This window comes from Oncorhynchus clarkii, chromosome 5, assembly GCF_045791955.1.
Source record: "Oncorhynchus clarkii lewisi isolate Uvic-CL-2024 chromosome 5, UVic_Ocla_1.0, whole genome shotgun sequence".
Lineage (NCBI taxonomy): Eukaryota > Metazoa > Chordata > Actinopteri > Salmoniformes > Salmonidae > Oncorhynchus > Oncorhynchus clarkii.
The window spans coordinates 41,864,808-41,936,896 of NC_092151.1; the positions used below are offsets into that span (position 1 = coordinate 41,864,808).

General features: G+C 42.7%; 1 protein-coding gene across 1 annotated transcript; it reads right to left on the reverse strand.

Moving 5' to 3' along the window:
* Nucleotides 1-24,951: 24,951 nt before the first annotated feature.
* LOC139410037 (soluble lamin-associated protein of 75 kDa-like) lies at nt 24,952-55,812 on the reverse strand. The gene is made up of 14 exons (XM_071155465.1): nt 55,726-55,812; nt 41,814-41,950; nt 41,602-41,701; nt 41,232-41,317; nt 32,108-32,279; nt 30,669-30,848; nt 28,161-28,283; nt 27,681-27,778; nt 27,394-27,436; nt 27,147-27,255; nt 26,683-26,833; nt 26,227-26,379; nt 25,788-25,994; nt 24,952-25,690 (listed from the first exon to the last, which is right to left on the reverse strand). Exons 2-14 carry the CDS (start codon nt 41,946-41,948, stop codon nt 24,962-24,964), a joined length of 2,286 nt encoding a protein of 761 aa, XP_071011566.1. The 5' UTR covers nt 41,949-41,950; nt 55,726-55,812; the 3' UTR covers nt 24,952-24,961.
* Nucleotides 55,813-72,089: the final 16,277 nt, after the last annotated feature.

Below are 72,089 nucleotides of genomic sequence, written 5' to 3' on the forward strand. Positions count from 1 at the left end.
TCACTCAAAATCTCACGATACATGGCCCCATTCATTCTTTCCTTTACACGGATCAGTCATCCTGGTCCCTTTGCAGAAAAACAGCCCCAAAGCATGATGTTTCCACCCCCATGCTTCACAGTAGGTATGGTGTTCTTTGGATGCAACTCAGCATTCTTTGTCCTCCAAACACAACGAGTTGAGTTTTTACCAAAAAGTTATATTTTGGTTTCACCTGACATTCTCCCATTCTTCTTCTGGATCATCCAAATGCTCTCTAGCAAACTTCAGACGGGCCTGGACATGTACTGGCGTAAGCAGGTGGACACGTCTGGCACTGCAGGATTTCAGTCCCTGGCGGCGTAGTGTGTTACTGATGGTAGGATTTGTTACTTTGGTCCCAGCTCTCTGCAGGTCATTCACTAGGTCCCCCCGTGTGGTTCTGGGATTTTTGCTCACCGTTCTTGTGATAATTTTGACCCCACGGGGTGAGATCTTGCGTGGAGCCCCAGATCGAGGGAGATTATCAGTGGTCTTGTATGTCTTCCATTTCCTAATAATTGCTCCCACAGTTGATTTCTTCAAACCAAGCTGCTTACCTATTGCAGATTCAGTCTTCCCAGCCTGGTGCAGGTCTACAATTTTGTATCTGGTGTCCTTTGACAGCTCTTTGGTCTTGGTCATAGTGGAGTTTGGAGTGTGACTGTTTGAGGTTGTGGACAGGTGTCTTTTATACTGATAACAAGTTCAAACAGGTGCCATTAATACAGGTAACGAGTGGAGGACAGAGGAGCCTCTTAAAGAAGTTGTTACAGGTCTGTGAGAGTAAGAAATCTTGCTTGTTTGTAGGTGACCAAATACTTATTTTCCACCATAATTTGCAAATTAATTCATTAAAAATCCTACAATGTGATTTTCTGGATTGTTTTTTCTCATTTTGTCGGTCATAGTTGAAGTGTACCTATGATGAACATTACAGGCCTCTCTCATCTTTTTAAGTGGGAGAAGTTAATGTATACTAGTACATATACAGCACTAACTACATAAATATCTGATTAGGTTTGGAGACTACGGGAAAATTAATAGACTAAAGTTGAGGACGCAACAGTTCACCTGACACAAGACTGAATCCAAACATTATACTGTTGATTGTATGTGCATTTTACATTTCCTGTACTTTTTATCGCATTTGTTGATTACAAAATCGGCAAATACTCTGTAAACATTCAGTAACATGATTAGTATATTGTTTTTATTTTTGGGGTAGGTGCAACATACTTGTAAGACAAAAAAAATGACGAGGTGAGAGGTCAAACTGGTGTCTACAAGTGGCCACACACTTCTCCAAAGTGTACACAGTTCCTAAGTAAATGCAATGCACTTTCATAACTCAAAGAGTCTTCAACTATAAGGTGTTATTTGAGCTCTCCTAGCTGTGCCGTTGAGGAACTACAGCAAGCACACTTGTGGTTATTTTGTTTGGAACACAGCCCTGCATCCCCATCATCACACAAGCACACAATACAATTTAGTGTTAGGCTTTCAGAAGGCAATTCAGAGAAGCAGATTGTAATTTTGGTGCGTATACAATGTCATGAGTGCATTCAGGTCCGCGGCAAACTGTCTTCACATTTCAACAAACAGGCTCATTCTGATGTCACAGGAAGACCAAAAATATCATCAAGGACATCAACCACCCAAGCCACGGTCTGTTCACCCCGCCACCATCGAGAAGGCGAGGTCAGCGTCACTTGAGTGGGTTGAGTCACCGACGTGGTCTTCCCGTCTGGGTTGGTTTTTTTCTCTCTCTCGGAGGACCTGAGCCCTAGGACCATACCGCAGGACTACCTGGCATGATGACTCCTTGTTTTCTCCAGTCCACCTGGCCGTGCTGCTGTCCCAGTTTTAACTGTTCTCCCTGCGGCTATGGAACCCTGACCTGTTCACTGTGATTACTATTATTTGACCATGCCGGTCATTTATGAACATTTGAACATCTTGGCCATGTTCTGTTATAATCTCCACCCAGCACAACCAGAAGAGGACTGGCCAACCCTCATAACCTGGTTCCTCTCTAGGTTTAGGCTGGGTTTCTGTACAGCACTTTGATATATCAGCTGATGGAAGAAGGGCTATATCAATACATTTGATTTGAGTACAAGTGCAACCAAACTGGGAGCGAGAGACTGGAAAACAGCTTCTATCTCATGGCCATCAGACTGTTAAATAGCCATCACTAGCCGTCTACCACCCGGTTACTCAACCCTGCACCTTAGAGTCTGCTATCCTACAGTTGAAGTCGGAAGTTTACATACACCTAGGTTGGAATCATTAAAACTCGTTTTTCAACCACTCCACAAATTTCTTGTTCACAAACTATAGTTTTGGCAAGTCGGTTAGGACATCTACAAGTAATTTTTCCAACAATTGTTTACAGACAGATTATTTCACTTATAATTCACTGTATCACAATTCCAGTGGGTCAGAAGTTTACATCACTAAGTTGACTGTGCTTTTAAACAGCTTGGAAAATTCCAGAAAATTATGTCATGGCTTTAGTATCTTCTGACAGGCTAATTGACATCATTTGAGTCAATTGGAGGTGTACCTGTGGATGTATTTCAAGGCCTACCTTCAAACTCAGTGCCTCTTTGCTTGACATCATGGGAAAATCAAAATACATCCAAGACCTCAGAAAAAAAATTGTAGACCTCAAGTCATCCTGGTTCATACAGTGAAATAATCTGTAAACAATTGTTGGAAAAATTACTTGTCATGCACAACGTAGATGTCCTAACCGACTTGCCAAAACTATGGTTTGTTAACAAGAAATTTGTAGAGAGGTTGAAAAACAAGTTTTAATGACTCCAACCTAAGTGCATGTAAACTTCTGACTTCAACTGCATATATATTCAAAGTAGCCACCCTTTGCCTTGATGACAGCTTTGCACACTCTTGGCATCCTCTCAACCAGCTTCACCTGGAATGCTTTTGCAACAGTCTTGAAGGAGTTCCCACATATGCTGAGCACTTGTTGGCTGCTTTTCCTTCACTCTGCGATCCAACTCATCCCAAACCATTTTAATTGGGGTGAGGTTGGGTAATCATGGGTCATCTGATGCAGGACTCCATCACTCTCCTTCTTGGTAAAATAGCCCTTACACAGTCTGGAGGTGTGTTGGGTCATTGTCCTGTTGAAAAACAAATGATAGTCCCACTAAGTGCATGGGATGGCGTGTCGCTGCAGAACGCTGGGGTAGCCATGCTGGTTAAGTGTGCCTTGAATTCCAAATAAATCACTGACCACACATGCAGAGATCATCCCTTCACCTAAAGTACCATGCGTCTCACAAAGACATAGCGTTTGGAACCAGAAATCTCAGACCAAAAGACAGATTTCCACCGGTCTAATGTCCATTGCTTGTGTTTCTTGGCCCAAGCAAGTCTCTTCTTATTATTGGTGTCCTTTAGTAGTGGTTTCTTTGCAGCAATTCGACCATGAAGGCCTGATTCACTCAGCCTCCTCTGAACAGTTGATGTTGAGATGTGCCTGTTACTTGAACTCTGTGAAGCATTTATTTGGGCTGTAATTTCTGAGGCTGAACTTATCCTCTGTAGCAGAGGTAACTCTGGGTCTTCCTGTCCTGTGGCGGTCCTCATGAGAGCCAGTTTCTTCATAGCGCTTGATGGTTTTTTCAACTGCACTTGAAGACACGTTTATAGTTCTTGAAATATTGACCTTCATCTCTTAAAATAATAATGGACTGTCGTTTCTCTTTGCTTATTTGTGCTGTTCTTGCCATAATATGGACTTGGTCTTTTACCAAATAGGAATATCTTTTGTATACCACCCCTACCTTGTCACAACACAACTGATTGGCTCAAACGCAGACAGAAGGAAGGAAATTCCACAAATGAACTTTTAACAAGGCACACCTGTTCTTTGAAATGCATTCCAGGTGACTACCTCATGAAGCTGGTTGAGAGGCTACTTCTAAAATGTAGAAAATAGTACAAATAAAGAAAAACCTTGGAATGAGTAGGTGTCCAAAATTCGACTTGTACTGTATACTGAACAAAAATATAAATGCAACATTTAAAGTCCCATATTTCGTGAACTGAAATAAAAGACCCCAGAAATGTTTCATAGGCAAAAAAAAAAGCTTATTTCTCTCAAATTCTCTGTAGACATTTACATCCCTGTTAGTGAGCATTTCTCCTTTGCCACAATTAACAACCTGATAAACTCTATGCAAAGTAGATGTTTCGCGCTGCATGAGGCAGATGGTGGTCACACCAGATACTGACACGTTTTCTGATCCACGCACCTACGTTTTTTTTTAAAAGATATATTTGACCAACAGATGCATATCTGTATTCCCATTCATGTGCAATCCATACATTGGCACCTAATGAATTTATTTCAATTAACTGATTTCCTTACATGAACTGTAACTCTGTAAAATCTTTAAAATTGCTGCATGTAGGGTTTTATATTTTTGTTCAGTGTATAAAACAAAATTGAACTGGAGTGCACAGAGAGCATGATTATACTCTTACCCAAGAAATACAAGAGAAACACATTCTCTGTGCAGTATCAATGATACAGAGCTGTCTACAGTAGCTCTACAGACCGTTCTGCAGTAGTTCCAGAGCTGTCTACTGTGGATCTACAGACCGTTCTGCAGTAGTTCCACAGAGCTGTCTACAAAGGTTTTACAGACCTCTCAACATTAGTTCTTCAGACCTGTCTACAGTAGCGCCATAGAGCTGTCTACCGTAGTTCTATTTACATGTCTATGGTGGTTCTACAGACCTGTCTACAGTAGCGCCATAGAGCTGTCTACCGTAGTTCTATTTACATGTCTATGGTGGTTCTACAGACCTGTCTACAGTAGTGCCATAGAGCTGTCTACCGTAGTTCTATTTACATGTCTATGGTGGTTCTACAGACCTGTCTACAGTAGCGCCATAGAGCTGTCTACCGTAGTTCTATATACATGTCTATGGTGGTTCTACAGACATGCCTTCAGTAATTGTTTAAAGTGAATCTCTGTGAAGGTATTTAGGTGAGCATTAGGGATCACATTCTCATTAGATACTAAGAGGATTCTTAAGTGGCGACGCTTCCCACAGCCTGTTGTGTGTTTGTGTGTGTGTGTGTGTGTGTGTGTGTGTGTTTGTGTGTGTGTGAACGTGTGAGTGTGTGTCAGCATCTGTGACTACCCAGCTAACAATTCTAGGGAGAGAGAACATTTTTGTAATGTTCCCAATAATGTGCCTCTAAATGTTTGCGTGTCCAGTTGTCTGTTAGTTAGAGAAACATTCTATCTATGTCAGCAAAAACCTTCAGAGAACCTTTTGTAGCATGTTTTGGCATTGAAGGTAGAAGAACATTTCATGGGACGTGGCAAGAACGTTCATATGTCCACTTCTCTGTAGCGTTAGGAGAATATTCCATCAACGTCCCACCGACCACACACACAACCTGGTTGCCATGTTCTCAGAATATAAGACATGAATGTTCTAGACACGTTTCGCGAGAACACTTGTGTATCAGTTGGAACCAATTGACCGTTCGCCCTTCCGAAAGAACAGTTCCATTGCACATCACGCCTTGTTACTGTCGCCCAGCCAATGAAAGCCCTAGCTCTTTGCCCGTCGACAAGGTTGGAGATACTTTAACACACAGCATTTTCTACTTACATGCCTGACACACATGATTACATTGTGCATGTTCACTTACACAGTAATTGTTATTCAACAGTCCTCACCTGAGATTTGAACTCACAACCTCTTGGTTCACTGTACATTCATCTTCCTGCTACACCACCAAGTCGACGCCACATGTACTGGTTCATCTGAATATTGTCATCATTGATTTGATCGACTTATTTCAGCAATTTAAAGGCTTTCGGTATAGGTGTCTGTTGTTGAGGCATGTTAAACCTGTTTTAATGATACTCCTGAATCACTAATCCATTTTCTTTCTTGAATGTACTTTTAGAGCTGAGATTGACTTCAAAGTGCATTCAACCTATTGCTTACAGCCTTCCACTTATCCAATTGTGTCAGATTTACACTAGTGCCTAGGGAGGAGGGTTTCCTCTGGACAGGACAGGGCCTTACTATACTGACCCAATAAGCATGTCTAAATGATGGCCCTTATTGGGACAGTGGCTAGGGGGTTTGTCATTGGTGCTAGTGGCCTGGGTTCAAGACCCGCTAGAGGGAATCACAAACACCCTAACCACTGTCCCAATAATGGATACCTCTGTGGCATGTGCTTATTGGGTCAGCATAGTTAGGCCTTGTCCAGAATAAACCCTAACCCCTCCTCCCTTGACATGAGTGTAGATGTGAAACAACTTGGTAGGTGGAAGGCTGTAAGAAATAGGGTGAATGCACTTTGAAGTAAATCCCTGCTCTGTTAAAAGTACACTCATGAAAATTCAGGAGTGTCATTTAAACACATTAACGTGATCAACCAACAGACAACGGTACAGAAATATCTTAAATAGCTGAAATAAGTAAACCAAGTCAATGATGAGAAGAGTCAGATTAACTGGTACCTGACATGGTGGTGTAGCAGGAAGAGCAGAGTACTGTGAACCACGAGGCTGTGAGTTCAAATCCCAAGTAAAGACATGTTTGCATAATAATGTCTGTACAAATTAACATGCACAAAGTAATCGCAATATCAAATATGTAAGTTTAAAGCCTTGTGTGTGAGTACCCCTTTGCAAATAAGTTTGTGACTAAGTAGAAGGGGAAAAAAAAGATTTCAACCTATATTTTAGAGGACGTTCACAAATGTTACAACCCGGCTAGAACGTTTAGGCGTTCCAGATTGTATGTACGCCTTCAGTGACGTAATGCAACGTCTGCCTTTTAAAAGCAAACACAATGAATTCGAGTTCACATGAATGTCTTATATTGTGAGAACATGGCAACTACATTCTGGGTCAATTCTAATTGACATGAAGGGTAATGGTCTCTTGGAAACATTCCGTGCACTCTTATGGTACGAGTTGAATACGACCTGCAGTAGAGTATGTGCTAGCCATACTTCTGAGTGTGTGTGAGGTGAGAACACACCATAGATGTTTGCCAATTAACCACAGAACAGTGGCGTGCTGGAGCTGGTTGCTGTGATGGAACACCAGATGTGACTGCAGCCCAGCCTGTGGGAATGTGTTAGATTTACCACCTATGGAGCCGTGTTGCTTTCCATATCTCAGACATGTTTAGCATATTTTGTTAATTTCGTTATTATGTGCCCTTAAACGAGACACTGAAATGAGCAAATAAGGGTAGTGACTAAGTAGAAAAAAAATCTGATTTCAACATATATTTTAGAGACGTTCACAAATGTTACAACCCGGCTAGAACGTCTAGGCTTTCCAGATTGTATGTACGCCTTCAGTGGCGGAATGCAACGTCCGCATTTTAAAAGCAAACGCAATGAATTCGGATTCACAAGTTGGGGCTATCAAAAGCCAACCCTCCTTCATATAACAATAATATTAATAATATTATTAATAATAATAATAATAATAATAATAATGTGGTAATTATGTAGCGCTTTTCAAGGGCCCGAAAAGCCCAGCCCTGAACCTCCCCTCTCCCCCACCCCCAGTGGACTGGCTGGAAGGTGAATATTTGAAGGAGGGATAGCCCATAAATATGAGCAAAGGGACATTTAATTAAATAAGCACTTCTTAAGAGTCCTCCTGGGCCCAATGCTTTTGTTTAAGCATGATTGATTGACTGCTATCTCTCCTGACCAGAACCATTAGTTTCGCCACTCCCCCTCCCTCCCCTCTTTTCTCTCTCCATCCCTCTGCAGTCCCCTCTCCTCTTTTTCTCTCTCTCTCCATCCATTATTTTGTTACCTCTCCTCATGCTGTTTTTCCCTGTCTCCCTGTACCTCTCCCTCAGTCTCTCTGTACCTCTCTCTATCTCACCCTCTCCCTGGGGACTAATATTTATCCTAACTGCTGACATGATAATGAGCCCATAGTAAGTCCAGCCATGCCCTGGGGCTAGCAAAGGGCTGAGGGGCAGGGCACTCCTTTCTTCTGTGTGTCTGTATATATATATATATATATATATATAAATAAAGGTGCTGCTGTGACATATGTCACCCACTCTCAACTAACCGTAATCATGGTGTGCTGTCATTGATCACTGAGAAGCATGCTTTAACAGGCAATATGTTCACAATCGTACCTTGGGCCAAAGCTCTAGTCTGTCATGCTCTGTTCTCTCCTTCCCAGTTCCCAACCCCTCTCTCCCACCTATGTATGTTTATGTATTTATTTCTCCCTCCCCCCATCATGGTCTGCTATGCTCTGCTGAGTTCTAGCTGTGAGATGTTGAGCTGCAGGGGAGCTCAGTCTGACTGGGGGCAGCTGAGCCGTGGAGTCTGCACACAGACAGACAGATTAAGAGTAAGGGGAGAGAGTAAACATTTGAGGGGTTTGTGGTGTTACCGTTTCCATCTGATCATGTTCAGTTCCTACAGTACGTGTGCAGCCTGTCCCATCCTAGTCGTCCATCCTCCCTCCACTGGGAGCTCTGGACACACAGTACAGAATGGGGTTCACAAGGGCAGCACATAGGCATGGACCGTGTGTGAGTCTGCGTATGTGTGTGTGTGTGTGTGTGTGTGTGTGCGCGTGGATGCGTGCTGGGGGAGCCAGGCAGGCTGGCAGACCCATTATAAATGCAGCGCTGGGGAGCAGGGCAGGGATTCACAGTAATTAGATGACAAAACGGTGTCGGCTGGAGATGAGAGAGAGGGGGTCATACACATACACACACACACACACACACACACAGCTTCCACCGCAGGGCAATCTGTAAGTGTCAATCACCAGACTACCGCGGGAAAAGAGAGGGAGGGCAAGAGCGGGGAAGAGGGAGCCAGAGAAAGAGAACGCGAGTGGGACAGAAAGGGGAGAGAAAGTGAGGGGGAGGGAAGAGAGCAGGGGTGAAAGACAGAGGCAAAGAGGGGGGAGGCGGGGGGTAGTAGGGAGTACAAAAAAAGGGTGAGAGGAGAGATGGAGAGAGAAAGAGGAGCATGGATGTAAAGTTTAAGGCAGAGACAAAACGAGAAGACAGAACATAGATGTGGTGAAATCAGATAAGGAAACAGAGCTGAAGCCTGTATTAGTCAAGAATCAGGCCTTGTAATGTATTCTGCTTGTTTACTGTAGGATCACAATACAACACATAAAGCCATGCAGCATTACATCATCGTAATAATCATCATTGTCGTAATCACCATTGTTCCAAAGTTAGAATTCGCTTTCAAGATACCCAAGGACACCCAAAATATAAGAAAATAACAAATATGACATCACTACAGCAAGTTCAAAAAGTAAATTACACAAGGAAAAATGATCACGCATACGACGACTGCTGCTGCTACTACTACTACTACTACTACTACTACTACTACTACTACTACTACTACTACTACTACTACTACTACTACTACTACTACTACTACTACTACTACTACTACTACTACTACTACTACTACTACTACTACTACTACTACTACTACTACATAGAGCAACAACAACATGGAACTCTTTTCCACATGAAGTAACTGATGCAAGCAGTAAAATCTGATAAAAAAAACAGATAACACACCACCACCACACCTATTACTACCACTACCACCACCACTACATACAGTACTACTACCACCACTACTATTATCTACTTTATAGGTCTAAATACATGTGGATAGCATTATGGTCACGTATGTGTTGGTGATGAAAGGTGAAGTGTGCTCCATTCCATCAGGTGATGGAGAGGATCCCCAAAGTCTACCCACACAAACACAGTGAGGATATAATAATAATATGAAGGATATATTTAAGTGTTAATACCCTCGAAGCCGGTGTTAGGCGGATATATTGGCACGGGTGTCGTTAGGCCTGAGATGAAGTCGTGGGGCGGCAAACCGTGCCAATATATCCTCCAAACAGCAGCTTTGAGGGCATTATCACTTGTATACAACGGGTTACCAACATACTCAAATAATGATTGACATATTTTCATTAAATGTTCCATTGCCATACTGGCTGGCAACGTTCTTATCCCTTGCTTGCTAACTACCCAACTACGGCTACCTTACAGCCACGTCAAAAAGTGCAAGTAGCTGCATTTGCTTTTAAGCGGTTTTCTAGTGACATTAATTTGGATACATCCATAACAATGGGATAATGAGGCGAGATTCCGCCTGGCATAGAACATGTGCTCAGTCGTCAGGACACTGTAGTTCAGAGGAGCTAGCCAACAACACAGCTAACACAATTACTTCAAACTGAAGCTGGAAAGGCTGCAAACTTGCACTTTGTTTCGTGGTACGTTTTTTTCAATTGGCATGTGTGTGTATATATATATATATATATACACACACACACACACACACAGTGCCTTGCGAAAGTATTTGGCCCCCTTAAACTTTGCGACCTTTTGCCACATTTCAGGCTTCAAACATAAAGATATAAAACTGTATTTTTTTGTGAAGAATCAACAACAAGTGGGACACAATCATGAAGTGGAACGACATTTATTGGATATGCAGCCAAGAGGCCCATGATCACTCTGGATGAACTGCAGAGATCTACAGCTGAGGTGGGAGACTCTGTCCATAGGACAACAATCAGTCGTATATTGCACAAATCTGGCCTTTATGGAAGAGTGGCAAGAAGAAAGCCATTTCTTAAAGATATCCATAAAAAGTGTTGTTTAAAGTTTGCCACAAGCCACCTGGGAGACACACCAAACATGTGGAAGAAGGTGCTCTGGTCAGATGAAACCAAAATTGAACTTTTTGGCAACAATGCAAAACGTTATGTTTGGCGTAAAAGCAACACAGCTGAACACACCATCCCCACTGTCAAACATGGTGGTGGCAGCATCATGGTTTGGGCCTGCTTTTCTTCAGCAGGGACAGGGAAGATGGTTAAAATTGATGGGAAGATGGATGGAGTCAAATACAGGACCATTCTGGAAGAAAACCTGATGGAGTCTGCAAAAGACCTGAGACTGGGATGGAGATTTGTCTTCCAACAAGACAATGATCCAAAACATAAAGCAAAATCTACAATGGAATGGTTCAAAAATAAACATATCCAGGTGTTAGAATGGCCAAGTCAAAGTCCAGACCTGAATCCAATCAAGAATCTGTGGAAAGAACTGAAAACTGCTGTTCACAAATGCTCTCCATCCAACCTCACTGAGCTTGAGCTGTTTTGCAAGGAGGAATGGGAAAACATTTCAGTCTCTCGATGTGCAAAACTGATAGAGACATACCCCAAGCGACTTACAGCTGTAATCGCAGCAAAAGGTGGCGCTACAAAGTATTAACTTAAGGGGGCTGAATAATTTTGCACGCCCAATTTTTCAGTTTTTGATTTGTTTAAAAAGGTTGAAATATCCAATAAATGTCGTTCCACTTCATGATTGTGTCCCACTTGTTGTTGATTCTTCACAAAAAAAATACAGTTTTATATCTTTATGTTTGAAGCCTGAAATGTGGCAAAAGGTTGCAAAGTTCAAGGGGGCCGAATACTTTCGCAAGGCACTGTATATCCATAAAAATGCTAGCTGATTCATGATTTCAATTGGCTAAGAAATGCTGCCTGTCTGTCTCCTCCCCCGATACGTTCACTACTATGGGACAGCTGGAGACAAATTTGAATATTGAAACAATGTTGCAAAAGTCTGCGAGACAGACCGTAAGGTTTATACAAATCTCCGCCGTTAAAAACTAAATGTTATTCTTAAAGAAATGTGCGATAACGTCGAGATGCTTTTTATAGTGGAGATCAAGTTTATAAACTACCTGGCTGGGCTGACGAGACAGCGGATTGCGCAGTCAGATGGAACAGAGTAAATAGGCATTTTAACGTCATCGATTTAGCCGGTGGTAACTTGTGGAAGACACACCAATCAGCATTAGACCCACCCGGTGTATAAATGAATGACATATTTCAGCCCATGTTTAGATTGTTGCTCGTTTTGTGAGTTGTAAGACTGAGTCTTGTTTTTCCTTTCCCCCCAATTGTTTTCTCATTATCTGGGTTTATTGTTGGCCTTGTATATTTATTATGTTTTTTTACATTGTTGGCCTTGTAAATGTATTAGTCCATGATTGTTTTGTACACACCACGCAAGCACTCATGCACAGCTCAAACCAGAAGTAAAATAGGACTTGCAATAGCTCCTCCCTTATGATAAGAAACCTTCCTTTACATGATGTGTTTTCTTTTCACAATAGCAATGGCCGTTTCTTGTTACTTTTTGATAATGAGGCAAACAACTCCAGCCACAAATCATTCTATACATCATTTGAAGAGGCTGGTCCTTGGTCCTCTCTTCAGCCTCCTGTTGTTTAGCATCTGGCAACACATATAAAGAGATATATTTAACAGACAGATAAGATGCAGTGCATCCATCAATCTACACACAATACAAATGACAAATAATAAAGAGTAATACCTTATTTACATAAGTATTCAGACCCTTTGCTTTGAGACTCGAAATTGAGCTCAAGTGCATCCTGTTTCCATTGATCATCCTTAAGATGTTTCTACAACTTTAATAGAGTCCACCGGTGGTAAATTCAATTGATTGGACATGATTTGGAAAGGCTCACACCTGTCTATATATGGTCCCACAGTTGACCGTGCATGTCAGAGCAAAAACCAAGCCATGAGGTCAGAATTGTCCATAGAGCTCCAAGTCAGATGTGTCAAGACACAGATCTGGGAGTAAGTGTACCAAAAAAATGTGTGCAGCATTGAAGGTCTCCAAGAACACAGTTTGGAACCAAAAGTTTGGAACCACCAAGACTCTTCCTAGAGCTGGACGTCAAACCAAACTGAGCAATCAGGGAAGGGCTTTGGTGAGGGAGGTGACCAAGAACCTGTTGGTCACTGACAGAGCGCCAGAGTTCCCAGGTGGCGCAGCAGTCTAAGGAACTGCATCTCAGTGCTAGAGGCGTCACTACAGACCCTTGTTCAATTCCAGGCTGTATCACAACCGGCTATGATTGGGAGGTCGTCTGGTTTAGGGTTTGGCCGGGGTAGGCTGTCATTGTAAATAAGAATGTTTTTAACTAACTTGCCTAGTAAAACAAAGGTTAAAAAAAAACATTTAAAAATAAATGGGAGAACCTTCCAGACTCTTTGGCCTGAATGCTAAGTGTCAAGTCTGGATCAAACCTGGCATCATCCCAACGGTGAAGCATGGTGATGGCAGTATCATGCTGTGAGGATGTTTTTCAGCGGCAGGAACTGGGAGACTATTGAGGATCGAGGAAGACAAACGGAGCAAAGTACAGAGGATCTTTGATAAAAGCACTCTGGAACAGGTTTAGGACGTCAGACTGGGGTGAAAGTTCACCTAACAGGACAACAACCCTAAGCACACAGCCAAGACGACGCAGGAATGGTTTCGGGACAAATCTCTGATTGTCCTCAAGTGGCCCAGCCAGAGCCCGGACTTGAAACCGATCGAACATCTCAGGAGAGACCTGAAAATAGCTACGCAGCGACGCTCCCCATCCAACCTGACAGAGCTTGAGAGGATCTGCAGAGAACTGGAGAAACTCCCCAAATACAGGTGTGCCAAACTTGTAGCTTAAAACCCAAGAAGACTTGAGGCTGAAAGATTTATGAGGAGATTTGAAGGAAAACTATTTTATCCATTTTAGAATAAGGCTGTCATGTACCAAAATGTGGAAAATGACAAAGGGTCTGAATACTTTCCGAAAGCACTGTAGATAGATAGAAGTAGCAGAAACACACACACTAGACGTACTTTGCTGCAGGCGGTCAATGAACGGACTTGCTAACAGGACACCCAGCAGGGCGAACAAGGTCGTCAACACACTCAAGGTCGTCATTCTTTACTACAGCACATAGAAAACACAATTTTCATTCATTATCAATAAGACAGTGAATATTCAGATTTCAGATTCAGGCACCTGCCACATATCAGGTGGAGTAGACTATAGTTCAATTAAAAGGCAAACTTACCTCAAGAGTTTGAGGATGGAGGTTTCGGTTGATAGTTGACTAGGATGGAGTTTCTGAACCTTTACGGAGACCAAGTTGGATGTCTTCTACTTTATATAGTGGGGTTTCATCCTCCCTATCTGCAGCCAACTGCCACACCCCTTACACACACACACACACACACACACACACATACACACCTCACGCTCGATGTGTGTACTTACCTATACAAATATGTACTCAGGCTCATGTTGCATGCATCTTGTTATTTTTATTACAGTTGAAGGGAAAAACCGAACACTACCATATATTTGTCATGTCTCCCATTGACATTTATGAATGATTAACATGAAAGTCAAGAGTTGTGCACGCTAATGTCAACTCTGAAGCGGCCCTTTAGGACCACATATCTGACCCAAACTGAAGCGGCCCTTTAGGACCACATATCTGACCCAAACTGAAGCGGCCCTTTAGGACCACATATCTGACCCAAACTGAAGCGGCCCTTTAGGACCACATATCTGACCCAAACTGAAGCGGCCCTTTAGGACCACATATCTGACCCAAACTGAAGCGGCCCTTTAGGACCACATATCTGACTAAAACTAAATAACATGACTTGTTATTCTTGCCATAAAGGCCCAGTGCCATCAAACATATGATTTGCCCGTGTTTTATATATTTCCATACTATGAGGTTGGAATAAGACTGTGAAATTGTGAAAATTATGATAATGACATTTTAATGTACGAGCTGTTTGAAACGACCGCCTGAAATTTCAGCGGGTTGGAGTTTTGGCCTGCCTGGTGACATCACCAGTTAGTTAATAGTTCCAAAACCTCTGCCAATAACAGCTAGTTTTCTGTTTTCCCCTCCCGGACCACCACAGACAGTCCTAGCAAATTTCTTGCTTGAGAAATTGCTATTTTCTAAGAAGCTATTTTTGTTTATTATTGACAAACCACAGTAAGGTACTTGATTGTTACCCAGAAATAATTTGATATTGAGATAAAAACAGCTGCATTGGACCTTCCTCTAACATGAACCCTAAATGAAACCATATGACAACCAAAGATTGACAGTCATGTCAATTATAATGTTATGACATTTTTTCAAATGTAGGCCAAAATATCTTATGAAAAGAGCAAAATGTCAATAATGTGAAAGAAATCACAAGATCAGGTTTTGGTTCAACTTGCTCAACCAGTGGAGACTGCTCAGACAAAAAGGGGAGGACCATCCTCAGAGAATTTCATAAAAATATTGCGAAACATTAAAAAAGATAAAACAAAACAGCACTCTGTAGGGTAGCACCATGTTGTAGCCAGAGGACAGCTAGCTTCCGTCCTCCTCTTGGTACATTGACGTCAATACAAAACCTAGGAGGCTCATGGTTATCACCCCTTACATAGACTTACACAGTAATTCTAACAACTTCCGGAGGACCAGTCTCTATAATGCTCTTGCATTATAAACTGACATTTTGACCACCCATTCAAAGTAAATACATCTGGTACTGAAAGCATAAGCTACAGTTAGCTAGCACTGCAGTGCAGTGCATAAAAAAATGTGGTGAGTAGACTCAAAGATAGACAATAGTTGAACAGTTTAAGAAATTAAGGAGAAGCGAGAGAGAGATCTAACTTTCACTTAGCTAGTGAATGCAGCTAGCTAGTTTAGCCTACTCAAACACCCGGCTCAAACACAGGGATGCCATGTTAGCTAGCTGCCTATGGCTATCCAGCACTGGAACTTTTCTAAGTCAGGGTAAGCTTTGGTTTTATTCATTTATTGCCATCAGGGCCCGCCGGTGTAACTGCTAAACTGCTTGCTGTACACTGTACTGTATGATTGTAGAGGGTTTAGTAACGCATTAGTTCTAGTAGCTATGTTAACCATGACATCAGCTAATATGGTGACAATGATGTAGGCTGTGTGTAGCGGTTAGGGGTTATGATACGAAGGTTTGGCTTGGAAAGGTTCTCGCCTGGTCAGACAGCTGATGTGTTGTGCACTGAAGTCCACAAGCGAAAGGAAATGGTGAGAGGAGAGCGCATAGATGCTAGAAGGAATTAATGAGCAAAGTGATCACAATGCTTATATGTGGCTGCTATGAAAGTGAACTGTGTTTGCGTGTGATCATGGGTGTGTTCATTCTGCCGATTCTGTTGAAAAACGTGTCTTAAAAAGGAGGCAAACGGAACAGTGAAAAACTTACCCGAGTTTGACCTATAGAAACTTTTGTTTGCAATTGTTGGACTAATAATTACAGCCTAGATCAGCTAGTTGCCTTGTGCACCTACGTTGTAAACGTCCATTCATAGGCTAGGTTGTAGCAACGTTATGATGGGTATAGGGAAAATGTTAGTATCATGTAGTAGCCTAAACCTATCAATGTTACATTGAGCTGGATGAACAGAATAATGAATGACTAATAGAAATAAGGCCATGACCACAACAAAAAACAATCGTCCTCCCTCATCTTCAAATGGCACAGACCGCCACTGTGCTCAACATTTCTAAATACAAGAAAAGATTTAAAGATAAAACAGTCGATCAGGTGAGTCTTCTCCTCTAACACAGGAGAAAATAAACAGAAACAGTTCCTGGTAGAGATCCCATCCCGTCAGGCTGTTTACCTATCAACCCAGATCCCCCTTGTCATGGAATAAGCCTACCAAATGGAAACGCGGAAGGAGTAATGGGTCCACAGTTTTCGATAACAATTAGATGTGACAATAAGTCAGTCAGCAGGAATGTGCAGTATTTTAGTCTGTTGGCTGTTCAGTATCCACACAGTGTAGAACCTGTATCGGATGCTTGAGGCCTGGGGCTGCATCTGAAATGGCACCCCTGCAGTATATAGTACACTACCTTTGTCCAGAACCCCATAGGATCTGATCCAAAGTAGTGCACTATACTCCCTATGCATTGTATATGGACAGTGAAACATTTGTTAATTTGGCTCTATACTCCAGCATTTTGGATTTAAGATTTTTTTAAATTCATACGAGGCAACAGTACAGAATGACACTTTATTTACAGATATTTTTTTATACCCATCTGTTTTACTGCCTAGAAACGAAAGCACTTGATGTATCATGACATACGTAGGAAGACGTGTGCTGAAAGATTGGGGGGAAAAACAGGATACAAAATGTCAATTTTATTCCAAACCCCAATTTACAGCACTTCTGTAGAATGGCCCATAATAGGAAATAGTGTGCCATTTCAGACACAGACGTAGGTATTCAAATACTACAGTACCACCTGTTGATAAACGCATGACTAAGCAAAACTGGAAGTTAGGATTTTGCCCCAGAGTGATGTACCATGGGAGGAGGCCTGATACTGTAGGGGGCCCCGAGGGTTGGACCTCTACCCGGATCTCTACCAGGATCTCTAACAGTTGATTTTTTTCTTTGTTTGTGAGGAAACCTGATCTACCGTTTGTCTTCAAGTATTTAATTGTTAGGTGAAAAGCTAAAAAACACTGTCTTGTTCTTACCCACAGTGTCTTCAAGAAGTAATCGTCCACCTTGATTTTTCCCACATTCTGTGTTACAAAGTGAGATTCAAATTGTAGTATTCAATCCCCTGAGTCAACACATGTTAGAACCACCTTTGGCAGCAATTACAGCTGTGAGTATTTCAGAACTTTGCAAACCTTGATTGTACAATATTTGGCCATTATTTTTGAAATTCTTCAAGTTGGTTGTTGACCATTGCTAGAAAGCCATTTTCTAGTCTTGCCAGATATTTTCAAACTGATTCAAGTCAAACCTGTAACTAGGCCACTTAGGAACATACATGTCATCTTGGTAAGTAACTCCAGTGTATATTTGGCCTTGTGTTTTAGGTTATTGTCCTGCTAAAAGGTGGATTTGTCTCCCAGTGTTTGGAAACCAGACTGAAACAGGGTTTCCTCTGGGAAACCTTGCTGATGACAAGCATACCCATATTGCAGCCACCACCAAACTTGAACATTTTATTAAGAGTGGTACTCAGTGATGTTGTGTTGGATTTTCCTCAAACACAAAGTTTTGTATTCAGGACACAGAGTTCATTTCTTTGCCACATTTTTTGCAGTATTACTTTAGTGCCTTATTGCAAACAGGAGGCATGTTCTGGAATATTTGCATTCTGTACATGCTTCCTTCATTTAGGTTAGTATCGTGGAGTAACTTATGTTGTTGATCCATCCTCAGCTTTCTTTCACAGTCATTTAACTCTAACTGGTTTAAAATCATGATTGGCCTCATGGTGAAATCTCTGAGAAGTTTCCTTCCTCTCCGGCAACTGAGTTACGAAGGACGCCTATATCTTTCTGAATACTTTCCGAAGGCCCTGTACCTTTTATAAAATAATCAAATGACCCATGTACTGTATATTGATTTCCAAAGCAGCGATTCTAACTAGTGGGTTTCTGCATGCATCTATCTGGTAGATCAGCGTGGTTAGACCGTCAGGTAGGCAGGCCTGTGTGTGTCTGTTCTATTGAGTGGGCACAATGTGGAGCTCTGTTGGCATATCTCCAGCAAGCAGTGTGTGTGTGTGTGTGTGTGTAGGGACATGAGTCCAGACAATGAGTGAGCAGAGCTTCCCCGTGTTTGTGCACAGAGCCAACACACATTGAGCATGCTGACAAAACATAACCCTCTGTATGTACTGTAACACACAGACACAGGAGGTCAGGACAGGGACATACACTGCATTTCTCAAGAGGATACGATCCTGACAGACCGCTGTCTTGCGTCATCTACGCACACACAGCATTCGTATCTAAATAGTACACGTCGTCTTTAAGTATTTTCCTTTAGTGCTGGTTAATTTGTTCTCCATAAAGAAGTGGATTATTGAAATGAACTATGAAACAAAGGAATTTAAAGGCTTCACAAGCTCATAAGTTTACCCTCTACTGCACCACAACTGAAAGTTTGTTACACACACACACACACAATGTAATTAAATCCCACAAAAGGCGAATTTATAAAATATCACTCAGGTAATTGAACATGCACACTCGTATGCACTCACACCCTTTGAAATGTATTTTAATTGGAAAGTCAAATTCTACTCGCTATCCTACCTTCCACAAACAGTAATCCACAGAAAACAGTATATAAAAAGGTGGATAAAGTCAGACGGTGACAAACAGACACCTTCTTTACGTGACATTCAAGCAAATTCTAAATCCAAACGAGGCAGGCAGCTAGGTGCCACATTAAATGGAAAAACACATGCTTGTGTGTATGTGTGCAACCTGACAGCCCGCCACACGGCAGGGGTCTCAGTGAGTGTGAACTCTGTGTACACCACAGCTGCAGACAGCAGACGGAACCAACAGCTTCCTGCTAATAAAGAGAATAAATAAATACTGCTTAAGATGGCGTGTTTACCCCGCCAGTCCACGTTTATCGATGCTCTCCGATCGAAAGCTGCAAATGAGCTCCAATGTCACTGATGAGGAGACAGAGTTTGAGTAGTACCTTAGCCCACTGAACTGATTCCCAGGCATTAGCTCTAGTAGAGCTAACACAAATCTAAGGTGAAGTTACTCAACACCAAAACATTGTTCACCAAACCCTCTTGCTTATACATTGGCTATACTGGTCACTCCCTAGCAGTGAACAGAACACATTAGCAACAAGATTGTCAGATTAGCATTTGTTTATTCGTCCCTATCATATTAACCATATTGCTGTGAGTGAAGTCAAAAATCAATCACTGATAGTTATCAATAAGTCTAAATACCTAAGAGTTTCTCTATAGAGCATTATTTCAAGATAATGTATGCCTCACGGTTTAGATAAAACAAGAAGTTCTAGAGAGAGAGAAACAACTGTGGCAATAACACTGTGTGTGTGTGTGTGTGTGTGTTAGTCTCGAGCAGGTTCCGAAGGTCGGGACAAACGACAGAGAGAGGAGGATGAGGGATGGGTGGTGGGTTTGGATGGGAGTGGGGCCAGAGAGGGGAGGAGAGAGAGAGAGAGCGAAAAAGAGGGTGAAAATGAAGATAGAGGGGGAGGGGGGTAAAGAGATGGAGAGAGACTGCCTGCATACACTGTCAAGACAGTTAATATACGGTTTGGAGATAAGGTCCTGCAGACAAACATTGACCAAATCAGCCATTTCAGTGTGCGAGCCTGAACTGCCAGTCACAATGACAGACAACGCAACAATCAGCACTCACTCTCCGATAAGAGCTCCACTGGGCGCGTGCAGCAAACAGCCAATCTACTGCGTGCCTGGCAAGGAGGGCGATAGAGAGAGGGAGGAGGGAGGGAGAGCAGACAGCAAGAGAGAGAGATGGGCAATAAATCTACAGAGAAGATGTGGACAAAGAATGAACAGCACAGTGAAGGAGGGAAGAATAGCAGAGAAAGAGAGAGAATGAAAAGGCAAAGAAAATCTTTCCGACAACCATTCTCCCCCCCCCCCCCCCGCCACACACACAGAGAGAGAGAGAGAGAGAGAGAGAGGGAAAATAAAATAGGTGATAGGTAAAACAGGAACGGTGTGAGATCGGATCTTAAAATAGGGCCTCTCCTTGGTCTCTTGTCACCTGGGCACAGCAGACATTTATGATCATATAGTTGACTTGTTCATTCTTTAATAATCAAGTCTGCTTTGCCGTACACAATGGCGTCATTTTATTGCCTCAACTGATTAATGGTGCGTGCACGTGTGTGTGTGTGTGTGCGCGTGTGTGTGCGGAAGGGTGGGATAACACTCCCCATCTATTGATAGTCTCATACAGTATGCCAGAGAAATCCACACATAAAATAAACACATATTGAATGCCAGGGTGGATGCCTGAGGGAAGCCAAGCTAACTACCCACTGGGTTGTGTTGTGTTCTGGGACCTTGGAACCACACTGGCCCCTTCTGGTTGGAGCAGGAACTACAGCTGAGACCACCACAGAGGGTTGGGAAACACTCCTAGTCATTTACCTCCGTCAGACACACTTAGACTCAGTCGAGCAAAACAGTGGACAATAGCTACCGCTGCCTGGAAGAACTATCGGTGTTCCCTTCGAGTCAGAGAGAGCGAGCGAGAGGGGCCTCGGTGTCTCAATCACACACACCTAATATGCTATTGTTCTGTCTACTGATAACAGTACAAGAAAACAACATATTGATGTTACTACCATTGTGTGTGCGTGGTGAGAGAAAGACAAAAAATAAAGGAGAATGAAAGAAGAGTGTGAATTTGTATACTGCATGCGTGTGCGTGTGTGTGTGTGTGTGTGTGTGTGTGTGTGTGTGTATAGAGTGGTAGGTTAAAGGGTTAAGTCCTGTCCCAGGCTGCATGCAGCTTTCCCTTGCTGTGCCCCATTAAACCAGCTACACCACAGCAATATGGTGCTATCAATTACACACACCAGACCAGCAATGAAGAGAGAGCGGCTGGGAGAGGGGGAAGAGGAGTCGGTGAGAGAGGCAGGAACACACAAACAGGAGAAAACAGCCACATAGAAGACCTGCAGCTTGGCTCGCACACATCCCGTACACACCAGTGGAGATTGCTGAGGGGAGGATGGGCTCATAATGTCTGGAACGAAGCGAATGGCATCAAAAACACACGTGTTTGATACCATTCCACCTATTCCGCTCCAGCCAGTACCAATGAGCCAGTCCTCCCCAATTAAGGTGCCACCAACCTCCTGTGGCACACACGGACATCCCTCTCGCTGCTGCACTCCAGACAGCTGACGATAAGGCTCTGGTGGGCTTATCTGATGGCAAACACACACAGGGCTGTGCTCCAGTGGGGAATAGGACAGGCTGCGGGGAGAGGAAGCTGAGATCACTCAGAGAGATGTGGGTCCAACACTACAGGGACAAGGCAGCTCTGGAGCCATCACTCTGGCACACACACTTTTATTTTACACAGGCCACTCTACAAGGTTTACTTGATATACAGATACAATCAAATGATGCATGCATTCGATAAAAAAATACTTAAAAAAGGGGGAAACGGTAAGTGTTTGCCAGTCTGAGATTTCACAGTCAAGCCACTCTGGCTACTAGATACACACCGAGCAAATCCAAAGTGTAATTTCAGAAAAACTTTTTTTATTTTTTTTATTAAGAAGAAGGAAATCAAAAATTGAAATATGTTCTGCAAGATATAAGATGCAGAGCAGCCTGTGGTACAGCTGAGAAACCAACAGGTCCAGTAACATCACAAGAGGCAGATTATGTGGAAGTGACAAGATGCAGGAATGAGCTGTAATCTATTATAACTCAGCGAATTCAGGTGATTTGAAATCCTACTTATTAGTTGAAAAATATCACATGTAAAACTCGTTGGGGGAGCACACATTTCTCTTTGTTTTGAAATAGACATCTTTCCAATTCATTTAAATGTGGATTCATCTCCTGAATTGGGACCCTGATAGTACCCGTGACTAAACATAGGTGTCGGCGGTGAAACGGTTAATCTCGCCAACCACAAACGGTACACGTTACAGTGCAAACTAAATCAACAGAACACGACCCTAAAGGGCACCCTGTTCTCCCTTCGACCAGTGCCAATAGGGCTTTGGTCAAAAGCGCGCACTATATAGGGCATCATTTACCATTCAGGACAGTCTAAAGTCTATTGGTTGCGAATGAGGCCAATAAGGATGCCTGATTTAGAGTAGTACGAGGTACATTCAGGAAGGTGCAATGTTCTGAACGTTGCAAATAAGGAGCGTCTTGTACCCGGCTAACAAACCATTTCTGACGTTGCACCCTACTGAACACGGCCCCTTGGGGCAAGCCAGCCTTCATTTTTGGAGAGCACCAGCACAAACCCAGTCAGACATATCTACGAAGCATGCATGTATAAAACCACCAGACAGAGGGAACCACAGCAGCTGAATGTGGCAGAATGTGAGTGCCACCAAGTGGTGGACTTCCATTTTCAACCCAAATCTGAAAACGCTACAACAGGGTCAAGACAGGCTATATACACACTATACTCGACGCTGCAGCTCAACGACACCTACTCTGGCTCCCTCTGCTGTTGCAGCATATCCAGAACACATTCCAACAGAAAACGAACAGAACTAACATGGCTGTGTAATATTCTGTACATCAGTTTCATGGCATCACAATAAGCCTTTAAAACACTTTGGGGGAACCAGAATAGAGTAGCAACAAGACCTAATGGAGCCCATCCACAAGTATAGCAGTAATTGAAAGAACGGGTATTTCAGCAACCAGCACATGGTGAGCATCTCAAGAGTACAGAGTGGCATCCTCTCCTCGCCTCCTTTCCTTCCCCTGCACTGATCTGGAAGTGGAGAGGTGAAAGCAAAAATCCCCTGGTAGGTTTCTGCCACATTGCCTTCACTTACCCCTAGTTCTCAGACCAGTGCAGATTAAGGAGAGGAAGCCGCTCCACCAGGTGTCGTACGCTGTAGCTCCTTGTATGTGACATATCCTGGACACAGCGAACACACATCAGTCATACAAAAATGGATATATTTCTGCCTTTTACAATAGATGTTATGAAGGCAATTCGATTAACAACAATTTTCTTTTTTGTTGTAGTAGGGAGAAACCAAAAACTCATGTCACCCAAAACACCATCTGTGAGACTGACATTCTGACATCAAGGTTTACATTATAGAAACATAATTACTAGAATGGGGAGACCCTATTTCAAGTCAATGACTAATTATATACACACGCCTACGGTTTACATCAAACAGTTGCATTGACACGATCTGCCAAGGCTAGAACAGGTTTCCTTCCATACAGAGGGAAAACACCCTTACAGTCAATGCAACCGCCTAGAACCATCTCGTAAACGCTGGGGAGCACTATCCAATCCTTTAGCACGGGTCATATTCATTAGTGCACAGCGGAGTGTTTTTTCAATTTTATTGAACAAGTTCAGGTTGTCCGTTTGGTGCCTAGTGAATACGGCCCTAGTTAAGGTTCTATATATTGACCTATAACCATGGTACATCAATAGCCCATTTGATGCATTCTGCTTCACGTCTTTGGCTCAATGTGCCCTCTACTAGTGAATCAACACTCAATGACGGCATACAATTCACATTGTATTAACGGAATTTGGGTTGCAACATTTTTTTTCTCCCAATAGTGAAAGTTGTCATTTTACAAAATGTTTATATCAAAAATATCGATGGTACATAAACTCAGTTACTTCAAAATGCTGGTATAATCTAGTTATTGTAATATACATATTTTATCCAATTTCAATTAAACACGCTATGAATTATATTACAAAGTATCAATCGCCATCTTAAATTATGAATGGGAAAGACTATTAGGATATCAGAAACATTTATTTTATTGCTAAATTAAGATCAATAATGTCCAAATTGATTGTTCCTATTCAAAACACATTCTATGGATACATTCACTATAGTATCTGTGTGTATATATATATCAATATGCGTGTGTGCATGTGCGTGAGTACGTGCCGTGCAACCTAAAAAAGATCATGATTTGACGTTCATTCACAGCTTTTCGAAAGGCGCATCGGAAAATATTATTTCATCACTCCAAGAACATGGAACTGGGTTTGATCGTGAAAATCTTTGAGTGACGATCACATTCAAACCACAACAGACCTGTTAAACTCAATATCAGTCAGTTCCTATAGAACAAGGCAGTAAAAACAAGATTACCATGACATATGAACAACATTAAAAGACTTCACATTGACGAATTACAACAGCGAGTGCTGCGTTTTCCTGTACAAACACTTTTTTGGTCGTTTTCTGTAAAGATAAATGAACTACCTAAAGTAAATGCATCTAAACATCATACTGAGATAATACAAGTAAACTTTAGACCCCTTACAAACCCTAAAACCAGACAGAAAACATCACTGTGTGTGTGTGTGTGTGTGTGTGTGTGTGTGTGTGTGTGTGTGTGTGTGTGTGTGTGTGTGTGCATGCCTGGTGTGTTTAGATCTTGCCGTGTCGTTTCCCTCTGGCTTTATTTGGAGTCTGGACCGGTCGGCTCTTCCTTCTCAATGCCCTCTGGTCAATCACTTGTGGCTCCTCCTCTTCCTCCACCTCTTCCTCAGCCCAACTCTTCTCTACAGCCTCTTCTTCCTCCTCCTCCTCCTCTGTAGTTGTAGCTTTCTCCTCCTCTTCCACTGTGACCTCTGGCTGCTCCCTGTCCTGCTCGATGACCACTCTGTTCAGTCTCTTAGATTTACGTTCAGGCGCCGCCGGGCCACTGCCCCCAACTCTCCTCCAAAGGGCCTGACTCTTGCCTCCCTCGTCGGAGCTCTCACTTCTCTCCTCGAACTCCTCTGTAGTCGTAGCATTCTCCATCTCCTCTACCCCTTTATTTTCCTCATTCGCAACCAGGACCTCTTCCTTCACCGCCTCCTCCTCCTCTCCTTCCTCCAGAGGCTGGTAGGACAGGTCTCCTCCCAGCACCTGGACCACCGTTTCCTGGCTACTGCTGTCCACCGCAATGACCTCTACCAATTTCTTCTTCGCCTCTGGTTCCTCCATTGCGCTCTCCTCCACCTCTTCTCGCTTTACCTCCTCTCCTTCCATGGGCGAGGGGGCCTCCTCTGGAGCGGAGGCCAGCTCTTTTACAAATGGGAGAGGAGCCTCCTTCTCCACATCCTCCACCACAGCCAACCCCTCCGACGCCACGGGAGTTGCTACTACAGTGTCCTGCACCGTAGAGGACAAAAAGAGAACAATTAGCATTTGTTAAAAACGTATTCCCAAATTCCCTTTGTACACAGTACAAATCCACTGCTTTCCCCACCTTTCCTCCCTCTACCTCCCCTCCTTCCATGGGTGTAGCCTCCTCACGCACATCCCCAGAGAGTGAGGGCTCTGCTGGGGGTGGTTCTGCAGGCGAGGGGGCCTCCTCTGAAACAGACGCTGGACCGTCTACTAACGGGAGAGGATCCTGCTCCTCCACAGCTTCAGCCAACCCCTCTGGCGCCACAGGAGCTGCTCCTAATATGTCCTGCAGGGGACAAAAAAAGACAGAAAAAAGGTGCATTTGTTAAAAAACTACCCAATTCCCTTTCTAACACATACCATAGAAAGAAACATGTCCACGGTGCAAAAATTAAACTGTCCATCAATGAAAGGCTCCCATTGTCTCATCTGTGAACCCCTTGCTCCAATAATGGCCTCATCCCACACATTCTAACTGTCATACAAGGTTAATCCTCCTGACGAATTTAACCACATACTTCAGCCTCGATGGACTCTTCATCCTCTGCTGCCGCCTCCTCCACGTCTTCCTCTGTCGTTCTATTCTCCAGTACAGCCTCTCCCTCCACCTCCACTCCATCCTTTACCTCCTCCCTCTGGTCATCAGTCAGTTCTCCGTTCATCTTGACTATCTGTGTTTCCCATGTCTGAATCTGTTATTCAATGTGTTTTTATGGGATAATTGAAATAAATCCAAATCAATGCGGCCTGAAATGGGACCCTATTCACTATATAGTGCAGTACTTTTGGCCAGGGGCCATAGGGAATAGGGGGTGCCATTTGACACAACAAGTGTGACAATCTATGAGTGACTGGTTATTCTCTAACAGTAACCATAGTAACAACGATGACAATCAAAACAGAACAGCCAAATTAACCATTGTTTTCTAATGCTGTATTCATATATTGACCCCCCCTCCCCCATATCTTCTCACCTGAGCTTTGGTCGTCGTCATCTCCATCTCCTCCTCCTGGGCCACAGCAGCCTCTGCCTCTCCAGACTCCTCCCCCGCTCTTCCTTCCGCCTCCTCCTGTCCTCCGTCCTCTACAGCCGTGTTGGTGGGCTCGGACTTTGCCTCCTCCATTCTAAAACGCACAATAGACCAGTGGTATTATTATAATTTAGAGCCAAAAGGAAGCTTTCATACTTGAAAACCATATTTAGGTTGGGTTACAACCTGAAACAAAAGGTCACATTACAGTGTTGAAAATACTATGGGTATGAGTCTTGATTGACTGACTTGACTGATTGACTGCCTGATGAGTAAAATAGTCACTGAATTTATGAGAATTAAGGAGCACTTCTGCCCTGGAAAAAAAAGACTGTATACATTGAATTCTACACGTGTCATGAATACTTTAATGTAGGTTTCTATTTCACTGAGACTCTGTGTCTAACCTGTTCATCTTCAGAGGCTGGCTCTCCTCCGTGGAGTCTGTCTCTTCTCTGCCACGCTTTTTATGTCCGCTACTCCTGCTACGCGTTGACACGGGTGAGCCATCCAGCGCTAGAGAAAGAGTAGCCATTTTCATTCCAATGTGTAGTCACACAAAAAAACATTTTTCTTCTCTGTATTCAGAAAATCTTATTGGTTATTTATTTCAGGACTCCATGGAGATCCTAAAGACTTCTCTGAGCTACTTACCTTCTATTAACTTCAGGGGAGTATTTACCACCAAAACATCCTCCTATAAAACAAGAAATGAAGACCAAAATCAACTCCTCAAATCAACTCCTCATTACTTGATTATAATGTCCCTACACTACAGAACTGAGGTTGGAAGATATTCTTAAATTATAAACAAATACATTCAAAGAGCTGTGGGAGGAGACCCAAAGAGAAAGCATAGCAAAGGAGGAGACTTTTTTAAAAAAGAGAAAGAAACAAGAGACCAAGTTGGATAGATAAGAGAGAGAGAGCCGGAGACGTACGGTGATGTCCAGAAAGTTGTCCTCCTCCATGCTGCCGTCTGTGTGGTCCAGGGAGGCTGCTCGTCGGTCTCCGTTAGAAGTCACCGCGTGGAGCACCGCTTTATGGGAATCGGCACGACAATCATAAGTCAATTAGCTGCCCGTCATGTGAGTCTGACCACTGTCTGTCTGATGTCACCAAGTCCCCAGCCCACATCACAGCGGAGCTAATCTGGTTTCCTGCCATCATCCTGCTATGGTCCCGATGGATCAACTGGGGTGTATTCAGTGAGGTCGCAGATAGAAATGTAGCTGGATAGAAATGCGAATGAATAGAGCTGACGTCGCGATTCGCTACTCTATATGACGATCATATCGGTTCTACATTGCAAATATCTATCTGAAGGTACTGTAACTTCACATCTTCCTGAACAGGCCGTTGGTGTTAGAGCATGGTGTTGAAAGTGCATCCCTGTATACCTCCTGCCACTGTACCAGTACCTTTCAGTGCTAGGGCTTTCATCTTGCTGGCCACATTCTCTCTCTGGTAAGGTCCTCCCACTCCCTCTACCACCCACAGCAGATCCTGGTCAGCTGGGTACCGACACAGGTACCGGCCACACACTGCAGGTCAGGGAGAGATGACACACTGATTGACCGGTTTATTTTGGGGACAGAAAGTTGTACAGCTCTAGAGTGTAGTGGAGAAATACTACCACCCTGTATACCTGTTTAGAGAGAAACTACTACCACCACCCTGTGTACCTGATTAGAGAGAAACTACTACCACCACCCTGTATACCTGGTTAGAGAGTAATACTACTACCCTGTATACCTGGTTAGAGAGTAATACTACTATCCTTTAAACCTGTTTAGAGAGAGAGACTACCACCACCCTTTATACCAGTTTGGAGAGAGAGACTACCACCACCCTTTATACCAGTTTAGAGAGAGAGAGACTACCACCACCCTGTATACCAGTTTAGAGAGAGAGACTACTACTACCACCCTGTATACCAGTTTAGAGAGAGAGACTACTACTACCACCCTGTATACCAGTTTAGAGAGAGAGACTACTACTACCACCCTGTATACCTGGTTAGAGAGAGACTACTACTACCCTGTATACCTGGTTAGAGAGAGACTACTACTACCCTGTATACCTGGTTAGAGAGAGACTACTACTACCCTGTATACCTGGTTAGAGAGAGACTACTACTACCCTGTATACCTGGTTAGAGAGAGACTACTACTACCCTGTATACCTGGTTAGAGAGAGACTACTACCACCCTGTATACCTGTTTAGAGAGTAATACTACTATCCTGTATACCTGTTTAGAGAGAGAGAGTAATACTACTATCCTTTATACCTGTTTAGAGAGAGAGAGTAATACTACTATCCTTTATACCTGTTTAGAGAGAGAGACTACCACCACCCTTTATACCAGTTTGGAGAGAGAGACTACCACCACCCTTTATACCAGTTTAGAGAGAGAGAGACTACCACCACCCTGTATACCAGTTTAGAGAGAGAGACTACTACTACCACCCTGTATACCAGTTTAGAGAGAGAGTAATACCACCCTTTATACCTGTTTAGAGAGAGAGTAATACTACTATCCTTTATACCCATTTCGAGAAAGAGTACTACTATCCTTTATACCTGTTTAGAGAGTAATACTACTATCCTTTATACCTGTTTAGAGAGAGAGAGTAATACTACTATCCTTTATACCTGGTTAGAGAGAGACTACTATTACTACCCTGTATACCTGGTTAGAGAGAGACTACTACCACCCTTTATACCTGTTTAGAGAGAGAGAGTAATACTACTATCCTTTATACCTGTTTAGAGAGAGAGAGTAATACTACTATCCTTTATACCTGTTTAGAGAGAGAGAGTAATACTACTATCCTTTATACCTGTTTCGAGAAAGATAAATACTACTATCCTTTATACCTGTTTCGAGAAAGAGAGTAATACTACTGTCCTTTATACCTGGTTAGAGAGAGACTACTACCACCCTTTATACCTGGTTAGAGAGAGAGAAATACTATATCCTTTATACCTGTTTAGAGAGAGAGAGTAATACTACCATCCTTCATACCTGTTTCGAGAGAGAGAGTAATACTACTATCCTTTATACCTGGTTAGAGAGAGACTACTAATACCACCCTTATTACCTGGTTAGAGAGACTACTACTACCACCCTTTGTACCGGTTTAGAGAGACTACTACTACCACCCTGCATACCTGTTTAGAGAGAGACTACTAATACCACCCTTATTACCTGGTTAGAAAGACTACCACCACCACCCTTTATACCTGTTTAGAGAGAGAGAGACTACCACCACCCTTTATACCAGTTTAGATAGAGAGACTACTACTACCAACCTGTATACCTGGTTAGAGAGAGACTACTACTACCCTGTATACCTGGTTAGAGAGAGACTACTACCACCCTGTATACCTGTTTAGAGAGTAATACTACTGTCCTTTATACCTGTTTAGAGAGAGAGAGTAATACTACTATCCTTTATACCTGTTTAGAGAGAGAGAGTAATACTACTATCCTTTATACCTGTTTAGAGAGAGAGAGAGTAATACTACTATCCTTTATACCTGTTTAGAGAGAGAGAGTAATACTACTATCCTTTATACCTGTTTAGAGAGAGAGAGAGTAATACTACTATCCTTTATACCTGGTTAGAGAGAGACTACTATTACTACCCTGTATACCTGTTTAGAGAGAGCCTACTACTACCACCCTTTATACCCGTTTAGAGAGAGCCTACTACTACCACCCTTTATACCTGTTTAGAGAGAGCCTACTACCACCCTTTATACCTGTTTAGAAAGAGACTACTACTACCACCCTGTATACCTGGTTAGAGACTAATACCACCCTTTATACCTGGTTAGAGAGACTACTACCACCACCCTTTATACTGTACCTGTTTAGAGAGAGAGTCATACATGGTTAGAGAGTACAACTACTACTACCAACCTTTATACATGGTTAGAGAGAGAGGGTACTTCAGGCCAAGCTGGTTGTCTTTGAAAGAGTCCACAAAGTCCTCCAGCATCTGCAGGCCATGGCCGTTTCCACGGTGACACTTCCTGACAAACATGGAGTCCATGACAGGAAGCTGGTAGCGCTGGGTCACAAAGTTATTACACAAGCTGTCTGGAGAGTGAGAGGTAGAGAGATTTACTGTTAGTTCATGTCTGTAAGGTATGCTATAATTGATTGATACATTATTGATTGTCATATAAAACACAGGATAATCAAACGAGACATTGCAAGAGATCAAAACTGAAGTCTGTACTTGCTCAAAAAGCTGGGCTCTTAATGTTGACTAATATACTGACACGGTTTTACAAATCTTTTATTGAGAGTAATTTGAACTTTTTGTATTGTTTGTTGGTTTGGCAGTGCCACTGTCAGCCAGAGAAATATGTTGAGAAGGATTGTCACCACAGCAAGCAAGGTACTTGGAGTCAAACAGACAGGTCTAGATGAGATCTTTAAGGTCAGGGCCCTCCCCAAGGTACTTGGAGTCAAACAGACAGGTCTAGATGAGATCTTTAAGGTCAGGGCCCTCCCCAAGGTACTTGGAGTCAAACAGACAGGTCTAGATGAGATCTTTAAGGTCAGGGCCCGGCGCAAGGCTCAAAAAATCATTTTAGACCCAAGCCACCCCATGTACCCGAACTTTGAACTCCTCCCCTTGGCAGGAAAAACAGAACTAAATCATTTGTGCCAGGTGTGATATCCCTCCGAAATAGCTTGGGCTAAATGTTCCTATCGACCCAGGAAGGACAGCAGGCTAGGCTCTTTTTATTGGTATGTAACTGTTATGGAAGTTGTGTTAATAAATTTGTTTTGTATTTAAAACGTGTACATGACACTGCAACAAAATGTCCCCATGGGGACAATAAAGTCAGTAAAGTGAAGTCTGGATTCTTAACACACTGCTGGAACACTTCTCCGTTTTAGAGAACATTAAAGTCAAACAAAAGTGGAAAAACATCTTCTGGCGATCTGCCCGTCTCAATGTGGATCTAATGAAAACGTTGGACAAACTCATTCCAGCTCATCGGTTGTACTACGATGTCCTGCTCTGCAGTGGTCCTGTGTCTTCACTGAGCAACACTAAAAACAGTTTAAAACACAGGGAACGATACTTTGTACCAATAATACTGAACATTGTGATGGGTTCTGACTTATAAAAAAAAAAAACAGAACAATTTAAACCATGTGCAACTATATTTCTGGTATAGTATAAAGTCTATATCTTGGCCATTACAGAAATCATCTTCAGGAGGTTGAAGCTAACGAATAGCCTTGTGTAAAGTTGGGGATACTGTCCAGTCACCGATCAAATAAGAGCGGTTTTGGTTTAAACAAAAATTTGACAGTTTGACCAGACAGAGATCGCTCACCTTTGGGTTTGACTGAGTAGAACCCGACAGCGTTTCCGTCCTTCCAGAGGAGCTTGGCGAAGTCGTGCTGGCCGTGGCACAGGAAGGGCACCTCAGGTTTGTCCATCTCACCCACGCGGTACACGATACGGTTCAGAATGTACAGGACGATCCGCTCACCAAGACTCCTCACCTGGGGTGGGGACAGAGAGACAGAATGACACAACAAAAAAGGTAGCACACACACACACACACACACACAGGAGTTTTCAACAGCAACAACGCACAATCCTCACTACTCAATCTACATACACTGTAGTAGGACAAGATTCAGAAGGGACTTGGTTCAGTACATGGCATTATCGTCTTTCACCTCCCACTAAAATGGTTGTGACAGCATTTACTGCTCCGCAGCTCTGCTAACCCCTTGTAAACATAGAAATAACTTAACTGTAGGGTTTAAATTGTGGCCCTGAACAGTGTACTGCTCCTAGTTTCAAATGTGTGTGTGTGTGTCTCTCTTAGAGGTTAAGACAGCATCGTCTATCGAGGATGATTGACAGGCATTGTCGACGGTGACGACATCGTGACATAGATAGCCTATTTGAACATGACTGGCAACTAAGTAAATAGCGGAGTTGGGCAGTGCACAGCAGGGCCATGTTGAGAGGCCTATTCCTTTGCAATAGCCTGCATAACATTTAAATATATATATTATAAACCATTTACAGAATGCACACGAACAATGTAGACGGAGAGAGATTCACCAATGCGGAGCAAAATGTCAAGTCAGGATTTTTTTGTTTTTCTCCCTTGACTATCGGAGTTTCTGGGCCTAAAAGCCAAAGACATGTTATTTTTTATAGCAGACACACACACACACACGGTCTAATTGTTATTGAAGCCTACCTTCCTCTTTTCTCTCCATTTGATAGGAGGATGACTTGACATATCAAGCTTCTATTTCAGGTTATGCACCCTGGATTTCTCCAATCTATTTCCTGATTAAACAATTACGTTAATCTAACAGAATTTAAAATAGTCTAAAAGTTCAGTTGTTTTTGAATGACCTTCAACATGGTAGGCCCGAGGTAATAACGAGCAAGATAGAAAAAAAAAAACTAGTAGTTCGAACAAACCTTACAGTTGAGCAAAGCTTAGGCTTTTACGAGACAAGAAAATCCTCTGTGCCGTTACAACACCAAAACGGCCAAAAGCATGGACTAATCCTACTGAAATATCATAAAAGAGACGAGAGAGTTATGAGTATTTTCCATATATTACAAGAATTTGTCAAATGTTTTTAAGTTTAAAAAAATAAATAATAATTGGTCTGGCCACATTGTCTAATGGGCGATTTTATAAGTATAGAATCACACTAGAACAGTTGATTTTGCCCAACCCTAGTGTGTGTGTGTGTGTGTGTGTGCGTGCACGCACACTGTGTTTCTCCATTGTTCCATGCTAATCATAACAAGTTGCAGGGTAAAGCCAGGCAGCGAGCCATGAGTTTATTCTGACTGGTGTCTTTGTGCTCGGTCCTCTACACAAACACACCAGAAATGCAGTGCTTGGCATTCTGTCCAAAACAACGTTATTATGCATCTGATGGGGTAGATAAACATGCCAAGGGTAATGTGTGTGTGTCATCCATCATGTTGTTGTAGTATCCCGTGTAGGGCTGAACCCAAGTACAGTCGTGGCCAAAAGTTTTGAGAATGACACAAATATTAATTTTCACAAAGTCTGCTGCCTGAGTTTGTATGATGGCAATTTGCATATAGTCCAGAATGTTATGAAGAGTGATGCAATGAATTGCAAAGTCCCTCTTTGCCATGCAAATGAACTGAATCCCCAAAAAAACATTTCCACTGCATTTCAGCCCTGCCACAAAAGGACCAGCTGACATCATGTTGTTAACACAGGTGTGAGTGTTGACGAGGACAAGGCTGGAGATCACGGTCATGCTGATTGAGTTCAAATAACAGACTGGAAGCTTTAAAAGGAGAGCGTTGCTTGGAATCATTCTTCTTCCTCTGTCAACCATGGTTACCTGCAAGGAAACACGTGCAGTCATCATAGCTTTGCAGAAAAAGGGCTTCACAGGCAAGGATATTGATGCCAGTAAGATTGCACCTAAGTCAACTATTTATCAGATCATCAAGAACTTCAAGGAGAGTGGTTAAAATTGTTGTGAAGAAGGCTTCGGGGCGACCACAAAAGTCCAGCAAGCGCCAGGACCGTCTCCTAAAGTTGATTCCGGATTGGGGCACCACCAGTACAGGGCTTGCTCAGGAATGGCAGCAGGCAGGTGTGAGTGCATCTGCACGCACAGTGAGTCGAAGACTTTTGGAGGATGGCCTGGTGTCAAGAAGGGCAGCAAAAAAGCCACTTCTCTCCAGGAAAAACATCAGGGACAGACTGATATTCTGAAAAAGGTACAGGGATTGGACTGCTGAGGACTGGGGTAAAGTCATTCTCTGATGAATCCCCTTTCCGATTGTTTGCGGCATCCGGAAAATAGCTTGTCCAGAGAAGACAAGGTGAGTGCTACCATCAGTCCTGTGTCATGCCAACAGTAAAGCATCCTGAGACCATTCATGTGTGGGGTTGCTTCTCAGCCAAGGGAGTGGGCTCACTCACAATTTTGCTTAAGAACACAGCCATGAACAAAGAATTGTACCAACACATCCTCCGAGAGCAACTTCTCACAACCATCCAGGAACAGTTTGGTGACGAACAATGCCTTTTCCAGCATGATGGAGCACCTTGCCTTAAGGCAAAAGTGATAACTAAGTGGCTTGGGGAACAAAACATCAATATTTTGGGTCCATGGCCAGGAAACTCCCCAGACCTTAATCTCATTGAGAACTTGGTCAATCCTCAAGAGGTGGGTGGACAAATAAAAACCCACAAATTCTGACAAACTCCAAGCATTGATAATGCAAGAATGGGCTGCCATCAGTCAGGATGTGGCCCAGAAGTTAATTGACAGCAGGCCAGGGCGGATCGCAGAGGTATGGGGGGAAAAAAAGGGTCAACACTGCAAATATTGACTCTTTGCATCAACTTCATGTAACTGTCAATAAAAGCATTTGTCACTTATGAAATGCTTATTATAATTATACTTCAGTATTCCATAGTAACATCTGACAAAAATATCTAAAGACACCGAAGCAGCAAACTTTGTGGAAATTAATGTGTGTGTAATTCTCAAAACTTTTGGCCACGACTGTATTTGACTGGTCGATTGTTTGATTGATAGGCTGTAGGTCAACTGATTATTTTTGAGCAGTAGCGCATATACAGTGCCTTGCGAAAGTATTCGGCCCCCTTGAACTTTGCGACCTTTTGCCACATTTCAGGCTTCAAACATAAAGATATAAAACTGTATTTTTTGTGAAGAATCAACAACAAGTGGGACACAATCATGAAGTTGAACGACATTTATTGGATATTTCAAACATTTTTAACAAATCAAAAACTGAAAAATTGGGCGTGCAAAATTATTCAGCCCCCTTAAGTTAATACTTTGTAGCGCCACCTTTTGCTGCGATTACAGCTGTAAGTCGCTTGGGGTATGTCTCTATCAGTTTTGCACATCGAGAGACTGAAATGTTTTCCCATTCCTCCTTGCAAAACAGCTCAAGCTCAGTGAGGTTGGATGGAGAGCATTTGTGAACAGCAGTTTTCAGTTCTTTCCACAGATTCTCGATTTGATTCAGGACTGGACTTTGACTTGGCCATTCTAACACCTGGATATGTTTATTTTTGAACCATTTCATTGTAGATTTTGTTTTATGTTTTGGATCATTGTCTTGTTGGAAGACAAATCTCCGTCCCAGTCTCAGGTCTTTTGCAGACTCCATCAGGTTTTCTTCCAGAATGGTCCTGTATTTGGCTCCATCCATCTTCCCATCAATTTTAACCATCTTCCCTGTCCCTGCTGAAGAAAAGCAGGCCCAAACCATGATGCTGCCACCACCATGTTTGACAGTGGGGATGGTGTAGTCAGGGTGATGAGCTGTGTTGCTTTTACGCCAAACATAAAGTTTTGCATTGTTGCCAAAAAGTTCACATTGTTGCCAGCACCTTCTTCCACATGTTTGGTGTGTCTCCCAGGTGGCTTGTGGCAAACTTTAAACGACACTTTTTATGGATATCTTTAAGAAATGGCTTTCTTCTTGCCACTCTTCCATAAAGGCCAGATGTGCAATACACGACTGATTGTTGTCCTATGGACAGAGTCTCCCACCTCAGCTGTAGATCTCTGCAGTTCATCCAGAGTGATCATGGGCCTCTTGGCTGCATCTCTGATCAGTCTTCTCCTTGTATGAGCTGAAAGTTTAGAGGGACGGCCAGGTCTTGGTAGATTTGCAGTGGTCTGATACTCCTTCCATTTCAATATTATCGCTTGCACAGTGCTCCTTGGGATGTTTAAAGCTTGGGAAATATTTTTGTATCCAAATCCGGCTTTAAACTTCTTCACAACAGTATCTTGGACCTGCCTGGTGTGTTCCTTGTTCTTCATGATGCTCTCTGCGCTTTTAACGGACCTCTGAGACTATCACAGTGCAGGTGCATTTATACGGAGACTTGATTACACACAGGTGGATTGTATTTATCATCATTAGTCATTTAGGTCAACATTGGATCATTAAGAGATCCTCACTGAACTTCTGGAGAGAGTTTGCTGCACTGAAAGTAAAGGGGCTGAATAATTTTGCACGCCCAATTTCTCAGTTTTTGATTTGTTAAAAAAAGTTTGAAATATCCAAAAAATGTCGTTCCACTTCATGATTGTGTCCCACTTGTTGTTGATTCTTCACAAAACAAATACAGTTTTATATCTTTATGTTTGAAGCCTGAAATGTGGCAAAAGGTCGCAAAGTTCAAGGGGGCCGAATACTTTCACAAGGCACTGTGTGTGTGTGTGTGTGATATATATATATATATATATATATATATATATATATATATGCCAGGAATTGTGAAACTTAGTTGAAATGTATTTGGCTAAGGTGCATGTAAACTTCTGACTTCAACTGTGTGTGTTATATATATATACACACACACACACACACACACACACACACTTGAAGTCAGAAGTTTACATACACCTTAGCCAAATACATTTCAACTAAGTTTCACAATTCCTGGCATTTAATCCTAGTACAAATTCCTTGTCTTGATGTTAGTTAGGATCACCACATTATTTTAAGAATGTGAAATGTCAGAATAATAGTAGAGAATGATTTCATTTCAGCTTTTATTTCTTTCATCACATTCCCAGTGGGTCAGAAGTTTACATACACTCAATTAGTATTTGGTAGCATTGCCTTTAAATTGTTTAACCTGGGTCAAATGTTTCAGGTAACCTTCCACAAGCTTCCCACAATAAGTTGGGTGAATTTTGGCCCGTTCCTACTGATTGAGCTGGTGTAACGGAGTCAGGTTTGTCGGCCTCCTTGCTCGCACAAGCTTTTTCAGTTCTGCCCACAAATGTTCTATAGGATTGAGGTCAGGGCTTGGGGTCATTGTCCATTTGGAAGACCCATTTGCGACCAAGCTTTAACTACCTGACTGATGTCTTGAGATGTTGCTTCAATATATCCACACACAATTTTCCTCCCTCATAATGCCATCTATTTTATGAAGTGCACCAGTCCCTCCTGCAGCAAAGCACCCCCACAACATGATGCTGCCACTACCGTGCTTCAGTTGGGATGGTGATTTCGGCTTGCAAGCCTCCCCCTTTTTACTCCAAACATAATGATGTTCATTATGGCCAAACAGTTCTGTTTTTGTTTCATCAGACCAGAGGACATTTCTCCAAAAAGTACGATCTTTGTCCCCATGTGCAGTTGCAAACCGTAGTCTGGCTTTTTATGGCTGTTTTGGAGCAGTGGCTTCTTCCTTGCAGACGGGCCTTTCAGGTTATGTCCATATAGGACTTGTTTTACTGTGGATATAGATACTTTGTACCTGTTTCCTCCAGCATCTTCACAGGGTCCTTTGCTGTTGTTCTGGGATTGATTTGCACTTTTCGCACCAAAGTACGTTCATCTCTAGGAGACAGAACGCGTCTCCTTCCTGAGCGGTATGACGGCTGCGTGGTCCCATGGTGTTTATACTTGCGTATTATTGTTTGTACAAATGAACGTGGTACTTTCAGGTATTTGGAAATCGCTCCCAGGGATGAATAAGACTTGTGGAAGTCTACATTTTATTCTCTGAAGTCTTGGCTGATTTCTTTCGATTTTTCCCATGATGTTAAGCAAAGTTTGAAGGTAGGCCTTGAAATACATCCACAGGTACACCTCCAGTTGACTCAAATGATGTCAATTAGCCTATCAGAAGCTACTAAAGCCATGACATAATTTTCTGGAATTTTCCAATCTGTTTAAAGGCACAGTCAACTTAGTGTATGTAAACTTCTGACCCACTGGAATTGTGATAGTGAATTATAAGTGAAATAATCTGTCTGTAAACAATTGTTGGAAAAATTACTTGTGTCATGCACAAAGTAAATGTCCTAACCGACTTGCCAAAACTATAGCTGGTTAACAAGAAATTTGTGGAGTGGTTGAAAAACGAGTTTTAATGACTCCTAGGTGTATGTAAACGTCCGACTTTAACTGTACACACACTACCAGTCAAAAGTTTGGACACACTCATTCAAGGGTTTTTCTTTATTTTGACTATTTTATACATTGTAGAATAGTGAAGACATCAAAAATATGAAATAACACAAATGGATTTACGTATTAACCAAAAAAAGGGTTAAACAAATAAAAAATATATATTTTAGATTCTTCAAAGTAGCCACCCTTTGCTTTGACAGCTTTACACACTATTTGCATTCTCTCAACCAGCCTCATGAGGTAGTCACCTGGAATGCATTTAAATTAAAACTGTGCCTTGTTAAAACGTTCACTGCACCTCAGATTGCTTCCCAAATAAATGCATCAGAGTTCAAGTAACAGACACATTTCAACATAAACTGTTCAGAGGAGACGTGAATCAAGCCTTCATGGTCGAATTTCTGCAAAGAAACCTTGACTAAAAAGGAACCAATAAGAGACTTGCTTGAGCCAAGAAACGAGCACTGGAAATTAGACCGGTGGAAATCTGTCCTTTGATCTGATGAGTCCAAATTGGAGATTTTTGGTTCCAACCGCTCAGACTCATAATTGAGATCAGATGCATCTGGTTTCCATTGATCATGCTTGAGATGTTTCTTCAACTTGCTCAGAGTCCACCTGTAGTAAATTCAATTGATTGGACATGATTTGGAAAGACATCTGTCGATATTAGGTCCTACAGTTGACAGTGCACGTCAGAGCAAAAACCAAGCCATGAGGTCAAAGGAATAGTCCGTAGAGCTCCGAGAGGAGATTGTTTCGAGGCATAAATCTGGATAAGGGTACAAAAACATTTCTGCAACATTGAAGGTCCACATAAACAGTGGCCCCCATCATTCTTAAATGGAAGAATTTTGAAATTACCAAGACTCTTCTCAGAGCTGGTCGTCCGGACAAACTAAGCAATCGGGGGAGAACTGACAGAGTTCCAGAGTTACTCTATGGAGATGGTTGTCCTTCTGGAAGGTTCTCCCATCTGCAGCACTCCACCAATCAGGCCTTTATGGTAGAGGCCAGACAAAAGCCACTCCTCAGTAGAAAGACATGACAGCCCGCTTGGAGATTGCCAAAAGACACCTAAAGGACTCAGACCATGAGAAACAAGATTATGTGGTCTGATGAAACCAATATTTAACACTTTGGCCTGAATGACCAGTTTCACAGCTGGAGTAAACCTTTCATCATTCCTACAGTGAAGCATGGTGGTGGCAGCATCATGCTGTGGGGATGTTTTCAGCGGCAGGGACTGGGAGACTAGTCAGGATCGAGGGAAAGATGAACAGAGCAAAGTACAGAGAGATCCTTGATGAATACCTGCACCAGAGCACTCAGGACATCAGACTGGGGAAAAGGTCCACCTTCCAACAGGACAACGACCATAAGCACACAGCAAAGACAATGCAGGAGTGGCTTCGGTGCAAATCTCCAAATGTCCTTGAGTGGCCCAGCCAGAGCCCAGACCTGAACCCAATCAAACCTCTCTGAAGAGACCTGAAAATAGCTGTGCAGCAACACTCCCCATCCAACCTGACAGAGCTTGAGAGGATCTGCAGAGAGGAATGGGAGAAACTCCCCAAATACAGGTGTTCCTAGCTTGTAGTGTCATACCCAAGAAGACTCAAGGCTGTAATCGCTGCAAAAAGGTGCATCTACAAATTACTGAGTAAAGGGTCTGAATACTTAATTAAATTTGATATTTTTTGGGGCAAACATTTCTAAAAACCTGTTTTTGGCTTGTCATTATGGGATATCATGTGTACATGGATGAGGAAAAAAACAATGTTATCCATTTTAGAATAAGACTAACGTAAGAAAATGTGGAAGAGGTCAAGGGGCCTGAATACCTTCCGAATGCACTGTACGACCCATGTCAATTTAGCGCTCCTGTCAATTAACGACACGCGCATAATTATGGATAGAATTAGGCCTATAGGCTACCTGGCCTGCATATAAAATGTGCTTATTGGGGATCTGATAGTATTTTGAATTGGTTTAACGCACCACCACTAATGAGTTGTGGAGCTTCAAAGTAATGTTTTCTTCCCATCAAACAGCAAGCAAACTAAGTCTGTTTTACATCCATTGAGAATAACAATAGTTCCTCAATGCGTTTGAAAAATCTTTCCAGTTCTCTCCGTTTCCATAACCACCCAGCGTGAAAGGGAAAAATGTCATGCTCTGATTCAGTGGAAACATCATAAAAAAAGACCTACCTGATGATTTCTTATCCCTTCCGCAAATAGCCTACAGCTGTGTCTGGCACAGGAAACAGAGTTTTGTTATTTAGACCAATTGATTGGACAGACGACTTTCGGTCGACCAAGGTTTTTTTTTTTGGGGGGGGGGGCAGCCCTAATCCTGTGTGTCCTCTCATATTGTGTCAGATTCAGAGCTTTTCCTTACACCAGACATAACCGATATCCTACCTCAACAGAGTGTGTTTGTGTGTTTCAATGTGCTAGCTTTACATTAATCTTGTGTTGTAGTGTGTGTGTGTGTACCTTGACCAGGCCAGTTCTGGAGGGGTCGGAGGTTCTGAGGATGTCCTCTACTGACCACCACTGTCCTGCCAGGTACAGAGCTACCGCTGGAGACATTGAGAATAGAGTTCGATGAGTATGACATATGGTTAGAATCCAAACTTACGCTGTAGGAAATATAAACCCCCAGGCCATAACCTAAACTCCAGTAGATCTGAATGGATCGGCTGTGTGTATGCTGGTCGTTTCAAACAAAATAGCTTACACCTACAGTATCTATGTGGTGGAAACTATCAGCTTACACTCTGACTGTGTCAAAGGATAGGGACAGGTGGGCTCGGGATGGGTTTTCAGACTGTGCTGAGGTTGTGTGTTAAAGTGTTGTGTGTACCTGTGAGCTGATCATCTGGGGAGAACAGGGCCATAACCTTGTGCTTCAGGTCTCCTCCATAGATGGGAACAAAACCAACGTTACACAGACCGATACTGATCTGAGAGGGGGAGAGAGAGAGAGAGAGAAAGTGTGACATGGTGTTAGAGTTGACTAAACTAACAGTGCATGTGTGTGTGTGTGTGTGTGTGTGTGTGTGTGTGTGTGTACACCTTTCTGTGGTTGGGCAGGGTAAAGCTCTCGGTCTTGTCGGGGCTGACATATCGTAGCTGGGTCATGTAGCCCTCTGCTGCCTGCTCCACCTCCTCTTGCCTCACTGAATCCAACACGTCCACAGGGAACTCCATCCCTACAGGGCAAAAGGTCAGGAGTCACAGGTTAGAGGGTCACTCATGCCAAATAAAATATGTAATGTCTGGTCCCGTTGATGAACACACTGGGAACGGATTATTTTAAAACAAGCCTAACGTTACACCTGTATTCTGCCTTCCCCTAGGCCCAACGTAAAACCACCTTCTCTTCATATCCAAAATAAACCCAAATCAATGAAAATGGAGTCGCACAATGTATAAAGTGCTGAAATACTAACTCTGTGGCACAGTCATCAGACAAGGCCTGCACAATAAAAGCCATGCTATTCTGATGTTACCATGACATCAACAATTGTTATTTTATTCGTCACATGCATCGTAAACGGGTGTAACCTAACAGTGAAATGCTTACTTCAGTGACACACTTCCAATGCTGCCCCCCCTTGAAGGACGAAACATCCCCACCTATGTATAGAGCCCTCAACATGGACAACAATACAGAACAGGCTACTTCCATCTGGCCACTACACAACCAACCACATGCACACTGAAGAGGATGGGAGGAAAAACACTGACATTTTGTCAGCAAATTAATCGTACTGTTTATAGTATTTAGAAATTACAGTCACCACGGTCTCATTGCAGAAAGGTCCCTCACATGATAATTATTAATATGATGTTATAGATGAATAGTCAGCTATTGAATTAAGGGACAAACAAAAGAACATTCAAATAATCAGATATGGAAATTGAAAACAAAAGGGTCCATTGTGCTAAATGTTATGAGGCAATACTTTCCCTTCAGGATAAGTTAGATATTACTGCAAAGTATGTTTTACGAGCAAAAGAGAGAGGGTGTGTGTGTGTGTGTGTGTGTGTGTGTGTGTGTGTGTGTGTATGCTTTCTACCGATGCTGGCTCACTGGTTTCTTATTAGACACTGGAAGGACCACGTCCCCGGAGGAGACTTTACAGTGGGACTCAGGGCCTGTTCCGTGAGCCGAAGCAGACACACATCAGCACTAATGAAAACCAGTTCATGTCTTCTGTGACGCTGGCCTGTTGCCAGTTTACAGACTGACCTCTCTCACACACACACACACACACACACACACACACTGTCACAACTCAGACACACACGCGCGCACACACGCACACACACACACCAGAGACACACGCGCACACCAGAGACACACGCGCAGACAACCACACAAATTAGTGAACAGGAAAACACTCTCGGATGCACGTACACGAGTCTACACACAGGTTCCGCCCGTCCCAGAGAGTTGGCATTAGTCCCAGCCATCCTGAGATGTTCTGTGACTGTCTGTCACCCCCGATCTGCGTCAGCCTCACACCACCAGGACGACACAGAGAAACAGAAAGAGGACAGAAGACTGAGAACTAAAAGGAGGGGGGTCACACAACCAACAGGCTACTATAACCCCCATTCAGACACACTTTGTTGCCTGAGTCAGGTTCCCCCCCACCCCACAAATTCCATTTAGTTTTTCCATGTTTTTGTTTCCCCCAGTTTTTTTCAGGTTCAGTCAACAAATATCACTGCTGCTAGACACCTAATTGACCTGAGTGCTTTCATACCTTAAGGGAACATTGACATTCGCCATATGGTTAGTGAGAAAGTCCATATTGCAAATGTACGGTCCCTTACTAGACGTCCAAAAACGAAGGCGTCGGGCCGTGCGACAGGGCTGGATCTACCTGGAAGACAAACGAACTCTCTCGGACATTCGGTTTCCGTTTGATAAAATAATCAAATTTTGGTCATTTTTCCGCTGTCCCGATAAATCCCACAAGAGGGCGAATGGAATCATATTGCAAATGTACAAAACATCACGAATCACGACGTGGCCTTATCTCCAAAACGGAAAAGACTTCGAAGATCTTTTCAAAACTTAATGTGTGTGATTAGGCAACCCCCATGAACTGTAAGTCAGTCATTTCTCCCAACAGATGTCAAAGAAAAGCTCTCTCACACACCACACACACACAGCAAGGATGGAGTGACAAAGTGCGGTGCTTAAAACTTCTTAGGGATAAGTGAGACGTCTGCGTCAAACCTAGCCAACAGGAAATGGAAATGCGCAACGCCAAATGCTAATAGTACTCGCTAAAACTCAAACTTTCATTAAAACACACATGCAAGTTACTGAATTAAAGCTACACTTGTTGTGAATCTAGCCAACAAGTCAGATTTTTAAAATGCTTTTCGGCGAAAGCATGAGAAGCTATTATCTGATAGCATGCAACACCCCGAAATACCTGAAGGGGACGTAAACAAAAGAATTAGCATAGCCGGCGCTACACAAAACGCAGAAATAAAATATAAAACATTCATTACCTTTGACGAGCTTCATTGTTGGCACTCCTATATGTCCCATAATCACAATTGGATCTTTTTTCCGATTAAATCCGTCCATGTATACCCAAAATGTCCATTTATGAAGCCCGTCTGATCCAGGAAAAAACTGCTTTACAAAACGCAACGTCATTTTTTAAAATTAACAAAGTTGCCTATAAACTTTGACAAAACACTTCAAACTACTTTTGTAATCCAACTTTAGGTATTAGTAAACGTTAATAATCGATCAAATTGATTGCGGGGCGATGTGTATTCAATAGCTCCACGTCTTGAAATGGTCGATAATTCTCTCTTCTAAAACATCCTGTCGTGTACCGGATGAAAGCAAGTGTCTCTTCTTCGTTTGACCAAGGAATAACTTCAAGGAAATTGCCAAGACTGGTGACATCGTGTGGAAGCTGTAGGTCTTGTAAACTGGGAGGTATATATTTTCGCAGGCCATAGACAATACAGCCAACTGGCGGATTGATCTTTTTTTTTGGGGGGGGGGTGAACAGTTTTCCTTGGGGTTTCGCATGTTAAACACGTCCTGTTATAGTCACAGACATGGTTTAACCAGTTTTAGAAACTTCAGAGTGTTTTCTATCCACACATACTAATCATATGCATATACTATATTCCTGGCATGAGTAGCAGGACATTGAAATTTTGCGCGATTTTTAACAAAATGTTGAAAAAAGTCCAGAGCTCTAAGAGGTTAATTAAAGAAACAGAGCCTGCAATGGCATTTCCATATTCTCTAGGCCGTGCCGAGTTCAACGAGATGCCCCGCATGACCATAGCTCGCTCTGAGTGCAGCGACCGTGAAAAAAAGCAGGCCCAAAATGAAGCCTGGCCCTAAATGGTCATTTGCTTTTGGGTGACAGTGAGAGAACCGTTAGGGTGAGAAGCACAATTCGACCTCAGATACGATCCTGAGGTCCTCCCGATCTGTGCAAGCCTAACCTTGACCGTGTGGCATTAACCCTTAAGAGGAAATCAGGGTTTTTTGTTCTCACAGATTACAATGACTTCTCTCCCCATAGCAATGCATTGCCTACACCCCTAAATTCAACCTGAAGCCTATGTGGGTTATGAATGCCGTATGAACCGGTCTTCGGTGACAGTCCATCAGGCCACTATGAGGTCTACCTGTGTTGATTCTAAGCTTCCTGGAGCAACCGGAAGTGGTTAAAATCACCCTAAAAGTGTATATCCATACCCTACCTCTAGTTTGATAGAAATAGTGCATTCAACCCTGTGTAAATCAGTCAGTTCTTAACGTAAAGACTTAAAACTCAGGATTTCGTAAAAACATACCCCAATGAGGATATGTGTTTACTTATAGCTTCCTGAGCCAACCGGAAGTGCCATAATTGGTGTCACATGGGCTGTTTCAAAGGGTTAAAAAAGTCAGATCTTTCCAAAACTTACTGTGTGAGATTAGGCAACCCCCATGACCTGTAAATCAGTAATTTCTCCCATAAAATTTCAAAGAAAACTAAATCACACACACAGCTTGGAAGGAGGGACACATTGGGGTGCGTAGAGACATACACTGCCTGCATTAGTTAACCTTGTTCAAACTATTAAAGAACCATCAGACCTAGAGTTCTGAAACTTTAGAAACCTGTTCTAGACCTCAGGTCGATGGTGCGTGGTGAGTTACGTGGCTCTATAGAAGGTTCTCGGACCGAGAAACAGCCTCATACATTTGCAATAACTTCAATTCATTTTTGCATCATGAAAATGACGACATTTAGAAATGTCCCAGAGTCGCAAGACTAGGTGCATTGCGACCGTCTCGGCCCATATAGACGGACCCCAACGTTTCTGTCCGATAGCTCATTCAAGGACCCCGTAGCAAGGCATGGAAAATAGTGGATTTTCAGCACCAATTAGGGTCTTGCTCGGGCACCAAATGACCTATCGAGCCGAAACTTGGGATTCGGGGTCGCCTCAGCTAGGCCTACACATATCAGAACTGGACCCGCAGCTAGAACGTAACTACGTGTTTTACATTTTTATTATGGTTTGAACAGAAGGCATTGTGAATTTTGGGCCAGCTCTGAAGTATGAGATAGTTGGCTACTAAAGGGATATCCTTGTCTCATCGCGCGCTAGCGACTCCTGTGGCGGGCCGGGCGCAGTGCACACTGACCAGGTCGCCAAGTGTACAGTGTTTCCTCCGACACATTGGTGCGGCTGGCTTCCGGGTTGGATGTGCATTGTGTCAAGAAGCAGTGCGGCTTTGTTGGGTTGTGTTTCGGAGGACACATGGGTCTCGACCGTCGCCTCTCCCGAGTCCGTACAGGAGTTGCAGCGATGAGACAAGACTAACTACTACCAATTGGATACCATGAAATTGTGGAGAAAAAAGGGGTAACATTTTAAAAAATGGGTAAAAAAAAAATAAAAGCAGACATTGAATATCCCTTTGAGCATGGTGAAGTTATTAATTACACTTTGGATGGTGTATCAATACAACCAGTCACTACAAAGATACAGGTGTCCTCCTTAACTCAGTTGATGTAGAAGGAAGACGCACAGGGATTTCACTGAAAGAGGCAAACGGTGATTTGAAACCAGTTAGAGTTAAATGGCTGTGATAGTTTTCTGAGGATGGATCAACATTGTAGTTACTCCACAAATACTAACCTAAACGGACAGGGTGAAAAGAAGGAAGCCTGAACAGAACATTCCAAAATATGCACTAACAGCACTAAAGTGATCATTTCTTTGCAGTAACTTTTTGTCATGAATACAAAGCATTATGTTTGGGGCAAATCCAACACGTCACCGAGTACCACGCCCCATATTTTTAAGCATGATGGTGACTACATCATGTTATGGGTATGCTTGTCATCAGCAAGGACTAGAGTCAAAAAGAAAAAGAAAAGCGCTAAGCACAGGCAAAGTCCTAAAGGAAAACCTGGTTCAGTCTGGTTTCCAACAGACACTGGGAGACAAATTCACCTTCCAGCAGGACAATAACCTAAAACACAAGGTCAAATATACACTGGGGTTACTTACCAAGACAACATTTACGTTCCTGAGTGGTCTAGTTCGTGTTTACTTAAATCTACTTGAAAATCTATGGCAAGTCTTAAATGGTTGTCTAGCAATGATCGACAACTTGACAGAGCTTGAAGTTTGCAAAATTTTTAAAAACCTCACAGCTGTAATTTCTGCCAAAAGGTGGTACTAACATGTATTGACACAGGGGGTTTAAAACGTATCAAATAAAGTGTTAAACATTTTTTTAGTCTGTTGACAAAAGTGAATATTAAATCGCTTTTAAGTCCACTTTGTAACAACAAATTGTGGAAAAAGTCAAGGGGTGTGAACACTTTCTGAAGGCCCTGTATGAGCGACTATTTACCAGCAGTTCACTCATTCTCAGAGACTTTTTGTTTGGGGGATGTCTGTAGACCGGCGGCGACTCGTCAAATTTGTATGTTGTGTGTGTGTGGGGGGGGCTTGCCTGTTTTACATGTTATTTTGGAAATGATAGGTGTTACAGATCAGTTTGCAAACAATGTAGAAAAATATATCATTAAGTTAATAAAGCCATACTCAAGAAAAAGAGAACACGTTTGTAAGGCAGCTCTAAAATGCAGGTGTTTCAGCCTGGCTCAGTGCTTTTTTTGTGGTGGTTTGGGCCAGCCAACAGAAAATAGAGCGCTGCGCCATGATTGGCTCAGTGTTCTGTCACTCATGGGGACACTACGTCACTGCCAAGTCCAAGGGAAGAGCTAGAACATTCAAGCCCCTTGGGTGCTGCCTTAGAGTTACATCATTTTATGTCTACAGTAGCTTTGATTGGACTGATCATGTTCAAGAGAGCACAGCAAGGTGAGCCCAAAAATGTATTGTATGCTGCTTTATAAATGATATAATCTGCCAGGGAGATATGTATACTGAAGCTAAGAAAGTAATACTCAGTCTGTTGTGCAGTAAGATGTTAGTAGCCCATGTGCCTATAACATGTAGCCTATACCGTTTTAGGGAAATGTAATCCATGAGCTTTCATTGTATGCTTACTCGCCACCCTTTATTCATCCTTGGGGTACAGGGAGAACACAGTAAGAACGGCCCATTATTTTGGTGTATATTTCAAAAGGTCTAAAATAGTTGACTACGTCCATCCTAGCTCACTCATTCATGTCTTAAATCGAAATTACGGATTGCCTCTTATCCGCTTGCTGTCCCCTTATGCAATAGTTTGTACATCTCAATTGCCATTAGAAAGCACATTTGTTTAAGCAAGTCAGCCATATCAGCTGTTTACTATAAATAACAAAAATTAAGGTAGTAAATGAGGCTGAATGAACTGTTTCGCTGCCAGACAAGGCTCTGCTGATAGCCAGGTGTAGCAGTGTTAAGATGTTGGGACAGCTTTATGTAGGCAGTTTGTGGGCACCGCTCGTCACCGTTATAGTGCAATTAATGTATTGTTTAGTGTTGTGGCTTTGCTGGCATGCATCCCACAACTCTGCAGCAGTGCTGAAATTGCCACTGCTGTAGACACTGCAGGAGTCGTGGGACAGTTTTAAAATTTCCTTTTGTCTGGCATCTCGCCAACAGACTGTCAGCAGCATCTCTAGTTGCCCAATTGAGCCATCCCGAGCTGGGTTAGTTCGTTTCATGTCTCAGGCACTCGGCCTGTGCCACGAGAGAGCAGAGTTAGCGGTTTGGGAGAATGGTGAATGTGCTGCTAAGGCAAATCCAGGGGATGCAGGTGAGCAAACCACTGTTCATGATTCTACTCATTAAGCAAAGAGGCAGACACGATTAAAACTCAGTCCGATCAAAAATATAAGCTTTCTGAGTTTTGATCCACTCTGGGTGTAATATTTTTAGATGTTGACCTGTAATTGATTGTGTGTCCACATTAATCCTTTTCTTCTCAAATTTGAAAAAATAAATAAAATGACAGAGGTCCGGACCTTGGGGTCCTCATGTAATTACAGCCCTTATGACATGTTCGTTACTTTGGGTGAGTGTGTTTCCATACAGGCATCTCTCAACTTGAGGCAGCCCCCTACTGCCTTTCTTGCAGCTAGCACTACAACTGTGCTCCCCCTCACATGCTGACCACAACGCTCGCATTGCAAAATACATTTACACATACATGTTATTCAATCATTGCACGGGGCAGCCAACAACTGCGTGGACAGGCGCTAAAATAGAACTTGGTTCCATTTGTGACGCTCCACGCGCTGCAAGTCCAGCCTCTCCAATCTCCTCATTGGTTTTTAGGAGCATATACCCACGTGTGTGATTGAAAGGAACTGAGGTCCACACTCCAGTCGGTTGTGGTAATGCACCTAAAGTTGGTTGCCAACCGCCATATAAAGTCCAAAATAAGAAGATGAGGCCTGAAGGACAGAGGAGAGACCTTGTGCATTTCAGGTAAAATAACAACCCAATGTTTATATCCCAGGACAAGTGAGCTAGCAACAGCAAGCTAGCTAAATAGGACAAGTGAGCTAGCAACAGCAAGCTAGCTAAATAGGACAAATGAGCTAGCAACAGCAAGCTAGCTGGCTAAATTGCCATATTGGTTTAATGCTTTTCAACCTGTCACCAAATTAATACAATTGGTTCAGAGTTTGTTTTGATACTTCAACCTGCGTGTCCTGATGTGGGTGGACAAAATCAACTTGCGTGCAGTCTGGTCAGCATGTTAGCCCTTTTCTTGACCAGAATGATTTGGTTCCAACTGGTTTCAGCCGAACATGTTGGGGTTGCGCTGACACGAGTCACTACACCTATAACCTCGGGGGCTCAGCGCCCCGCCAACATGGGGCAGCAGGTAGCCTAGTGGTTAGAGCACTGGGCCAGGAACCGAAAGTTTGCTGGATCGAATCCCGAGCTGACAAGGTAAAAATCTGTCGTTCTGCCCCTAAACAAGACCGTTAACCCACTGTTCCCCGGTAGGCCATCAATGGAACTAAGAATTTGTTCTTAACTGACTTGCCTAGTTAAATAAAGGTTAAATAAAAATATGATCCAGGTTTGGGGTAGGTCTTTCGCACAGACACACACATCAACCCTAACAAAGATGCAGCATCATCTGGCCAAGTGCATAAAGTTTCCTAAGCACACAAGCAACCTCTGACAAAAGTCCCTCTACTTCTATTCGAGGTGAAAATGATGAATCAGACACCTTATCGATAGTAACAGCTCATGGTCCTCCTGGAATCATACGTTTTTTTTTTACTCAATGGAGGAACGTAGTCAGAGAAATGCTGATGAATGTCTTGCTCAAGCTGTGTATGCAACTGGTTCACCTCTGATGCTCACAGGCAATGAGTATTGGAAAATATTTCTGAACGTTCTTTGCCCAGCATACACCCCTTCAACCAGACATGTTTTATCTACTAATTTGCTGGATGCAGAGTTCAACAGAGTTCATGTAAAAGTCAAGCAAATCATAGAGAAAGCAGACTGTATTGCAATCATCTCCGATGGGTGGTCGAATGTTTGTGGGCAAGGAATAATTAACTACATCTCCACCCCTCAACCAGTATTCTACAAGAGCACAGACAAGGGAAAACAGACACACCGGTCTCTACAATGCAGATGAGCTGAAGGCAGTCATCAATGACCATGGACCACAGAAGCTACAGTTGAAGTCAAAAGTACACCTTAGCCAAATACATTTAAACTCAGTTTAACAATTCTTGACATTTAATCCTAGTAAAAATTCCCAGTCTTAGGTCAGGTAGGATCACCACTTTATTTTAAGAATTTGGATGTCAGAATAATTGTAGAGAGAATGATATTTCACCTTTATTTTCTTTCATCACATTCCCAGTTGGTCAGAAGTTTACATACACTCAATTAGTATTTGGTAGCATTGCCTTTAAATTGTTTAACTTGACCCATTCCTCTTGATAGAGCTGGTGTAACTGAGTCAGGTTTGTAGCCCTCCTTGCTCGCACACGCTTTTTCAGTTCTGCCCACAAATGTTCTATAGGCTTGAGGTCAGGACTTTGTGATGGCCACTCCAATACCTTGACTTGGTTGTCCTTAAGCCATTTTGCCACAACTTTGGAAGTATGCATGGGGTCATTGTCCATTTGGAAAAACCCATTTGTAACCAAGCTTGAGCTTGAACTGATGTCTTGAGATGTTACTTCAATATGTCCACATAATTTCCCCCCCTCATGATGCCATCTATTTTGTGAAGTGCACCAGTCCCTCCTGCAGCAAAGCACCCCCACAACATGATGCTGCCACCCCCTTGCTTCACGGATGGGATGGTGTTATTCGGCTTGCAAGCCACCCCCTTTTTCCTCCAAATGTAACAATGGTTATTATGGCCAAACAGTTCTATTTTTGTGTCATCAGACCAGAGGACATTTCTCCAAAAAGTACAATCATTGTCCCCATGTGCAGTTGCAAACCGTAGTCTGGTTTTTGTAATGGCGGTTTTGGAGCAGTGGCTTCTTCCTTGCAGACGGGCCTTTCAGGTTATGTCCATATAGGACTCGTTTTACTGTGGATATAGATACTTTGTACCTGTTTCCTGCAGCATCTTCACAAGGTCCTTTGCTGTTGTTCTGGGATTGATTTGCACTTTTCTTACCAAAGTATGTTCATCTCTAGGAGACAAAACACATCTCCTTCCTGAGCGGTTTCACGGCTGCGTGGTCCCATGGTGTTTATACTTGCATACTATTGTTTGTACAGATGAACGTGGTACCTTCAGGCATTTGGAAATTGCTCCCAAGGATGAACCAGACTTGTGGAGGTCTACATTGTTTTCCATGAGGTCTTGGCTGATTTATTTTGATTTTCCCATGATGTCAAGCAAAGAGGCACTGAGTTTGAAGGTAGGCCTTGAAATACATCCACAGGTACATCTCCAATTGACTCAAATTATGTCAATTAGCCTATCAGAAGCTTCATGACATAATTTTCTGGAATTTTCCAAGCTGTTTAAAGGCACAGTCATCTTAGTTTATGTAAACTTCTGACCGACTGGAATTGTGATACAGTGAATTATAAGTGAAATAATCTGTCTGTAAACAATTGTTGTAAAAATTACTTGTGCTTTGCACAAAGTAGATGTCCTAATCGACTTGCCAAAACTAACAAGAAATTTGTGGAGTGGTTGAAAAACAAATTTTAAATGATTCCAACCTAAGTGTATGTAAACTTCCGACTTCAACTGTACATGTTGGGCCCCATGTATGCTGGCAAAAGCATCCTGTCTGGTGCAGAGATCAACAAGGCCTATGGTGTCATCACTACCGTGTCTCGCCACGTTGGCCTGGATGAGGGCAAGGTTCTTGGCAGTCTGGTGAAGTCCACTTCCAAGCAAGGGCTTTGGGATGGAGATGCAATTTGGCAGTCGTGCTAACATATCTCATCAGTCACCTGGTGGAAGGGACTTTGTGGCTCCGAGGCTCTTTCCCCTGTGGCCTCCATCATCCTCCAAATCCCACCAACATCAGCCACCTCAGAGCGCAACTGGTCCTTGTTTTGGAACACACACACACACACACACACCAAAGCACGCAACAGGCTGACCAATACAAGGGTTGAAAAATTGACATCCGGGCAAATTTGAGGCTTTTTGAGCCTGACAACAAGCGATCCTCAACAAGATTGGAAAGTGACAGTAAAGATGAGGCCTCAGAGTCTGATGTTCAAGAGGTGGACATTGAGGTCCAGGGAGAAGACATGGAAGCCTGAGGAAGACAACCAAAGCTTTAGTTTCTAGATTATCATTTTACAGATGCATGTTGAAAACATTTTGGGAGATGTGATGGATCATTGGGGGATCATTCAATTTTCCCTTTTGTTGTTCAGTGAAATCATCCCATGTGAAGAGTGAACTCATTTAATTAAAGTTCAATCTGTAACTAAATAGTTTTTTTATTACCTATTTGGGAAGGATTTCATCATTTGCAATTATGTCTAATTATGATAAGGTAAAAGGTTCATTTCTGTCTCCATATGATATGGTGAATATATTCAATGCAAAAAACATTACATTTAAATGGTGTTAATATTAATTCCCATATATTCCCACAGAGTTTCCACCTCTGAATATAAGAAAAGGGCAACCCAAGTAACACATCCGCCATGCTGATCCTCAACACAGGTGCCCCTCAGGGGTGCGTGCTCAGTCCCTTCCTGTACTCCCTGATCACTCATGACTGCATGGCCAGGCACAACTCCCATCATTAAGTTCACTGATGACAACAGTGGTAGTGGACATGAGTACCCTGATATTGGGGAATTTGTGCCATTCTGAAAAAATTGTTTGATTTTCTGATCCTGATCACCGAAAACAATGAGGCAGCCTATAGGGAGGAGGTCAGAGACCTGGCAGTGTGGTGCCAGGACAACAACCTCTCCCTCAATGTGAGCAAGACAAAGGAGACAATTGTGGTCTGCAGGAAAAGGAGGACCGAGCACTCCCCCATTCTCATCGATGGGGCTGTAGTGGAGGAGGTTGAGAGCTTCAAGTTCATTGGTGTCCACATCACCAACAAACTATCATGGTCCAAGCACACCAAGACAGTCGTGAAGAGGGCACAACAAAACCTTTTCCCCCTCAGGAGACTGAACAGATTTGGCATGGGTCCCCAGATCCTCAAAAGGTTCAACAGCTGCACCATAAAAAGAAACATATGACTGGTTGCATCACTGCCTGGTATGACAACTGCTCGGCCTCCGACCGCAAGGCACTACAGAGGTTAGTGCGTACGACCCAGTACATCTATGGGGCCAAGCTTCCTGCCATCCTGGACCTCTATACCAGGTGGTGTCAGAGAAAGGCCCAAAACAATTGTCCAAGACTCCAGCCACCCTAGTCAGACTGTTCTCTACTGCACGACAAACGGTACTGGAGCACCAAGTCTAGGTCCAAAAGGCAGTTCCCAACAGCTTCTACCTCCAAGCCATAAGACTCCTGAACATCTAATCAAATGACTACCCAGACTATTTACATTGCCTGCCTACCCCTCCCTCTTTTATGCTGCTGCTATTCTGTTTATTTATGCACAGTCACTTTAACTCTACCTACATGAATATTTTACCTCGACTAATCTGTGACTCTGTACCCCCCTGTATATAGCCTCACTATTGTTATTTTACTGCTGCTCTTTAATTGTTACTTTTATTTCTTATCACGCATTTGTCTTACAAGCCCTTAATGAAATAATGCAGTTAAGTAAGCATTTCACTGTAAGGTCTACACCTATTGTATTCGGAGCATGTTACAAATACTATTTTATTTGACAAAGGCCAAAAGAGCTCCACACTAATTGCACTAAAAACATCTACTCCAAACTGAACATCAAACAACCAAATAGAAACAAAAGCACAACCTACACCTATCCACTGCACACAGTAAATACCTGATGTAGTTAACTCTCGACTGCACGTTTGAGTGCATGCCCGGCTGTGCACTTGTGTGTAGCATATAACACTGGTCTATAGGGGCAGATCAGGAAACAGACACCCAGTCGGGGCCTCAGAGCTTGCTCATAGGTACATATGGGATGTCACACAGCAGATGTAGCCCTATAGCCACCACACAAAGTTAATAGTGTGTGCACTCATACAAATAACAATGTTGAAGTGGAAAATCTTGAGCAGTTTTGCTTGTTTTAACACACACGTTATAGAAACATTGTTTTGCTCGCTGTAACATAATGGATTGCTTTCCTTACATACCCTCACACATCCCCTCTCTCTGGGAGATTGATATATAAAAACACACCTCTGAAGTTACATAACATTCCTTAACCAGACCTTCACTCTGTGTTCACGTTTCTAAGTAGCCTAGCCCTATCTGGTGGCAATAATGTGAAACGTCAGAAGAGGGACCTATCTCCTATACTATAATTTAGCCTTGGTGAACGAGAAGAGTACAATACACACACGCACATCAACTTTACGATCTCTTGTAGGTTATAGGAGAGGCGTGGCAGTGTTAGGGCCGATTCAGCAAAAACGAGCCACTATGTAGGCCTATCGAAGTTCATCAAACACTATGCGAAATGCAATTAGAGCTAGTAACCCAGGTGAACGAACAATAACTTCGGACCTAATCTTCTGCGAATCCTGATTTCCCACAGCACGTCACCTGATACTTAAGATTCCATTTCCAAATTCCTTACAGTGCTCTTGGATGCCGCCCCTTGAGAAAACACCGGCCCTATCCAAACGTATCCATCCAGCACAGTTCTAAATTCAAAATCACCCCATACGTACATTTAAAATTCGAAAACGGTAGCTGTTCTCAGTCAGCCATTCTGTAATCATGTCTAAAGTGATGCTTCCCCTCATCAGCAGGGCCGAAACAGCGGCCACACCAAACATCTCATCCCAGCGCGTTTCAGGACTCCAAACACTCCCGCAACAATCTACAAATGTCTCCAATTTAAAATACATTGTGTTGTTCGTGAAATAATCGGAAACCCACCTTAATCCTGCCGATGACACGTAGGCAGTTTCTTCTACTTCTATTGCACCAACTACACGGTTTATTTCTTGAATGTTTTTTAAACCCACGAACGCCTCGGGTGCTAATAGCTTGTAGCCTGCGCCACAGTGCGTACGCTCCACATGATGCGTGCGTTCCGTTCTTTGGCTGCTGGGACTGATGTCTCAAATATTTATTTAAAACATTATAAGAGCAAAGTGCAAGATTGTTTTTTATAGTGGCCTATATCCTCTAAATTCTTTCCAAGTTAGAACTTGATTTTCACTGTTTCTCTATCATAAAAGCATGTATTTGAAGTAATCCTAGACTAGGCGACATATTAATATATTCACAACATGTGTGTGTGATACTGGTGCTTTACAATTACACAGAGATGATGTGAAAAGATCTGATGTGATTGGTCGAAATACCAATTAGTGGATTAAAAAAGATCAGAATTGGGCTGCCTGTGTAGACGCAGCCTTTGAACAGTAGATGGAGTCAAATCATTGAGAGATGCTTCTCTTTTCAGTCCAGCAACAAGCATAGGCATAGTAGGCTGCATTTACACAGCCAGACAGATCACATCAGATCTTTTCACGTCAAAGCTCTTTTTCAGAGCTGATCTGATTGGTCGAAAGACCAATTAGTGACAAAATATCCGAATTGGCTGCCTGTGTAAACCAGGGGCCTCTTTTATAACCAATGCGTAGCCTACATTTCACACTAAATATCTGTGTGTGCCATTTCTGAATAAAACTGCGCAAATTCAAAAATATTGAGATTTATCTACTTGGGGCACACCACACATAAGCATGTTTTCTGTTATAAATCTAAAAAAACGCCCATTATTCACCTTTTATACTGAACAAAAATATAAACGCAACATTTGTGTGGTCCCATTTTTCATGAGCTGAAATAAAAGATCACAGAAAATGCTTTTTTTCTCTCATATTCTGTGCACAAATTTGTTTACAACCCTGTTAGTGAGCATTTCTCAATCCATCCACCTGACAAGTGTGGCATATCAAGAAGCTGATTAAACAGCATTACACAGGTACACCTTGTGCTGGTGAAAATAAAAGGACACTAATATGTGCCATTTTGTCACACAACGCAATGCCACTGATGTCTCAAGTTCTGAGGGAATGTGCAATTGGCATGCTGACAGCAGGGATGTCCAACAGAGAATCCACCCCAGTGGGTGGGCCTAGCCCTCCCATGGCTGCGCCCCTGCGCTGTCATGTGAAATCTATAGATTAGGGCCCAATGAATTTATTTCAATTGACTGATTTCCTTCTATGAAATGTAATTCAGTACAATCTTTAATATTGTTGCATGTTGCGTTTGCATTTTTGTTCAGCATGTTGACAATAAAGCCCCTATTTGCTGTATACTTTGGAAGTATTGGAATTAGGGCAAGACGGTTTCTAAAGGAAATAGCAATTGCGAACTTGATCAAATGTCTCTGGAGGTGTTGGCAGAATGTTTTTAACTTTTAAAGTGACATTTGCTGTAGCTTATCTGACCATTTCTGGAGAAACAAAATATTGCAAATTGTTGTGGAACTGTAAACAGATAGTTTGAATTCAATAGCGTTTTTTATTAACTTTTTCCCGAACCTAAATATGCTGCATTGCCCACGAATTTTGAAAACGTATCTAGTATGTCTATAAAAAAAATTGTAAACTACAGTGGTTGCTAGCCTAAAAACTTCAAAGCAAAAGATAAACTGCCTCTTCATCTGTTAAATTCTACTGTATGTTATAAACCTTACTCGCTTTCTGATGCATAGAGCTAAATATTTGAAATAATAGCCATTCTAATGAGCCCAATTTAATGAGAAATGGTAATTTGTTGAAGGCTAAAGATTCTTCAGGAATATGAGCCCATCATGACCAGAAAAGGTGGCAAGGAATTTATTCAGCAATGGTTATAAAAATATGTATTATGTTTATATTAAATATTGTTTACGTGCGACAATTACAATTACAGGAAGCTATTCAGGCGCCTATATATTCAATAGCAAAAAAAAAAAAAAAACGTAAATGGATCTGACCACAGAGCAAAATACTTTAAATAGTTTATCTATTTATTATTGTAAAGTGGGTCCAATTAAATGAGAGATGGGATGTTGTAGGCCTATAGGCTACTTTGTGAGCATGAAACCATCACAGTCAGACAAGGTGAGGAATTTATTCTGAAATGATAATGGAAATGAATTAGGAAATAGCCCAGCTAGCGGATAACATTCTAAGGACCATGAGTTTTGTGAGAGCATGATTGTCCCATGGTTATTTTGTATACAACCTTCCCACAACATTCTGGGAATGGTGCAGGATAGATGCTTGGCTTTGGAACATTCTCAGCACATTTAAGGAACTTGACAAAAATATATATATTAGTATTAAAAAATATTGAATTACTTTAGCAGAATGTTTCGTAAGAGTTCATTTCATTTCAATTTTGGTAATTTTCTAGGAACATTCTTCAACTGATTTGACATTGGGAATGTTCTCAAATAGTTCAGAGAACGCTAAGAAACAACATTATTCTGTGGGAATTTGTCACGACTTCTGCCGAAGTTGGTCCCTCTCCTTGTTCAGGCGGCGTTCGGCGGTCGAAGTCACCAACTTTCTAGCCATCGCTGATCCTCTTTTCATTTTCCTTTGGTTTTGTCTCGTCTTCCATCACACCTGGTTCCAATCCCATCATTACATGTTGTGTATTTAACCCTCTGTTTCCTCTCTTGTCCTTGTCGGTGATTGTTTATTGTAAATGCTTGTGCACGGCTGTCCTGGTGTGCGGTGGGTTATGTACCCATTTGTTTTATTATTCTGTTTTCCGGTGGGTTTTGTTAAATAAACTGCGCCGTTGGAACCACAGTTATTTCTCTCCTGCGTCTGACTTCTCTGCCGCCAGTTCGCACCCCTTACAGAATTTCAGTACTTCAGTGTAACAGTTCTTACAGGTTTCCTCATGGTTCTATTTATATTAATGTTCTCAAATTAATCCCAGAACATGGTGGCACGGTGGACTAATTCCGTGGATAGAGAACAGACGATTATAGGGTTGAATGTCACTGATGCTGTTGCAATAAATAAATCAATATGTTTGCATGATTAATGCCCAAGGAAATGCATTTCCATGTGTACTATCTGTGCTTGGAGTAAAAAAAAAAGTGAATCAAAATAAGATAGCAGTGTTATTGAAAGTCTTAAGGAAATGATTAAAGGGATGGGCAACTGGCGGCCTGCAGATTAATTTCACATTTTGTTTTAAATAATAATTAAGTCTCAACTGACTGTTGATTGTTAGAATAATAGAATGAATACTCAAGGTGCAATTTCGAAATTCGGTTGTGCATCAGCAGTCATTCAATTAGCCCATGACAGCTAAATGTTTTTAGATTGGTAAATTAGTCTCGTGGCTTGCTGTCTAAACTTAGTGAGCATGGTTGAATTACTGACCGGGGTGGGGCCCATTGATCATCAGTTATCATATTACAAACTGCAAACATTTGCCTCCACGCTATGGCAGAATGAGTATAATTGCAGAACATTTGTGGTAAAACTGCACCATTTTTCTCTACGCCCCACGGCAAAATGAGTAGAATTGCATGAAATGTGTTGTGAAATGGCAAAATCCTCTCTCCGCCCCATGGCAAAATGTTAAGAATTGCAGCAAACTTACTTAAAAACTGCAACATTTTCTCTACGCCCAATGACAAAATGTGCAGATTTGCAGGAAACTTTAAAACTTCGCTGTCACAAGGGGTGCCGCTAAAATATTTTGCTCATGAGCCACTACAGGCACCACTTGAGATTCAGTTTTTATGTTGCCCCCACCCCCATCAAAGTTGCCCATCCCTGTTCTAACTATTGCAAATGCAAAGATGCAAAACTTTTTTAACTTCATTCTTCTCACCAATAGCAAATGATCTTTTCAACTGTCTTTGTGCTCGTCTCCACCCCCCTCCAGATGTCACCCATCTTCCCCATTATCCCCTGTGTATTTATACCTGTCTTCTCTGTTTGTCTGTTGCCAGTTCGTTTTGTTTTGTGAAACCTACCAGCATTTGTTACCCTGCTCCTGTCTGATCTTGACCCTGTTTTCTAGTCCTAGCCAGTTTTGACCATTCTGCCTGCCCTGATCCTGAGCCTGCCTGCCGTTTTGGACCCTTTGCACCCTCTTTGGATTCCTGACCTTTGCCTGCCTTTGACCTGTTGTTTGTCTGCCCTTGTATTAGAAATAAACTTTTGTTTCTTCGACACTGTCTGCATCTGGTTGATACCTGAAACCAAATAAAATGATTATATCTGGTTATTATATTTATGTTTAGTCTTTTTTATGAATAAGTGTGTCATCATGTCACCCATTTGCACAAACACAATACTAGGCTACTTCCCTAATTGAAATGCAGAACTTTAACCACTCGAAACTAGAAATCACAAGGTCTAAAGTTTGTGAAAAGCTAAGCACATTCTCTTGTCAAGTTCAGTTTTTATAAATGCCAAATTTGTGAAAACTGGTGCGCGCATGTTTTAGCAGATATTTTGTACTTACACAACGTTTATAAATGAGGCCACTGGTACATGCAACTGTAAAAGCCAAATAAAAGTGGTTCTGAAAGACACACACACACAACCCCCCCCCCCCCAAATACACACACCCCAACCTATACCTTCTCCCGACCACAAAATAAAGAATGAACTGCTACCCTAACCCCACACTCCACCACATCGTCACATTACCCAGCCAGCCAGACAATCAAGAGTGTTGTGTTTGGTCTTCCTTAATTACTTAAATCTCTTCCAGGAGTGAGGAGCAGCGACAGAGGCCAGGACTTAATAATATCAGCGCTAATATGATACGGAGGTGCTCACAAACACCCTAGTGTGTAGGCCAAAGACAGGACAGAGAGGTGGACTGTCAGGGTTGTGTTGCAAGGTGGCCGGCATGTCTAGTGTACAATGGTATTATCGTAGTTTTTTTCGGGCTGGGGCCTCCTAACTCTCAGCCAGGGTAAATCTATCTGAATTACTCTGCAGATTCCAGAGGAGACTCTCCACCTTCACTGCATTTACTGGAAGGAATTTAATTAAGTGATAAGAGCAAGGAGAAACCTAAGGGAGTCCAATATCAACATGCACAGGGCTTTCGGAAAGTATTCAGATCACATGACTTTTTCCCCAAAAAAATTACGTTACAGCCTTATTCTAAAATATATTAAATATTTTTTACTCTCATCAATCTTAACACACTAACCCATAATTACAAAGCAAAAAATATTTTTTTAATTATTTCACAAATGTATAAAAAATAACAATATCACATTTACATAAGTATTCAGACCCTTTACTCACTTGAAGCACCTTTGGCAATGATTACAGTCTCGAGTCTTCTTGGGTATGACGCTAAAAGTTTGGTACACCTGTATTTGGGGAGATTCTTCAATTCTTCTCTGCAGATCCTCTCAAACTCTGTCAGGTTGGATGGGGAGCATCACTGCACAGCTATTTTCAGGTCTCTCCAGAGATGTTCGATCGGGTTCAAGTCCGGGCTCTGGTTGGGCCACTCAAGGACATTGTCCCAATGCCAGTCCTGCATTGTCTTGGCTGTGTGCTTAGGGTTGTTGTCCTGTTGGAAGGTGAACCTTTGCCCCAGTCTGATGTCCTGAGCGCTCTGGAGCAGGTTTTCATCAATGATCTCTCTTCATCTTTCCCTCAATCCTGACTAGTCTCCCAGTCCCTGCAGCTGAAAAACATCCCTGCAGCAAAATGCATCCTCCAGATGTGACGCTTGGCATTCAGGCCAAAGAGTTCAACCTTGGTTTCGTCAGACCAGAGACTCTTGTTTCTCATGGTCTGAGAGTCCTTTAGGTGCCTTTTGGCAAACTCAGGAAGGTGACCAACACCCATTGGGTTCTTGGTCACCTCCCTGACCAAGGCCCTTCTCCCCCGATTTCTCAGTTTGGCTGGGCAGCCAGCTCTAGTAAGAATGTTGGTGGTTCCAAACTTCTTCCATTTAAGAATGATGTTCTTTGAGAATTAAGCAATTTTGAAAACGCAATTAAGGGAATTAACTGGAATGATATCTTGTCCTATACAGACGTGGAAGCTGATAGTCAGGTTTTTCTATCCACAATCCAGACTACAATAAATGGTTTCCGAAAGAAAATCAAATCCAAACCTGGCCAAAAGAGCCCTCTTCCTTGGCTAAATGGAGAAATCTGGAAATTGATGAAAGAACTAGATGATGCTCTAAAAATAGCCCTAAGATCAAAATTGGAGCATGACAGACGTAGGTTTAACATGTTGAGAAATAAGGTGATGAAAGAAATCAGACAGGCCAAGGCAAACTTTTTATTAACATAATTGGTGAAGCAAAGGGAAATTCTAAATTGATTTGGGAGAATCTAAAAAAGTTAACAGGGAAAGACCATAGTAACACTGCAAAAAGACAAGAAATCATGGTGAATAACAATCTAACATAGGATGCAGTCGAAATAGCAATAGCCTTCAATTCCTACTTTATTGACTCTGTCAGGGTATTGACACAGAACCCCTCCACTGGTTTCTTGGGCTCAGTGCTAGTGAATGACGCTCAACCTGTCTTCATCATAAGGGAGGTTTCTGAGTCAAAGGTGAAGGTGATTAGCTCACTAAAGAACTCTAAAGCCAAAGATGTGTTTGGGCTGGACTCTACCTTTCTTAAAAACTACAAGTCACTCATTGGCCCCATTACTAAGGTCACCAACATATCTATTGGTCTCTGGGTGTTTCCAAGGGTATGGAAGTCGGCCAAAGTAACGGCCATCTTTAAATCGGGCGACCCTGCTGACGTGAGTACTACAGGCCCATTAGTATACTACCTGTGGTGTCAAAGGTTGTTGAAAAGTGTGTAGTAGAACATCTGATTGCCCACCTCAACAACAGCCCCTTCACATTACACTCCATGCAGTTTGGCTTCAGAGCGAAACACTCCACAGAAACGGCCAACTGCTTTCTTCTGGAAAATGTGAAGTCCAAGATGGACAAAGGGGGCGTTGTTGAGGCTGTGTTTCTGGACCTAAGGAAGGCTTTTGATACTGTTAACCATGAGATTCCCATCACAAAATTGTCCAAGTTCAACTTTTCCCCCATTGCCTTGAGATGGATGAAATCATACCTTGAAGGCAGAACTCAGTGTGTCAGAGTGAGCAATGAGCTGTCTCCCACTCTTAGCTATGATGTGGGCGTGCCCCAAGGGTCAATACTGGGGCCCCTCCTGTTCAGCCTGTACATTAATGATCTGCCTTCTGTCTGTACTGGGTCTGAAGTTCAAATGTATGCAGATGAAACAGTGATATATGTGCATGCAAAGAGCAAACAACAAGCTGCACAAGAACTCAATACTGTAATGGTCCAGGTTACAAAGTGGCTCAGTGACTCATGTTTGCATCTCAATGGAAAAAAACCTGTTTGCTTGATAGGAAGCCCAATAGCCATCATCACTGTTACATCCTCAGAAAGCATGAGCTCCTGAGTTGAGAAAATCTTGTGCAATACACCTACGCATGTCTTGTATTCAAGATCCTAAATGGCCTGGCTCCCCCTCCACTCAGTATTTTTGTTAAACAGAAAACCCAAACATATGGCAGCAGATCCACAAGGTCTGCCATGAGAGGTGACTGTATAGTGGATAAGCACCTTTTAGTAAATCCACTTTCTCTGTGAGAGCTTCCCATGACTGGAATACACTGCCTTCAGACACACATAACTGCACCACCTATCACACTTTCACAAAATGTATGAATACATGGCTAAAGGTCAATCATATTTGTGATCCTAATCCCTAGCTGTGTATTGCCGCTTTCCATGTTGTCTGTTGTCTGTAGCTTGTGAGGTGTGGAAACACTTTGTTGCTTTTATGAATTTTGTCTTGCTGCTTTTTGTTCTATGTTGCTCAGTCTGTATGCTATGTCTTGCTTGTCCCACGTTGCTCTGCGTGTGCTCACTGCTCAGTGATTGTCTATATTGTAATTTTTTGTAATAACCTGCCCAGGGACTGCAGTTGAAAATGAGCCGGCGCTTTTACAGAAACGTTGATTAATGTGCACTGTCCCTGTAAAAATCAACTCAAACTCAAACTCAAACCTTCAATGCTGTAGAATTGTGATCTGATCTGTGCCTCGAGATAATCCTGTCTCGAAGCTCTAAGGACAATTCCTTTGACCTCATGGCTTGGTTTTTGTTCTGACATGCACTGTCAACTGTTGGACTTTATATAGACAGGCGTGTGCCTTTCCAAATAATTTCCAATCAATGGAATTTACCACAGGTGGACTCCAATCAAGTTGTAGAAACATCTCAAGAGTGATCAATGGAAACAGGATGCACCTGAGCTCAATTTCGAGTCTCATACAAAGGGTCTGAATACTTATGTAAATAAGGTTGGCCTTTTTTATATACAGTACCAGTCAAAAGTTTGGGCACGCCTTCAATGGTTTTTCTTCATTTTTACTATTTTTTACATTGTACATTCTACATCATAAGCATTTCGCTACACCTGCAATAACATCTGCTAAGCACGTACGTGTATGTGTCCCCTGTTAATTTAATATGTGGAATTTCTTACCTTCTTAATGCGTTTGAGCCTATCCGTTGTGTTTTGACAAGGTAGAGTAGTATACAGAATATAGCCCTATTTGATAAAAGACCAAGTCCATATTATGACAAGAACAGCTCAAATATGCAAAGAGAAATGACAGTCCATCATTACTTTGAGACATGAAGTTCAGTCAATTCAGAATATTTCATGAACTTTCAAAGTTTCTTCAAGTGCAGTCGCAAAAACCATGATGAAACTGGCTCTCATGAGGATCGCAACAGGAAAGGAAGACCCAGAGTTACCTCTGCCGCAGAGGATAAGTTCATTAGAGTTGCCAGCCTCAGAAATTGCAGCCCAAATAAATGCTTCACAGAGTTCAAGTAACAGACACATCTCAACATCAACTGTTCAGAGGAGACGGCGTGAATCAGGCCTTCGTGGTAAAATTGCTGCAAAGAAACCGTTTTCTAAAGAACACCAATAATAAAAAGAGACTTGCTTGGGCCAAGAAACACGAGCAATGGACATTAGACTGATGGAAATCTGTCTTTTGGTCTGATGAGTCCAAATTTGAGATTTTTGTTTCCAACCGCGGTGTTTTTGTGAGACGCAGAGTAGGTGAGTAGATTATCTCTGCATTTGTGGTTCCCACCGTGAAGCATGGAGGAGGAGGTGTGATGGTGTGGGGGTGCATGGTTGGTGACACTGTCTTTGATTTATTTAGAATTCAAGGCACATTTAACCAGCATGGCTACCACAGCATTCTGCAAAAAATATGCCATCCCTTCTGTTTTGTGCTTACTGGGACTTTCATTTGTTTTTAAAAAGGACAATGACCCAACACACCTCCAGGCTGTGTAAGGGCTATTTGACCAAGAAGGAGAGTGATGGAGTGCTGCATCAGATGACCTGGCCTCCACAATCATCAGACCTCAACTCGGTGAAACATAAGATGTTACAGTTTTTAGTGTCCCGTTGGTAGGATAGTCTTGAACGGAGCTCATCCAATTTATTTTCCAATGATTGCACATTGGTCAATAGAACGGATGGTAGATGCGGGATTCTCACAAGGCTGACGAATTCCCACAAGGCACCCTGATCTCCGCCCACTGTATTTCCTTATTTTCATCATGCGAAAGACAGGGATTTGTGCCTTGTCTGGGAGCAACATTATGTCTTTCGGGTCAGACTCATTAAAGAAAAAATCTTCATCCAGTTCGAGGTGAGTAAACGCTGTTCTGATATCCAGAAGCTATTTTCGGTCATAAGAGACGACAGCATCAACATTATATACAAAATACGTTTTTTTTACCACTTTTTCATGATATCCAATTGGTAGTTACAGTCTTGTCCCATCGCTGCAACTCCTGTGTGGACTCGGTAGAGGCGGAGAGCCATACGTCCTCCGAAACACAACCCCACCAAGCTACACTGCTTCTTGAAACACTGCTCATTTAACCAGCCGCACCGTTGAGTCCGAGAAAACACCATACAACTGGTGACTGAAGTCAGGGTGCATGCGCCCGGCTGCCACAAGGAGTCGCTAGAGCACAATGGGACAAGGACATCCCAACCAGCCAAACCTTCCCCAAACCCGGACAACGCTGCGCCATCTCATGGGTCTCCCGGTCGCGGAGGCCAAGTAAAAAAGAAGTTACAAACAATGTTAAAAAAAAATCACAACATAGCACAATTGGTTAAGAGTAATGGCTGATTTAAGATCATCATGTTACCATGACCATGTTACTTTTTTTTTTTTACCTTTATCTAACTAGGCAAGTCAGTTAAGAACAAATTCTTATTTTCAATGACAGCCTAGGAACAGTGGGTTAACTGCCTGTTCAGGAGCAGAACAACAGATTTGTACCTTGTCAGCTTGGGGGTTTGAACATGCAACCTTCCACTTACTAGTCCAACACTCTAACACTCTAACCACTAGGCTACCCTGCCGCCCCACTTTAATTGCCACTTATATTGCCAATATATTCCTTTTTTGTCATTTAACCTCTTGAGATGGGAAAACATGTTTTTTTTAATGGAGTTGAAAAGAATGTGCCCTTTATGACAGAATGAAAATATTTTGTCAAATAAAATAAAAAACAGGCGTGGACTAACAGTGAAATGCTTGCTAACAGACCCTTCCCAACAATACAGGTAGAAAGAAAATAGATAAATAACAGAAAAGTAATAATAGATACACAAATGAGTAATGATAACTTGGCTATATACACGGGGTACCAGTACCGAGTGGATGTGCAGGGGTACAAGGTAATTGAGGTAAATATGTACATACAACTAGGAATAAAGTGACAAATAGTTAACAGTAGCAGTATATGTGATGAGTCAAAAAAGTTTGTGCAAAAAGGGTCAATGCAGAAAGTCCAGGTAGCTATTTGGATAACTATTTAATAACTATTTAGCAGTCTTATGGCTTTGGGGTAGAAGGTGTTCAGGGTCTTGTTGGTTCCAGAATTGGTAATGCTTGCCATGCAGTAGCATAGAGAACAGTCTATGACTTGGGTGGATGGAGTAGTTGACCATTTTGGGGGCCTTCCTCTGACACTGTCTAGTATAGAGGTCCTGGATGCCAGGGAGCTCGGCCCCAGTGATGTCATGGGCCGTAAGCACTACCCTCCACAGCGCCTTTCGGTCGGATGACACACAGTTGCCATACCAAGCGGTGATACTGCCAGTCAAGATGCCTTCAATGGTGCTACTATAGAACAGTTTGAGGATCTGAGGGCCTATGCCAAATCTTTTCAGCCTCCTGGCGGGGAAGAGGAATTGTCGTGCCCTCTTCACGACTGTGTTGGTGTGTTTGGAACATGATAGATCCTTAGTGATGTTGACACAGAGGAACTTGAAGCCCTCGACCTGCTCCACTACAGCCCCATCGATGTGAATGGGGCGTGTCTCGGCCATCCGTTTCCAGTAATCTACGATCAATTCCTTTGTCTTGCTGACGTGGAGGTAGAGTGGCTGCAGATGTGAGTGCTTATGTGGCGATAGTCATTTTGACAGGTTACCTTGGTGTTCTTGGGCACAGGGACTATGGGAAGTTAGACAAATTCTAAGTTTCTTTTAACCAAATTACACTACCCAGAAGGCACTCAATTGGTGGAATGACCCATCTGTGGTTTATAGTGTCAAATACCTCATTTGTGTATTTCAGAGTTTGTTCATTTATTTATCTAATATGTGTAGTCCACTGTTGACAAAAATGTAACAATCCACAAAGTAGTCAAAGATGTAAAGCATCATGTTGCCTGTACCATGACCGTGAATTCTGGAGAAAATGTAAAAAGCCAAGTTAAGTAACACAGATGAAGTGTGACCCATCCTAAATACACTGGGTCAGAGTCTTGTTGTGGGTTTAGTTCTCAGTAATTATTAGTGCACAGATAACCAGTACGAGAAAGCCATTTGTGACGCGTGGAAAAAGTATGTCCTTGAATGTTGACAACACTTAATGGTGACACTTTACTTGACACCCAGTGTCATAACACGTTATGACATGGTCATAACCATGGCATAATATGGTGATAACACTGCCATGACCCATAAATGTACACCTGTTGTGACATGTATTGCGTTATTTTATGGCTGGTTATGACACCTAAAGAGTGTCAAAGCCCACATTTATTCAAATGTGTTTTTTCCTTGCCAATAAGTTCCCTTTCTTTTTGAAAGTTTGTTTCTTAAGTCCTTTCAAATCCATTTTTATTTGTCACATGCGCCGAATACAACAGGTTGTATTGAAATGCTTGCTTACAAGCCCTTAACCAGCAATGCAGTTTAAAGAAAATAGAGTTAAGAAAATACTTACTAAAAAAAAGAAAGAAAGAAAGAAAAAAGTGACAAGTGACAATAAAATAACAATAATTTATAAGGGCACAAGGCGAGACCCAAACGCAGACACAGGAGTCAGATGGTTGAGCTCCGATATTTTTTATAACAAAAGAGGTAGGCAAAAGGCAGGTCGGGGACAGGCGAGAGTTCATAAACCAGGTCAAACGAGTCCAAACAATACCAGGCGATAGGCAGGCTCGAAGTCAGGATAGGCAGGGATTCAGTAATCAGGTCAGAGTCCAAACAGTACCAGGCGATAGGTAGGCTCGAAGTCAGGATAGGCAGGGATTCAGTAATCAGGTCAGAGTCCAAACAGTCCCAGGCGATAGGTAGGCTCGAAGTCAGGATAGGCAGGGATTCAGTAATCAGGTCAGAGTCCAAACAGTACCAGGCAATAGGTAGGCTCGAAGTCAGGATAGGCAGGGATTCAGTAATCAGGTCAGAGTCCAAACAGTACCAGGCGATAGGTAGGCTCGAAGTCAGGATAGGCAGGGATTCAGTAATCAGGTCAGAGTCCAAACAGTACCAGGCGATAGGTAGGCTCGAAGTCAGGATAGGCAGGGATTCAGTAATCAGGTCAGAGTCCAAACAGTACCAGGCCATAGGTAGGCTCGAAGTCAGGATAGGCAGGGATTCAGTAATCAGGTCAGAGTCCAAACAGTACCAGGCCATAGGTAGGCTCGAAGTCAGGATAGGCAGGGATTCAGTAATCAGGTCAGAGTCCAAACAGTCCCAGGCGATAGGTAGGCTCGAAGTCAGGATAGGCAGGGATTCAGTAATCAGGTCAGAGTCCAAACAGTACCAGGCGATAGGTAGGCTCGAAGTCAGGATAGGCAGGGATTCAGTAATCAGGTCAGAGTCCAAACAGTACCAGGCGATAGGCAGGCTCGAAGTCAGGATAGGCAGGGATTCAGTAATCAGGTCAGGGTCCAAACAGTACCAGGCGATAGGCAGGCTCGAAGTCAGGATAGGCAGGGATTCAGTAATCAGGTCAGAGTCCAAACAGTACCAGGCGATAGGCAGGCTCGAAGTCAGGATAGGCAGGGATTCAGTAATCAGGTCAGAGTCCAAACAGTACCAGGCGATAGGCAGGCTCGAAGTCAGGATAGGCAGGGATTCAGTAATCAGGTCAGAGTCCAAACAGTACCAGGCGATAGGCAGGCTCGAAGTCAGGATAGGCAGGGATTCAGTAATCAGGTCAGAGTCCAAACAGTACCAGGCGATAGGCAGGCTCGAAGTCAGGATAGGCAGGGATTCAGTAATCAGGTCAGAGTCCAAACAATACCAGGCGATAGGTTGGCGAGAGGTCAGGATAGGCAGGGATTCAGTAATCAGGTCAGAGTCCAAACAGCACAAGGGGAGAGGCAGACTCGAGGTCAGAACAGGCAGAGTGGTCAGCCAGGCGGGTTCGGTGTCAGGACAGGCAAGAGTCAAAACCAGGAGGGCTAGGAAAAAACAGAGACTGGAAAAAGGAGCTGGGAAAAAATGCTGGTTGACTTGGAAAAACAAGACGAACTGGCACAGAGAGACAGAAAACACAGGGATAAATACACCGGGGATGATAAGCGACACCTGGAGGGGGGTGGAGGCAAGCACAATGTCAGATGAAACAGATACAGGCTTGACATAATTAGACTACATACAGGGGGTACTGGTACCGAGTCAATGTGCGGGTGTACAGGTTAGTTGAGGTAATTTGTTCATGTAGTTAGGGGTGAAGTGAATATGCATAGATAAACAGCGAGTAGCATCAGTGTAAAAACAAAGGGGGGCGGTGTCAATATACAGTGGGGCAAAAAAGTATTTAGTCAGCCACCAATTGTGCAAGTTCTCCCACTTAAAAAGATGAGAGAGGCCTGTAAATTTTCATCATAGGTACACTTCAACTATGACAGACATAATGAGAAAATAAAATCCAGAAAATCACATTGTAGGATTTTTTATGAATTTATGTATTTATTTATTTATTAATTACCCTTTGTTGGCAATGACAGAGGTCAAACATTTTCTGTAAATCTTCACAAGGTTTTCACACACTGTTGCTGGTATTTTGTCCCATTCCTCCATGCAGATCTCCTCTAGAGCAGTGATGTTTTGGGGCTGTTGCTGGGCAACACTGACTTTCAACTCCCTCCAAAGATTTTCTATGGGGTTGAGATCTGGAGACTGGCTAGGCCACTCCAGGACCTTGAAATGCTTCTTACGAAGCCACTCCTTCGTTGCCCGGGCAGTGTGATACATGGCCCCATTCATTCTTTCCTTTACACGGATCAGTCGTCCTGGTCCCTTTGCAGAAAAACAGCCCCAAAGCATGATGTTTCCACCCCCATGCTTCACAGAAGGTATGGTGTTCTTTGGATGCAACTCAGCATTCTTTGTCCTCCAAACACGACGAGTTCAGTTTTTACCAAAAAGTTATATTTTGGTTTCATCTGACAATATGACATTCTCCCAATCTTCTTCTGGATCATCCAAATTCTCTCTAGCAAACTTCAAACGGGCCTGGACATGTACTGGCTTAAGCAGGGGGACACGTCTGGCACTGCAGGATTTGAGTCCCTGGCGGAGTAGTGTGTTACTGATGGTAGGCTTTGTTACTTTGGTCCCAGCTCTCTGCAGGTCATTCACTAGGTCCCCGGACCGTGTGGTTCTGGGATTTTTGCTCACCGTTCTTGTGATCATTTTGAGATCTTGCGTGGAGCCCCAGATCAAGGGAGATTATCAGTGGTCTTGTATGTCTTCCATTTCCTAATAATTGCTCCCACAGTTGATTTCTTCAAACCAAGCTGCTTACCTATTGCAGATTCAGTCTTCCCAGCCTGGTGCAGGTCTACAATTTTGTTTCTGGTGTCCTTTGACAGCTCTTTGGTCTTGGCCATAGTGGAGTTTGGAGTGTGACTGTTTGAGGTTGTAGACAGGTGTCTTTTATACTGATAACAAGTTCAAACAGGTGCCATTAACACAGGTAATGAGTGGAGGACAGAGGAGCCTCTTAAAGAAGAAGTTACAGGTCTGTGAGAGCCAGAAATCTTGCTTGTTTGTAGGTGACCAAATACTTATTTTCCACCATAATTTGCAAATAAATAAATAAAAATCCTACAATGTGATTTTCTGAATTTTTTTTTCTCATTTTGTCTGTCATAGTTGAAGTGTACATATGATGAAAATTGCAGGCCTCTCTCATCCTTTTAAGTGGGAGAACTTGCACAATTGATGGCTGACTAAATACTTTTTTGCCCCACTATAAATAATCTCGTTGGCCATTTTATTAATTGTTCGGCAGTCTTATGGCTTGGGGGTAGAAACTGTTAAGGAGCCTTTTGGACCTAGACTTGGCGCTCCGGTACAGCTTGCCATGCAGTAGCAGAGACAACAGTCTATCTGTTGACAATTTTTTGGGCATCCCTCTGACACCGCCTAGTATATACAGTAGGTCCTGGATGTCAGGAAGATTGGCTGCAGTGATGTACTGGGCAGTACACACTACCCTCTATAGCGCCTTACGGTCGGATACCTAGCAGTTGCCAAACCAGGGGGTGATGCAACCGGTCAGGATGCTCTCGATGTTGCAGCTGTTGAACTTTTTGAGGATCTGGAGACACATGCCAAATATTTTCAGTTTCCTGCGGGGGTGTGTTTGGACCATGATAGTTTGTTTGTGATGTGGACACCAAGGAACTTGAAACGCTCGCCCCGCTCCACTTCAGCCCTGTCGATGTGAATGGGGGCGTTTTTGGATGTCCTTGGGTCTTCCAAATGAACAATGACCCTAAGCATACTGCCAAAGTTGTTGCAAAATGGCTTAAGGACCACAAAGTCAAGGTATTGGAGTGGCCATCACAAAAGCCCTGAAAAAGCGTGCGTGAGCAAGGAGGCCTACAAACCTGACTCAGTTACACCAGCTCGGTCAGCGGAATGGGCCA

Coding starts and splice junctions, on each gene's coding strand:
- LOC139410037 (XM_071155465.1), bottom strand. CDS start 41,948: ATGGAGTTCCCTGTGGACGTGTTGGATTCAGTGAGGCAAGAGGAGGTG. Junction 41,318..41,601: donor CCCAGATGATCAGCTCACAG/GTACACACAACA, acceptor CAATGTCTCCAG/CGGTAGCTCTGTACCTGGCA. Junction 28,284..30,668: donor CTCTCTAACCATGTATAAAG/GTTGGTAGTAGT, acceptor CCTGACCTGCAG/TGTGTGGCCGGTACCTGTGT.